The sequence below is a fragment of the Diabrotica undecimpunctata genome, chromosome 5, assembly GCF_040954645.1.
Source record: "Diabrotica undecimpunctata isolate CICGRU chromosome 5, icDiaUnde3, whole genome shotgun sequence".
Classification (NCBI taxonomy): domain Eukaryota; kingdom Metazoa; phylum Arthropoda; class Insecta; order Coleoptera; family Chrysomelidae; genus Diabrotica; species Diabrotica undecimpunctata.
This window is the reverse complement of record NC_092807.1, coordinates 128,011,213-128,083,301: the sequence shown is the minus strand read 5'-3', so window position 1 is coordinate 128,083,301 and position 72,089 is coordinate 128,011,213. Positions and strand designations below refer to the sequence as shown.

General features: G+C 31.9%; 1 protein-coding gene across 2 annotated transcripts; it reads right to left on the bottom strand.

Annotated features, from left to right (window-relative positions):
* Window positions 1-19,162: 19,162 nt before the first annotated feature.
* On the bottom strand, window positions 19,163-45,810 carry LOC140441776 (transmembrane protein 164). 2 transcript variants are annotated; one of them, XR_011951032.1, is made up of 7 exons: window positions 45,655-45,810; window positions 40,161-40,486; window positions 35,396-35,512; window positions 34,195-34,273; window positions 31,535-31,635; window positions 24,001-28,085; window positions 19,163-23,909 (listed from the first exon to the last, which is right to left on the bottom strand). XR_011951032.1 is itself a non-coding variant. In XM_072532691.1 (6 exons), exons 2-6 carry the CDS (start codon window positions 40,476-40,478, stop codon window positions 27,834-27,836), a joined length of 867 nt encoding a protein of 288 aa, XP_072388792.1. In that variant the 5' UTR covers window positions 40,479-40,486; window positions 45,655-45,810; the 3' UTR covers window positions 19,163-27,833. The 2 variants fall into 2 exon arrangements, 1 of the variants encoding a protein (XP_072388792.1); XM_072532691.1 differs by having other exon boundaries at window positions 19,163-28,085.
* Window positions 45,811-72,089: the final 26,279 nt, after the last annotated feature.

Sequence of the window (72,089 nt, the reverse complement as noted above, 5' to 3'; positions counted from 1 at the left end):
TGCAACTGGTTATCAATGAGTCATTAGCATAATTTTGTTAATTCGAAACCCGCGTAAATATAGCGAACCGACTATACGTGGTGGCCGAGGGATATTTTCGAACGAAAGACCGTAATAAATAAGATTTTAACGCTGTAACTCGAGACTTTTGTGTACAATAGTGTATGCATATAATTATTGAGAAATACGTTAAATTAGATAAGACCTCAAGAAGTTGGTCTTTTGAAAACCTTTAAACGGGGTTAAAATGAATGGTTTCCCAAACACGTGGGTTGATTCAGACAAGTGGCGTTCTCACAACCTGACAAACATGAGTCGGCCAGTTTTACCTTCGGAATTTGAAGACAATAATTTCGATATCTAATAAATTAATTAAAATATATAATTAAACAAAATCATACTACAATAAGATAATACACTGTAAGGCCATATTATAATAGTAATACAAGGTATTAAAGCAAAATATGTAAATACAGTTGTCCCTTGATAATCCGACAGGTGTGGGACTAAAGGGGTGTCGGATTAGCAAAAGTGTCCGGATTACCGAAAGTAATTATATATTTGGCATTGTTTTGCTAGCAGTAGCCTACAATATTCTTAAATTTTATGAGTAAAATGTTACCTAGAATAATATGCAAATTAAACACCCATTTCGGCTAAGTAAAACATGCTTATTAAAAGAAATAGTTATGGAAGCTAATAAATTTAATGTACATACAGTGTGTAAATAATAACTTGTAAACATTATACGTACTAATAACTAAATGCCGCAACTAAGGTAGATTCTTTGTGGACGTATGTAAATACATATGTACTGTGCTCACATTTTGAAGAAATCTTTGATTGTCTTTTGCTTTTTCTTGTTTAGACAGTCTGTCATTGCTTGTTCTTGTATTTCCTTTAACATCAAGATTTTTTCAAAGTCATATGCTCTCTCCTCGCACTAACGCATCAAAGTGTTTGCAGCCAATGTAGCATTATCACAGTTGACGGTGAAAAATTTTTCATCCTGTGCTTCCTGTGTCACGTGTTCATCAGATTCTTATCATTTCTTTAATTATAGCTTCATCTGTTAAGTCAGCATTGAGATTATTATCTAAAATCCACTCTTGTACAGCTTCTCTTGACTCTGATGAATTAGTCATATCGTTGCAAATTTGAAGGGCAGTATCTAGTACAACTTGCACAGGTTGGTCATTTAATTCTTTGTTAACTGCTATTGGAAGGAGTGGGTTGTTTGGCCAAATGTTCTTCAACGATTTAATCAATATAGTAGACTTGACTTGATCCCATGCAAACGCAGCATTGATAATCGCATCTTTGATGTTAAAGTTTTTCAAAATTGAAGTGATGTCAGCATTAGGTTGACTCCATAAGGAGTTGTTTCTTATAGTATGCGTTGAGAGTGTTAATAACGTTTTGATCTATGGGCTGAATCAATGCAGTAGTATTTTTCGGTAAGTATAAGTACATCCATCGGTAGTTTTGATTTTTAATTCATCCTTATCAGGATGTCCTGAAGCATTGTCTAACAAGAGGAGGGATTTTACTGACAGTTTCTTTTTTCTTAGCTCATCTCTAACTTGGGGGACCAAGCTGTTCTTGTACCAATCCACAGAAACTTCTCTTGTCACCCAGGCACGGTTTTGCCACATATACGTAATTGGTAGTTTCTCAATTTTAACATTTTTGAAGGCACGAGGTTTTTTGAACTTACACCAACGATAAGCAATTTCAATAAGTCTAATTCGGTGATCTTTTCCTCAAATTCTGAATAAATTCAGATATCTCAGACTCATCTTTACTCAACTTTTCTCCATTGATCTGCAAAAATCATATTCCGTACCGTTTTTTGAAATTGTAACACAAAAAAAAAACAGCTTTATTTTTTAAAATATCACCTGAAATAGGAGCTTGTCTGCTTCGTGATTGCCTAAACCAGATGTGCAAAGCTTCTTCAACACCAGAAAATTCACTCATTTTAAGGGTTTTTCTGTCCTTAGAATCATTCACTACAGATTTCATAAGCTTTTCGATTTTGTCTTTGTTTTTCATAATGCCGTACACTGTAGCTCGTCCAATATCATAGAATCTAGATATCGCAGTCGGAGTTTCACCACCCTCGCATCTCTTGATAATATCCCATTTATCTTTTAGACTCAGCGTTTTGTGCTTTCGTTTTGAACTTGTGTTCGCCATTGAACAGAAGTTTCTAAACGAAAGTTTGGCCCTAAAAACCCCATCGAACCGAACTGCTCACGGAAAACACACGAAATGAAGCATCCGGTAAGAATGAGATTCATGTCGCGACAGGTTTCAGTACAAGCACACTGCGGCGACCTTGGCGGGAGGTGCGTCGGACTACCGAGCGTGTCGGATTGCAAAACGTCGGAGTATCAAGGGTGTACTGTACTAACTACTTTTCCCCATAGCAAATGATAAATTGTTTTAGTACGTTTAGTAGTTTTACTAGTATGTTCGTCGATTTTTGTACAATTGGTAACGTGGTACATACAAAATGGTTACGTCGAAGTTTGAAAATTATGTCAAATTGACCCCCTAGTGGAAGAAAAATTATTTTCTGTTTATAGAAGCATACTAAATGGCACAATAATAGCTTTCAAATGTTAAATTAGATGCCGTCATATTTTTTACGGACGTCAAAAACAAATGTTTCTAATGGAAATGTGAGAAACTGAAACATTAAATTGACCTACTCAAAAGTTTTCATAAAAGCTGAAGAGTAGCCAATTATTAGGGGTAGTTCACTTTTGCACACTGCCGCCATTAAACATTAAACATAACGTCATTTGTCTATTGTGTCACGAAATGACACAACAGACCGGAAATATACTAAGTAACAAAAGATCTTTCAAGTGATTACTTGCCATAATAATATTATCCCACTATTCACAGGTGCCTGAGTGCAGTTACCCAAAAATTTATTATACTCCATTCGCTTAGCTGGGGCATATTTTGACAGATTCATTGTCGGAAACCTAAAACACAATTCCTACTTCTCAGTATTAATAGCTCAAATATACTACTATTGCAGACTTCTTTCTTTGAAAAAAGAAGAATTATTCTCAATAGTGGAAGTGTATACTAAACCCATCAAATTTTGGGTAGTATATATTTAAAAAATATATTTTAGTTGTTATAATTTAACATAACTATTTATTATATATATAGTGCAAATAAATAAATATTGATTGTCGGTAATTTGTAACGTTCTATTTTATATACTATTTAGTTTGTTTACTATTAATATTGGCTATAAGTACGTGTGCTTGGTTGTATAGTAATTTCCAGCCACTTCGAGACTGTCAAAAAGTAACTAACTTCGCAAAAAAATAATTACTAAATTCACTAGACAGTTCGGACTGGAGATAGCGAACCGAATATAGTTTATGTTTTACGGTTAAAACAATAGATTGGGTGAAGGCGCGCACTGTATACTATGCCCACAGTAGTTTGAACTCTTCCAAAACTTTTAAGTAATAAGTAATTTGTTTTCTTTTGTTGTTATGAATAATCGGGTAAATGATACATACTTTGTAAAGATAAATCGTTATAAAAAAAATATAAAACTATTTTTTGTTAAGTTTTTATCAACTGTGTCTTTACTAACCATTGCCATGTACAAAAATTCCTAATTTCCTTAGTAGAATTGGTGCATATTTTGTAATTTATAATTAATTAATATCCATAAAACGGTAAGACACAGTATTAGTTCCAACACCGTCGGTCGCAATGATCTTGAAAAGCCACTTTTGATTTTAGTAGAATTTTATGATAAGCACAAGAGCGAAAAAAGAAAAAGTACGACAGAAAAAATATTTGCAAGTTGCAAACAGTTCTCTAAAAATATCCTCTTTAGCAAAGGCTCTGCAATGCTTCCGATAGGCATTATCTACAATGATTGTACGGAGTTAGTTCTTATATGTTCAGGACGGATTTGGATGCAGCATTAAAAGTTATGTAAATGTTATGGGACACAGAGATTTATTTTTGTATAAAATTGATTTTGCAATTTAATTTTTTTTATTTTTTAAATAATACTTTAGTAAAAAAGTGTCTAAATCATTTATAATATTTGATTTCAAGTGATAAAAATGATTAGGAATCCTTTTTAAGCAGCTCTATGTTGTGCGAACTACTTATTTCGATCCATAAACTTAAACGTAAAAGTTAATATGTCGCCCATCTTCCATTAACGAAATGATCACAACCCTTAAAATTTTTATTAAAAGATGTTCTTAATTTTGTCTATTAGGTAATTTTCGTATTTTTTTAAGATCTGATTGTAGGTTACAAAATATGCAATAAGTAATATTAATAATAGTATTGTAAATTTGTAAAAAAAGTCTGATAGTCTTAGATTTTTGTAAAAATTTGAAAATAGCACTCTTATAAATCCGTAAAATTTGGCACCTTGCAAAGTAATTGGATTTTTGAAAAATATTTGACTTTGTTTTTAATAATATTCTAGTGACAAACTGTCACATTTAAAATTCGAATTTTACCTATAGAATTTTTAGTGGTATAAAAATAATATACTTCTTGGTTTTGTTGCTGCTTTGTTGGTCTGCAAAAAACAATTATCTCCTCTCTTTACTTTTTATATCTTTTTCGAAAAATGATATATTTTTAATTAAAGTACGTAACGTTTTTACGCAAACTTCAGACAAAATAATATCTATATTTTTCTATCATTTGTAACATGAAAATAACCGTAACCTATTTATTTAGGTTGGCAATAATTTTGGCAAGCTGTATTGAGTTATCTCTTATATTAGTTATCCACAGCCATTAGTCTGTGGATGTGTCATTTTTTTTTAGTCTAACCTTTAGGTCGGGTCAATAGTAATGTAAATTTAAAATCGCCATTGAACTCCGCAGTTGTATCAGCTGCTATCTTGATTTTAAAGGAGAACTATTTTTGCCTAATATTCTAATACACTAAAAGTCATTGTTTTAAATGTCAAACGACATTTAAAACATATATGTATTTAAATTTTTTTTGACGTAATCGTATACTAACAACAAATGCTTGTTGTTTGTAAGGCAACGGTTTTATTGCGTAAGTGATTCTCAACTGCTGTGCCACGACACTTTTGTTTGCCGCGAAATTCTTAAATTGTACCGCCAAATTTTAGAAATATATAGTATATAGCAAAAATTATAATTTTCTATAAAACAAGTAAATTTTAAATCAAAGAAAAGTACTTCTATATAATGTATTCTATAAATATATATTTATGCAGGGTGTTCAGTAACTCTTATGACAAACGAAAACCGGAGATTCCTCAGATAATTCAGAACGCTTTTAATTAGAAAAACGAAAACTAAGTCGCTATATGGTTACAAAATTAGAAAAATCGAAATAAAGATTTTTACAGTTACATTTTTTTTGCGACTAAGCTACATTCACAAAAAATGGGAATTTTTAATGTACATAATGCACGTTATTATTCATACCTTGGTAACAATCCCCACGTATAATAATTTAAGCATCAGTATAGGTTTAGCTTAAACGTCTGGATAGGAGCAGTTGACACTTTTCTACTTGGATTCGTGGAATTGCCTGCTCGTTTAAATGGTGCGGATTATTTGCAGAGCCTGCAAAATATTTTACCTGATTTGTTAAATGATGTGGTACCTTTATATATTCGGCAAAACTTATAGTTTTTACATGAGGGCTATCCGGCCAACTTTAGCTGGAATGTACGAGAATTTCTTGATAATAACTACGAAAGCCACTGGATTGGAAGGGGCGGTCCAGTTGCTTGGCCAGCAAGGTCGCCGGATTTGAATCCTTGCGATTATTGTATTTGAGGATATATAAAAGAGACTAACGGTCATCACATTGAACATCTTTTGTTACTATCTACCTTTGATACTTGTTCTTTTGTGTTACTCGTAGTTTCGTTCCATCGCAATACATACTTTCGTTTTTAAAAACCTTTAAATCAAATTTTGGTTTAAATTGATTTTTTGCTTCTTTTCCCAAACTTTTTTTACGAATTTTATGCAGCATTTATTGAAACAAAAGAAAATTTATAAAATTTATTAAGGTACCCAATAATTAAATCGATTTTTCTAGAAAACGGTGTATCCTACAGACTTCAAGTAAGAGAACCTTTTAGTACTAGAATATCTAAACATTTAATAATCTAGTGTCACAAATGCTTAAAAGTTAAAGACAAAAAAGTTATGCGTTAAAATAACCGTTGACCTACCCAAAACGGACACCATGAACGGTACTGAAGTTCGCAATTAATGGAATCGATTTAACTCTGAAGGATAAAAAATCGTACCTGTTTTCGTTTTTCTTAATAGAAGAGTTCTGGAGGTATTCGAAAAAAACTACTTACAAGGCGCCATCTTCAAAGAGCTCTAGTTTAGAAAGCATTTTCGAACTAGATAAACTGGATTAAATCGTCTTAAAATTATCAGAGGAATCTCCGGTTTTCGTTTGTCAGGAGAATTTCTGGACACCCTGTATCGACTTTAAGAATTGGCCGATAATTTAGGTATACCATTTTACAACCTTTACAACTAGACTATTTGAAAGTTATTACTCGATAGTACGAAGAAAAATAAATTACCGACTTTAAGAATTTGCCGATAATGTTAGCACGCCATTGTTTCTTAGAAAACAATATAGGAGTACACATTAAATATCATTACCACGTAAGGAATTTATTACTCACGTTAACAAGTGCTCGCTTGTTTGGTGGCAGGCGTTTAATTTTATTTTTTTTTTTTTCATTTCATTTGAACTTTAGCGAAGCAATTCATTTGTTGTCGATTGAAAGTAATTTGTTTCTACCGCAATACGCATCAATTTATACGTAAATTACCTAAATTTAAAACTGTGAGAATACTTAAGTTTCTACTAAACAGATAGTAATGTACTGTGGCCTGATAATGGGGGCATATATTGTAAACCTTAACACCGGAGACCAAATTTACTTCCTCGCACTCATCAGCTAGCTATTTGTTTTTTACTTTTATTTTCTGGCAAATGTTTTTGAAAATGTGTATTTGTGTTGGTTATTTTAATTTTAGTATGTCTTCTTTTTCGATGTCAGGTCTTTTTCCTGCAGGTTCATTTATAATTGTTTTATAAAGGGTGTTTTTTTAGAGGTATAGAACTGGAGAGATTCGAAGTTATAAGGATCGAATCGTTTTGTAATGCCCCTTTTCCGATTCTTCTCGATCGACGATGGTAAATACAATAAAATGTTAGTTGTGGAGTAAAAATTATGGTTTTATTGACAGCTACTACTGATTACACTATAGATATTGGTTAGGTAACTTTCTATAATAGACTGCCCTCAAATGAGCTCAAATCCCCAGTTTATAATTTCACAAATAATGTATACCTCATCATAGAGGTACCTCATACATACCTCATCATACCAACAAAATTTGAACTATAAGCTTACTAATAAAAGTAAATGTGGTGTAAAAACCACAGTCTCTGATGGACTATTATGTTGAGCATAAAATGGACGTAGTGCTGGATACGTATTTCGAACAGAACCACAATTTTCAAAATCAATTTGTACAATTTGGAAGCCTTGTTCAGGCGTCAAGTTTATTCATGCTGAAATGCCAAACCAAACTTAACATAAATTACTTGACAGCTGTCAAAATGGCCGACAGTTAAAAGATGTTACCAACTTAAATTTTTATACCTCTAAAAAAAACACCCTTTACCTTTCCAAGCTTCTTCGACGTTTTGAGTGCATACTTTCAATCTTTGGAGTTCCTATTTAACTTTCACCAAATTTGTATGTTGCCAGTTTATATACATTAGTAAATATTCAAATTGTTATTTGAATTTCAGTTATGTATTTTATCTAAAAACTAACTTTTTCGAAAAAGTTATAGTATGTTAATTCAAATTTTAAGCTATTCCAAACGACAAAACCAATAGACATTTGAAGACATAAGTGCATGAAGGATATATAATATGTAACATAAACAACTTTTCAAGTAAAATGAATTGAAAGTTTTTTAATTAGAACTTTTTTATTAATAAGCCTAGAGTGATACAATTTTGAAGAAACTTAGACCTTAAAGTACACTTTTTAATAATGATAATTGAACAATAATAATTCACAACTAAAGAAAAATATTTAATTATAAATGTACCTAAATCCTTTATTCCCTAAGCAACTTAGGCAAACATTTTTAATTGCAAAATGCATAAAGAATACAAGAAATAATAAAACAATGTAAAACCAAATGTTATTCCTAATTCGTTCTTTTTTTTTATTTTTTGATTTATTTCATTTTCGATTTCTGCGCCTTCTTTATTTTCCCATAGACGAGTATAAAATGTCTATAAGTTTCATCTATAAAACAAAGTTGTTGTTTTAAATTATTAATTTTTTTCAACGGACAGAGTATTCGTTTTGTTTGGTATAACTTCTAATACAAAACCTTCTCCTGAATTCGCCCTTACATTTTTTATTATATCCACTTTTGGGCGTGTTTGGGTCTAAGAAGTTTTTGTAGTAATATTCACCGTAGATCCACACGTATCCATTTGATATCATCTCTAAAATTTATTTTATCTCCACAGCAATTCTTTTTTCTATTTAATAGGTGTAATTTATTTTCTATGTCTGCTATATTTTTAAAATGGTCGGTCATATTTATAATAACAGAATCTTTTTTACTTAATTCTCTTATAGCATCTCTATATTGATCTGCGGCATATATTGTCTCAACTTTTCGTAATTTCTTTTCAATTATTCCAAAATCTCTATCAGAATCAAAAAAGGAATGCCCGACTTCTGGAAATTTATGGTCTATTATCTTCACCTATTCCGTTTAAAATTAAGTACTGATATATGCATATTAGGTTAAAATTTTTGTTCTGCTCTGCACACCAGTCACACCATATGAGAAGATGGTTTATTTCTTTCTTTCTGCTTGTTAAAGTTGAACAAATGTGTGCAAACTACTGCCAACTTCAAGACTGCCCTTCGTTGCTACATCTTCGGTCCAATTAAAAAAGTAGGCTTTATCACCCTCTGACGTTATTGTGTGGATTCCAAAATTATAGAACCACATCTGCCTCAAATAAAATACCTTAGAAGTAGTAAGGCGTGGTAAAGCATGGTCTGTTGTAGATCCATGGTTAAATAGCACATTTCTTTATTATTATGTGCCCGTTCTCTATCGACTTTTTGTTGCTCAAAAGCAAATTTTAATTTTTCTTTGTGGATCTCATTCCCTAAATTCGCATCGCACGTACTGCATGTGTCACTTTTGGCCTGGCCAAAAGACAAATTAAATTCTGATGAGAAAATGTGCGTATAAAAACTTTTTGAAACCAAAAACCGTTTGGCCATCTTAGTTTCTTGAACATATACAATTACATATACACATATACAAATATACAATCTTGATACAATTCATGCAGTTTTGTTATATATAACAAGGGAGATCAATACATTTTATTGGCATTTTTGTTTAGCGAATAGTGTGACTGTTCTGTAGGAACATAATCGCGAATAGTGTGTCCTTTTACAGTATCAACCACATCTTTTTCTATTTTATTTGGTCTAGAATTATGATGCCCCCTTTTATCTGGTGAAGGAGCTATAGTCCCTGATTTTAATTGATTCTGAATGAATTGCACCTTTTTATTTGATATTTGGTAAAGGGAGATAAAGGCAGTCTTACAGATAGTTTTGATACGTGTCTGACACCTTATTGTGTAACCAAATGTATATGATTTATTTTTACTAATGTTTTTTCTATGGCGATTAACTGGCATAATCGAAACATATTTAAAAAGTAATGAGTTTTTTGCATTTTGATCTAATGCGTAAAACTTACGAAATATTATTTGCCTATTAAACTTGTTAAATTGCTCATCACATTTCTTTCTGCAATTTTCTTTTTTGCATAAATATCCTAATTCGGGACTTTTGCTTGGCATCTCTTTTTTTACTTTTTAATGATATGTATGTCTCATCTCTCTGTCTCGCTAAGGCAGTCTTATTTTTCTTCCATGTTTCAGGACGGCGTTTCCTTATTCTTGATTTTTTTCTGGCAAATTGAATACCTTCCTCTTAACATTATTTATCCTACATATTAAAAGACTTTCCTTCCTGTCCAATAGATTTTCAGTATTTTCATATTGATTTATAAGTAAAACTTTCGCTCGAATCAGTACTATCTGGATTGTAGTCGTCTGAAGTATATTCTGGAGAAATTACTTCATCTTCAGAAATAGAATCTACAATTTAAAAGTTTTTTGAAACATATAGGGTAGGTAGAATATAGAATATTTACCGTTAAATGTATCTTGCAACTCTGGTGAAGATATCTGCTTTTCATGCAGGATATTCTCGATTCTTGGTGGAGTTTTATCTTGTTCAGGTAAAGTTTCGGCAATATCTACGACAATGAAGTTATGCTTAATCTCTTTTTATCTGATCAAGTTGTTCTACACTGTTTAAATAATAAAAACATTGCTCAAAACAAGTTTTTGCAGGTATTTTGTTACCGTTCCGGTAAACTCTTAACCTCAAATTATTATTAAGAAGCATATTTTAGGAAAAAACAAGATTGATTATCAATTCAACATACCTTCATACTGTTTTTGTTCCAGATTAAGTAAAAGTCTACTTCTAGCTGACATTTTCACAACTTATTTCCCTATTTTCACTATAAAAGTACACAGTACGATTTTAGATGTAAAGAACAACATAACCTAACTTTAGGGATCTATGTAACATGACATGACAATAGCAATTAGTCAGGCATAAACGATATATGTACAATATTGAGCACATGGATCTTTTATGCACTTTTGTAATAAAATATTGCTTGGTACATAGATCCTTTATCCCCTAATTAAATCGTTGCTAAACGTTTTTAAGCCAAATAAATCGTATGAAGAAAATTTAGGGGTTAAAACAGACCTAGTGAGCCTAAAAACTGATTTTTTTTTAAAAAATGTTAGAAACATAGATCCTTTATGGACTTGTGTCTTCATTTATCATTAGTTATATATCAGCCTAAGGTATCTATTGCATTTTATCTTGCATCATAGTCATACCAAGAGTTGCCTTTGGTAAATAGAAGTACGTTATTTGTTTATAATTCTGTGATATTTTTTATGAATTGACTAGTTTTGTATTTCAAGAAACATCGTTGATAATAAAAATAACATATAGAATGATGTAATGATACTGCTTTCTAGATAGATTTTTTGCAGCCGTCCAAAAAGTTTTTTTAGAGTATTAGAAAAGTTTTGTGATATTTTTTATTGAAAGGTAAAAACGATCAAGGTTCAACAACTTCAGGATCAAATATGGAGTGATCAAACATCGGATGTGGAGGATGTTGTCAAAAGACAAAATCGAATGGTGAATCACAAAGATCACTCGAAGTAAACGATACAAAACAATCAATACAATTAAATCATACAAATTTCTAAAAACAAATAAATGGGACACAAAATATTTGGTAAAAACTGTTTGTGCTATAAACCAATAAAATTGTATGTTAAAATGTTCATACATTCTACTTTGCTAAACACAAACTTAACATATTTAATTTTCTTGTTTTTATTTGAGAGGATGTTTCTTGTAGTCATTGAATATTTTAATAAATTTTTTTCTAGAGCGGTACAAAGTATTTATAAGGATGAAATATTGTGCATCTCCAGAAATTATACAGTATTTTTTTGAAACTCTTAAAATAATGTGACCTCATATTATGCGGATAGAAAAATAAGCTGTAGATCAATTTATTTTTTTTTTCAAAATTCTGAACACATTTGCTGTTTAAGGAACTCTTACAGTATAGGAAAAATTGTTATATATTTTTAGTGACGATTGTATATAGAACAAGTAAGAAAAATCGTTATTGGAGTAGGCTGTGAAAATTGAACGAAATTGCGTTTGAATTTTGATAATAAGATTAATATTAACAGAGAAATAAATATTAAACTTACCCAGTTTCCGCCTAAAGTCTTCATCAGGATTTACAACTGAGTCTCCACTTCTATCCTATTAAGCAGATATGCTCTTTTCATAATGTCGATGGTAGCTTGGTTTGCGGCCGTGGTGTTTAGATAGGGTAGGTGCTAATATTGTTGACGGCGTGAAGTGGGTTGTGGGAAGAAACAGAAGATGATTAATTCTGCTTGAGGAGGGATCATGTTAAAGATTACCGGGTGTCGTCATCCATTTTATTGAGATAGTCGGGCCGTTTTTCGATTTCAACGGGTGACTTGATAATTATTGGTTTATAAAAGTGGATAACAGCTATCATTATGGTGTTTTCAAATTATGACCTGTTTCAAGGTGCTGTTGTGTCAGGGCAGAAATTTAGTCGGAATTACGGACAAAAATTGAATGTTTATAGATTCTGTTTTAAATTCGTCAATTGATTTAACCTATGTAAGATCGTAGGCACCCTGCATACAAAACTTCATAAATTTCACGATGTTTGTCCACAAGGAAACTAAATTCCTGTAGCTGGCGGTATACCATGTATCACAATTTTTTTTTTAAATTCCTTTATAAAAGGTATAATACTAAAAACCCTATCGGGCTACATCACAAAACGTTTTCGGAATTAATATTACATGATCAGTGCTATCCTAAAAGTATGACCACTTTTATTGTTACTTCTTCATCTCTTCTGTCTTCTATTTTCATCCACCATTGCTACATAATTAAATTCATATTAGACAAACATATTCTCCCTCTATACACCATTCACAATCACACAATAATTATAATCCCTCACTCATATACATCCCATCACATTCACATGTGGCCCTTTAGTAACGTCCAGACTTTTTTAAACCTCCTCTAACAAAAAAAAAAAAAAAAAAAAAAAAATTCACCAACCACCGCCATTCTTCTATTACCTCATCAACATATGCTTTCCTTATATTATTGTTTCAGACATCCAAAGATCTGTCTCTTGTTTAGTGAATTTTTCCTATCACAACACAATAAAACTTTAATTCACCTACATTAATAGCCAATTTTACAAATTTCCCAACGTACTTTTAGGATAAATCATACTTCAAATTATAACATATTGATGGTTGCTACTGTTATTTTAACATATTTAATTTTAAATATTGCTGGCTACTGTCACATCTAGACACATACCTCCGGTTACATTGACTGCGTTGTTCCGACTTCCGTCGTAACATGTCATTTTAATCAGTTCCTATCAACAAGTCTTCATAGACACTTCGTCTCAGGACTAGCACACTTCTCTATCCCTTTGTAACTTAAAGATCCTAGTTTATAAAGTTAAAAAATGCAACTCAAAGTTAATTTAACAACATTTAAGTGGTTATACTTTTAGTATAGCACTGATGATGGAATAATAATTCCGAAAACGTTCTGTGATGTAGCCCGATGGGTTTTACTTCGGGTATGTAAAATATTATACCTTTTATAAAGGAATTTTTAATAAATTTTTTGAATAAATATTGCTTTTATTGAATCAAAGCTTCTATACTGGCGTTGTATTAGATTTTCTCTGTAATAAAATTCTGAGGCGAGCGTCACCGAATAGCGGTTCGCAGTCACAGTAAACGATTCGATTTACGCGATGACGATAGTCCGTTATATAACATGTAAACTTTTTCAATTATAATAAAATCTATAAAAAATCTAAATAAATAACTGATAAAATTACTATATTCAATTTTAAAAGTATTGATAGATTCTTACTTACTTACTTAGTCCTAAGCCTTTCTACCATTAGGTGTAAGGCTGGCGGAGTTAAGTTTTGCACTGTTGTCTCCATGCTTTCCGGTCTTGTGTTAGATTTCGTGCACTTTTCATGTCAATCCTTTCTTCTCAACTTCTTTTCTGATTTCGTCTACCCACCTAACTCTTGGTCTTCCTCGTTTGTTTTTCTCTTGCATCCTCGTTTCCAACACTCGTTTTGTTAATCTTTCATTCGACATTCTACACACGTGCCCGAACAATCTTAGTTGCCCCTCTACTATTTTTTTGTTTATTGGTTCTAGTTTTAAGCTTTGTCTGATTGTTTCGTTACGTATTTTGTCTGCCCTCTTTCTGTTTGCTATTTTCCTCAGGAACCTCATTTCCATAGCATTGACTCGAGATTTTTGTCTCCCAGTCAATGTCCATGACTCGCTATTATACATGATTGTAGGTCTAACTACTGATTTAACGACTGCCGTTTTTACCTTCTCCGGTATTTTTTCCCCAAAAATGTTGTTTTCATAGTGTTAAATAAGCTTCCTGTTCGTCCCATTCTCTCATTTATTTCCATGTCTTGTTTACCGTTTGGTTCAATTATTACTCCTAGATATTTAAATGTTCCACTTGTTCTAGCGTGTGTCTTTCTCTTATTGGAAATTATCATTGTTTTTGCTTTCTCTGTATTTATTTTCGTATTTATGTTCTTATGTATAACAGTTCTTCTTCTAGGATTTCAAGGTTGTTCTGTGGGTCTTCTCTGTTTTCTGCTATCAAAACCATGTCGTCTGCAAATAGAAGCTCTGATAGTTGAGTCTGTTTCATTTACCAGTATCCTAATGTTAGTTTTCTCATTCTTCTCTTGGCTTTCTTTATTGCTTCATCCAGTACCACTGAGCACAGCAGTGGGATCAACACGCATCCTTGTTTGACGCCTTGACTTCAGTAAATTCTTCGGATTCCTCGTTGTTGGTTCTCACCGTATTTGTATTATTATTGTACATATCCTTTATTACATCAATTGTTATCCTGTCAACTCCTCTTTCCTTTAATGTTCTTCATACGTCCTTTCTTTGTATTCAGTCAAACGCCTTTTCCAGATCAATAAAGCATATATGTATTTCTCTATTTTTATTGATTACTTTCTCACTTACTTGTTTTATTGTGAATATGTGGTCTTGCGTGCTTCTGTCCTTTCTGAATCCACATTATGTATCTTCCATAGTTGGTTCTATTTGGGTTTTTATTCTTGTTTCTATTATTCTTGCGAATACCTTCCGAGGAATACTTGATATAGTAATACCTTGGTAATTATTACAGTTTCTCTTGTCGCCCTTTTTGTGTATTGGTAGTATAATGTCTTTCTTCCAATCCTGTGGTATTTCTGCTCTCTTTATGATATCATTCATTAGTTCTTTCAAGCTGTCCACTCCCTCTATTCCCATGAATTTTATCATTTCCGGGGTGATATGATCCTTGCCTGGTGCTTTGCCTAATTTAACTCTTTCAATTGCCTTTTCTAGTTCCTCTGTTGTTATGGGTTCTACTTTTTGTTCTTCATTTATTTCTTGTATCTCCACTATGTTGTCTACGTCTTTGAGTTAGCTCTTTGAAATGTTCTCTCCATCTTTCCATTATTTGGTTTTCTTCTGTTATTACCTTTACATTCTTGTCTTTTATATTCGGCATCATGTGTTCTTTCTTTTGTCTGAGCTGTTTTAATGCGCCATAGAAGAGTTTTTGATTTTCTCTATAATTATTTGTCATTTTTAGTCCAAACTTTTCCCATGACCTTCCTTTTTCTGCTTTTACAGCTATTTTGATAAGATTGATAGATTCTATTAAGTTTAATCGATTATCTAATATAGCATCAATTTTCTCAGGATCACTAAGCAGATAATTAAGATAATTTTTAAATAATCCATCATCTTGGATTACATCGAAGAACAATTGCAAATCTTGTTTTTTTTTTCTTAATTGATATATAGATACAACCATGAATTTCACACTCTCAACAAGTTCACTATAGCCGTGGAAGTTATTTAAATTTTAAAAATACAGAAATCATAGTATGAACCTTCGCGCAAGTCTACAGTAACTAGAGTTTTTTATTGTTCTTATCGAAACAAAAAAAAAATTTAATACTTACCTTTTTTTGAATAAAACACATAAAAAATTAAAAAGCAAAGTCACATGTAAAAAAAAAAAAAAGAGGTTATTCTTTGTATGTGGGTATATTTTATTTTATAAAAACCCTTAAAAGGGCAACATTACAAGCACGAACGTTTTCGGAACAACTGTTCCATCATCAGGTTTAAAATGCAGGTTAACATGCCTGAGCCACCAAAATATTTGGGTAAAAACCCTTTAAATTGAAAAATGTTACCAAAGATTGTACATGATGTTTATAATATTATGTGATGTTTAATATTTTAATTAGATTTTACTTCAGGTAACATACACCCATGCTTAAGTGAGTTCCAGTGTCCGGAGAGTAAACCTCTTCAAACGGACTACGGTTGGCAACTGTAGTCCGTTTCACATGTATTCAATACCATCTATGAACTAAACGATATCGTCAAATTCGTCTATAATGTCGTTACGAATTTGTAGAAATATAAAGGTTTTAATAAGTTTTTATTTTTTCTAATTATGTGATATTTTCTTTTCCTTAGAAGATTTGCCTTCATTGATTTTCTTTGCTTTTAATATTCATAAGAAAGATTTCGATTAATTTTTCCTGTCTTCTTTCTTTTATTACTATAAGTACAACAATGTGTGTAATAAAATTTATTTGTTTAGTATTATAACTGATTAATAGATATCTGGTCACAGTATTTAAAGAGCTTTGTTATGATTATTTTAAATTATTTTTATATTTGAACCGTTACATTTAATAATTTAATATTTATATATTTATATATTTATGTTACATTTATTTTGATTTCAAATATGTATTAGTCAATAAGAATACTTCTAAATTTAGGAAACCATTCTAGTCCCTTTTGTACTTACAAAAAAAGTATTAACGACTGTTAATATTTTAAAGTTCTAGTTTTATAGAACTTACATTAAGTAGAGAATAAATGTTTTAAATTTTTTGTTTTGTATTTTTTTTTTTGAGAAGTGTACAGTATGAATTGAATATAAAATGTATCAAAATATTCAGGAATATAATTGTTCACTACTTTTAATGATTATTTTATTTATAACCCTTAATAATAGTTTCACATTGCCATCCACGAGAAAAAGTCGAATATTTAGAAGTGACCTTCCCATTGGGAAAAACCCTAACAGAAGAGTCTCTGGCCCTCCAGGTTGAGGGTTGGGCTAGAAGCTGACAACTTCTTCCTGTAAAAAAACATATGTTACTGAACCTCAGGAACTATTAGCTGAACGGAACTCACGACGACGACTATGCAAACGAAAAGTGGAATTGAGATTAGGAAAAAGGAATGCCCGAACCCTGTACCGAACTGGAGCACTCACATCTTTACTAGACAAAGTGAACACGTACAAAGTAGATGTTTTAGCACTGCACGAAATGCGGTGGACGGTAACTAGCACTCTTGACAAGAGAACTAATTCCATATATTATAGCTTCAATGAAAGTGAACACATGGATGGGGTGGGATTTATTGTAAACCGAAGAACAAAAGGCCTTATTATTGACTTTAAAGCCTACAATCAAAGAATGTGCTATTTTCGCTTAAAAGGGAAATTATTGAATTACAGTTTGATCAATGCACATGCCCCAACTGATGACAAACCAGAGGAAATAAAAGAACAGTTATTCGAAGACCTAGAGCAAGCCTACAGGAGATGTCCCAGAAATGACATTAATATTATATTAGGTGACATGAATGCAAGAATATGACGAGAGCGAGTTTTCATGCCCACGATAGGAAAGCATAGCCTACACAACATCAGTAGCGATAATGGATTACGACTGATAAACTAAACTGAATGACAATAAATTAGTAAGGACGGCGAGAGACGGTTACCCAATAGGAAGACGATCAGTGTGAAAACTACGAGAACGATGGAATGACTGGAGGCACATTGAAAAAACAGACAGTCAAGTCTACAAAAAAGAAGAAGAAGGTATGTACCTCATAATTTTGCAAATCATCTTACTCCATTCATTTTTATTTCTATAAAGACGAAAATATAATCTCATTAATATTGCCGAATTTTATTATTTATTACATGTTTTAACTTTTGTATTAAACAATGTCAATTAAAGTATTTTTATTATTGAATGTTGCTTTATTACCCAGTAAAATTTAACAAAAATTGAAAGGACATAATGAACAATATTTCTTACCTTAACTTAAATATGGCGATAAAAGTTTTTAACAATATCAGGACCCTTTTTAAAATTATTGGCCGATCCCCGTTCTATATATTTTTCTAAATTTTCTTAATTAAAAAAAAAATTGACAATACAATAATTAATTACTAACTTTTTGATTAAAAATCAAGTATTATGTAATGGTTTTGCTTTATTATAATATAATAATTAATTCTTGATTTTTTTTATTAGACATCTAAGTCTTAATAGTTTTGTATTAAATTTTACAATGTGTTTAATGTGTTACTTGTCATTTCATGATTTCATTTAAGATAAGAAGTACCTATGGCAAATCAATAAATCTAAATTTCACAGCTAACTGTTTAATGTACTCACCTCTAAATAACGAAATATATTTAAATTATTCAGTAGGTATATTTAAGATTCCATATCTACGAGTTTTCAGTGGAAACTTTTCACTATTCACTATAATGTATCAAAAATCACACACGCTCATTGTGCACTACAGTGGCTACTGACACTCGCTAGATTTGCCAATTTGCAATCCCTGCAAATGTATGCGTCACCGTCTTCAATATCTTGTCCAAGTATAACAAGAAAAATCAAATTCTTTGCGATTAGGTAGAATGCCAGTTAACGTACACACTTGCCAGTTTGGGAACAGTAGATAGTGCTTGCTAGGTACTGGTATGCCATTGTGCTAGTAACAGGCATGTGTATCTCAGGCGACTGCTAGCTTTTGTCCCTATTACTGTTGAGGTATCACAGTTATTTTCACAGATTCTCTGCCTTTTGGTAAAATATGCGGCAGAAGCTATGTACAAGTAGGTATGTACAAATAACTATTCAGTAGGACTCTCGTTCATTCAAAAACAGTACAGTCTCAACCGAAACAGGATGTATATATGTAAATGAGTCTCTCTATCTCTAAAACATACATGCGTTAGAATGTATGTCTTTTATTCAGTTGGCTTAACGTCAAACTGTTTTATATTGGAAAGAAGTTAGTCGATTGGGAACATCATGTGAAAAAAAAAAATTAAAACTAACATCATTTTAACATATATTTATTAAAATTCAAGAGCTTAACAATAGGCATAATCACGAAAAAAGTTTTAAATTTATTTATTAAAATAAATACGATCCTTAACTACATTCTTCCTAATTATGCCTAAAAACTTTAACAATAAATAAATAAATACTTATAAAATATTTTTAGTATAAATTAATATTGGTTATAATTTAATCTATAATGTTTTGCGTAGGTGAGAAGCTTTGAAAAAAGCTTTTTTTTATACAGAAATATTATTCGTTTTTCTATGTAAGTATTGCTAAAGAAAAGCAAAATTAATTTTCCCACAAACTTGTAGCTCATTTAGTTTTTATTTTTTTTTTTAAATAATAAAATTTCACATAAAAAATGGAACCAAACGATGATTGTTTTGATATCGTCCAAATACTGAAGTATTTGGACGTTGAACATATATTGAACATTGGTAGTACTTGCAAACCATAACTCACCGTTGAATATTTCTCAATTTTAGATTGGAATTGTTGGATTCCAAGCTGAAAATAACCGATACACTGTCTCGGATCAGTACTGAAAACCGAAGGCGGACCAAAAAAAAATGACAGGATAATCAATATGGGTACATGAAATGTACAGAGAATATTCAAAAAGATAAATGAGATTATTCACGAAGTAAAGCAATAGAATAATATAAAAAAGTGGTTAACTTCTAACTCTATTGCCACTAATTGGTCGCATTGCTCCTGTAGTGATCCTTTTGTCAAGTTAATGATCTCCGATTCGAACTTGGATGCACCGTACCGTACGGACGATGACTAAATAGTCAGAAATACGTGCCTTCCATCTTATATACCATTGTTTCTTCTTTGCAAGTTATGCCAATATGTACTTTAATCAAATATATCACTTTTTATGTCAATATGTTTTAACTTTATAGATGTACATTATATATATATATATATATATATATATATATATATATATATATATATATATATATATATATATATATATATACATGCTTATTATATACATCTATTACGCTCATTGCCTTGATTTTTCCTTCTCTCCAGGATTTTTGAGGTCTTCCTCGTCTTCTGCGGTTTGGTGGCACCCAATTCATAATCTTTTTCGGGAGTTTTGTTCTCTTTCTACAGGAGACTGCCTCTAGCTTTCTTTTGTCATTCTCAGTTATTCTCAAAGTTTCTGACGAATACGTACACTAACTAAAGTTATATCAATTTTAAATGATACTCTAAAAAGCTAGAAAAACTTAGACACTATCCTAAATCAAAATAATAGTTAATTTTGCACTAGAATGTATTTCTTAATCGGTTCACTGTTACGCACAAATGAGAAATGAGCTCACCCACCAGAGCGGTTTCGCTACTGCTCATCATTTGTAAGCTCATTTTTTTATATGTAAGCTCATTTTTTTTGTAAGCTCCTGCAGTTCGCAGTGAGCAGTGAAAGTGATCGGTAGTGTCCGTTTTCAGTTTTTCAGGTTTTAGGTAGTAAGACGTATCCTACAGCGCAGGGTCAGACGATAGCCATAGGCCAACCAAAGTACTGACCGTTTGGGACGTCCACGCTGCCTAAGCAAGGCGAAAAGCGAATTAAAATAGAATAAATTGAGGCATTTTGACAGGTTAGTTATTTATTTTTTCTTCCAGAGATTCTATCGGTCACGGTGTAAGCTTAGTAGGTGGTTTCAGTAAGAAAGGCCACCTACGCAGGCTGTTGCTGGGGCTGCCAGCTTCCGGTTGAGGATTTAGACTGGCTAACACTGTCTTGATACTCAATATTATTCGAGAAAAGTACTTATACACCACACAGGTGCAATAACAAATAAGTACACAACGAGGGACAGTTAGCTTGAATATAGAGTTGAGTATAGTCCGGCAACCCGCCAATCTGCACATTGCACAAGGTGCAGATAAAAAGGTGTCTTCTAGGTCAACCTAGGTGGCTCTATAAAGTGCAACCATGCCCCGTTCGACCCGTTCTACCAGGTCAAAAAAACCCAAACCGGCTGAACCATCCGATCTCCCTTAAACCACCTCACACAGCAATACAAATACACTCGATAACACAGCCTTTCCACCCTTACCCACCCACTACACGCCACCAAACAATAACCTTCCATTAGAACCCAATCATGCACACACGCAGCCTACATATTTCGCCAACACGTCACCCACACACATAACCACCCTCCACATTCCTGAAGACTCAACCACCCCTATCATGAATACATACACAGACTCATTCGTAAATGACCTTGTATCCACCCTCCTAGTCGACCAGATTGACCGGTTGATCGCTGCTTTGCAGCTGTCCCGGTCATCTATCACCACTGTTCCTACCTCCCCTTCCACCACGACCCAAGCATCGACCCTACAGCACACAACAACCACCCAAACCACACAAATACAACCGACAACGACAGTAAATACAAACCTACCACCTACAGCAAACAACTGTTAATGACTTCTTCAGAGTCATTAACACTAGAGAGCTCTTATTAAACCAAATCTCTACTGTAAAAGTCCTACCAACCCAGATCGCACACCTCACTACCATCCACGACGCAACTACCCCTCCGCCCTTATTCATCACCTGTCGAATATCCAGCCCATCAATAAGAGGATCTCCTCTCTGAGCAGAAGTTACACAATCAAAACCATCCGAGGCCAAAACTTCAGAGCCCAAAACATAATGAAAACTACCTGCTCATCCATCGGCAATGTTATCAGTAGAAAACCTAAACCCAAAATCCCTTTCCTACCCACAATATTACTGGCTCTCGTCACCAACGAGCTCTCTGATGAATACATTGACATCTTGGAGGCAACTCCTCTCTACTACCGTCGCATTAACTAGTAAATGCTCACTTCGAGCTTGCCTAGACAGGGAGGAATCGGTTTTCTGTGGTTTCCCTTTCTCATTGCACAATGATACCTGTATATTGCAGAGGATACAGCCACAGCTGCCCTCATGCGAATCGCGATTTAATACATTTATTATTTATCAAATTGTATACATATAAATTCACATATTCAGAAATATTTTTTAGCAAACAAAATTCTGAAAAGGACCGTTTACTCAACAATCCTTTCACCTATGATTGTCCAGGAAGCTCCTCCGCCGAAAAGTCACGAAACACACAGCCAGAAAGCCAACCAAACAAAAACAAACCACGTCCTGAAGAGGTAAAAAACCTATAACAGGACACCAAAACATAAAACAAAGAAAGCCAACCAACAAGAACGAACACCGAGACAATGCTCATCAAAAATCCACCGTCAGAACTAATTTTGACCAGCATTAATTTTAGTATGTACGTCACCTTTAAATAACATATTGTAACCTTGATTTATTGCCGATAATAAAAAACCGGTTTTTGTAAAGAAAGACGTTCTTTTTTTATACTTTTAACATAAGTAATTACCAGTTCGTGGGAAAAATAAGTTGTTTGTTTATGATAATCAACGCGTTAACACTATTGCATTTCTTAATGTACACAATGTTGCTTGAAAAAATAATAATACTAATACTTTCCCTATACTATTATATTCAGAGCTACTTGAACCATTTGCCGCAAGGAGAAATGTGAAATGTGACTCTTGGGTTTCTAATTTCATCTAGTATTACCAACAAAGGGCCGGCGTAGCGCAAGCGGTAGGATGTTTGCCTCGCAAGCAGGTGGTCCGGGGTTCGAATCCCACCGCCGGCAAGAACATCTAGACATTTTAAAAATGTCTATAGGCCCCAGGTCGACTCAGCCTGAATAAAAAATGAGTACCTTGGGTAAAACCAGGGGTAATAATAGACGGTTGAAGCGTAGCACTGGCCATGTTACCTTCCTTGTATACCGTAGGCCCTAGATATAGCAGACTACCCTGCTATACTCCCAAAGCCGCGACAGCGGTATAAAACGGGAGACTATTATTATTATTACCAACAATTTAACACTACAGTTTGTTAAAAAAAAAAGAAACTCAATTTTTCCACAACTACATATGACTTCGTCGTCAATAAATATAACTTGCCCTATTAGTGTGCTGTAGTTGATAATAATATTCATATTTCGCAACATCGGTAGGCATGTATAGTCGCTGGAGTCTAATTAAGGGTGGAATTCGTAGAATCCTTGGCTTATAATTTTCTTTATAATTTTGATAAACATACAACGATTGACGTGACGGTTAATTTCTTTACACAAACAAATGGTTCAATATATCTGTTACAGTGTTTCTGAAGATTCTATTCTAGTTATTACTTTAGAATAATATTTATGAAAATATTAATTCTAAAAGTCGAATTACGCACGTATAAAATTATTATTAACCATATCTAATGGACATTTTTTAGTCTGCTAATATTGATATTATTGTTTTTCCTATTACTTTCGTTGCTGGCCGCCAACGACCGAATTACATCTGATATCTGATTATCATCCACTTGGTATAATTTTACGACTAATTCAGTTAATTGCATCTCATTCAATTTTGACGTCAAAATTTTCGTACAGAGGTGCCACATTGTATCGTTAGTAGAGAATGTGGGGAATTATGAAATGGTCTAATGCAGGGGTTCCCAAACTTTTTTGTACCACGCCCCCTTTTGTTGAGATGAGTTTCTCGCGCCCCCACCCCTTAACAATAAATTGTATGAGCCTAGGAACAAAACAAAAACAAATAAGTATTACATAGAAAACAAAACATTTATTTATACTGCCATAAGACACAATAATACCAGTTTTTATAAAATACAAAAATTATTAATAAAAGAAATATAGATTAGGTTGGTTAGTGAGATGGATGTGCTTGCATTTCCTTTAGTAGTATGCCTATTCGTGCTGAGTTTTAGTAAGTGCACAATGCAAGTTACTAGCAGCATCAAGTTTATTCCGATACCTTGTTTTAATTGCCACAAGTGTTGAAAATGCTTTTTCGCACAAATAGGTGCTTGAAAAAGGCAAATATACACGAAGAGCTTCCCGTGATGCACTAGGATATACTTTGAAATATTTTAACCAAAATGAAGGTTTGTCCATTATATCTAAGTTGTATTTAACAGAGGAATCATGTTTTATTTGCAAAGCATCTTCTTGAAGTGATTCAGGCAGAGAGTATAAGTTGACATGGAATGGGTCAATTGACATCCTATACTATCGTCACAAGTGTTTGGGAAGTATTTCTGGAACTCTTCAATTAGGCCCTCCAAATGGTTTGATATTTGGATTTTCAAACTTGATCCTTCATAAATGTTCTTGAAGCGTGTTTCTTCTGAATTTGGCTATATTTTGGAAAAACTCGAATAATTGCAGGTGTTTGCTGATATTTTACGCCTCCATAGTTGCAATTTCTCAATATATATCTTGATCACATCACGATGAGTAACTATATTTGAGTCTCCACCCTGTAGTTTTAGGTTAAGGCTGTTCAACGAGTCAAAGATTTGGGGTCCTGGAGGAACAAAGTAGACGACGCCATGAGTAAGAGAGGCCTAAACGAATGAGAATGGGACAACAGAGAGAGATGGAAACGGTTGGGCGAGGGAAGGCAGTGAATACTGTAGAATCCCTGAATATATATATATATATATATATATATATATATATATATATATATATATATATATATATATATATATATATATATATATACTTGGGTACAATGTTTTTTAATGGCCACGCTTAGTTTATTTTGCTTTTGATGTTTCAAAAATGTGATTACTTCATCTCAAAGGTCAAATAATCTTGTCAACATGTTTTCTTTTGAGAGCCATCGTACTTCTGTATGAAATAGCAGTGTTTCGTGGTCACTCCCTAAATTTTCACAAAGAACAGTCGAGTATTCAACGCACTGTTTATTTTATGTAATTCACTACTATAATACACAACTTTAAGACAGCATTCAGTTCGTTTGAAAGAGTTTTTGCTGCCAAGGTTTGTCGATGTATAACACAATGTATCACAGTCACGTCAGCATTTTTCTCTTTTACTAATTATACAAATCCTGAACGAAAACCAAGCATTGAAGGCGCGCCATCCGTAAATACACCGATCAGTTTTTGCCAAGAGATTTTTTTTTTCACCAAGTTTTTGTTTGTGAAAACTGTGTTTGTCTGACACTGCTTTCATAACATCAATAGCTTTTGTTGTGGTCTCCAACTCTGTAGAAAAGAGTAGCTCGTCTTTCATTCTTTCGTTTTCAATATACCGAACATAAACCATTAACTGAGAACATTGTGCTATGTCTGTACTCTCGTCGAGCTGAATAGCAAAAAATGGCGATTGTTTTACTGCATCAACTACCTTGTTTTGTATGTCTTCGGCCATATCATCAACGAGACTTTTCACAGTATTGTCAGAAAGGTATTTGAGATTTTTGAGAACTTTTGCTTATTCTGCGTTCCAAGAATAATATCAGCTGCCTTTAACAAACACAGTTTAACAAGCGTCTCTCCAATAATATGGCTTTTCTTTTCTTTAGCAATCAGAAGTGATAGCTCATATGAAGCTTCAAGCACTTTTTCAGATGACTGAGCCTTAGAACCAGTACTATCCAACTTCATGCGTTTTAAATTTTCAGATTTTGTAGCAAAATTTTCTTTGGTTTGCCCTTAAAAGAGTTATGTTTGGATAACAAATGTCTTTCAAGACGATTAGGTCTCATTGTATCATTGCTTCGAGACTGGACAAACATGACTGTAGACGAATTATTCCACGTTGCAAAAGACAGAGAAACTTTTAAAAATGTGGTCGCCAACCTCCGGTAATGGGAACGGCATAGGAAGAAGAAGAAGTATCATTGCTTAATACTTCATAGCAAATTACACACTGAGGATGTTCGACATTATCTTTACGCATACAAATAAACCCATATTTGATATAATCATCATTAAACTTGCATTTCTTTGCTGAGTCATCTTGACTATAATAACTTCTCTCTTAAATTAACGAAATCAATGAAAGTCAACTACGACAATTAAAATTTCTTTTATAATGCAAAAACATGTGCAGGCTAGGCCGAGGTATCTCAAATACTGAGTCACAATTGATTAGCTCTGGTTAGCTGGCCTGCGTCTGGTGGGGGGAGGGAAGTAGGAAGGCAGTGCTTGCAAACGCTCAGTTGTCAAATGCGCGCTATTGCCACATTGAATGGCTCACATTCCATTCTTTCAAGCATTCGATTTCAAATTTATGTGTAAAGTCAGATGTTACACTCGTTTGTTTTAATTTTCTATACATCATAATTAATTTAGAATTTTAGAAAGACCACCTAAATTTAATTTAATTTTCGACTTATCTCGCGTCCCCCCTGACATGTCCTCACGCCCCCCAGTTTGGGAACCGCTGGTCTAATGTAACGTCATTCAGGTCTGGACTGGTCCGCTGGCTTTAGGCCGGTGCTATTTTGTTAGCATCTACCCATAAAAAAATTTTATGCTCAAAAATTTTTTGAACCTTTACACAAAGATGCAATTATCGTTTCCCTTAAAACATTTTTTAACCTGTTTCCGATTTCGCCGTTTGATTTATTCATTGGTGCAAAGATCAATTAAGTAATTATGGAGTTTTTGACAATTCCAACTCGTATCAGGTATAAGATTATCAAAGGATAGTGCACTTAGCTCGAAAATATCACCCAGGGTTTTGTGTTAATAGCTTAGATGCGAGATGCGGTGCCCAAAAAGGCGTTGTATTCGTTGATTCTCTTATAAAATAAGAGTGTTTCATCTCACAACTGGCCCAAAATATGTAGGTGCAGTTTTCTGCGCTCTCTAACTTCATTATACATATAAGAGTGGGAGTGGATACTTTAGGTTTTGAGGAGGGATAGCAAGCACCAACTATTCTAAAAAAAACTGTAGACCCAACAAATGGTATCCAAATCCTAACAAACTTTTTCTCGTACGTTGCTTGTTACGCTTAAGTCTATGATACAAAAACCCTGATAGAGTCATCATTGGATATCGTGACCGTGACTTCTATTTGCATTTGAAAGTGTTACAGCAAATTGTGTAATTTATCTTTTTTATATACATTTTGTATGCTCTTTTTTTATAAAAAACAATTCGCAAAATAGATTTAAGTAAGAACAATTCACTGTTCCTAGCTGAGGAGGATTGCCATATTTGCTTCACACTCTATTTTTTTGATGCCCTTCGTGAAAGAGTTTAGACCCACCCAATTGGGGTCAAAAACATAGATAAGTAAACTAAACGTACATACCTAAATGCTTCATATACAAGGAGTCAAAAAACAAGGATATAGTACATTATGCCACGAGGGAGTAAAATAAAGAATGGCCAAAATGGCAGGTAAATTAACGGACGAGGTGAAGTCGATCTAGGATTGTTGTTGTTTACTCCCGCGTAGACGAATGAAGTGTAAAATCTTATATACCGGTTCGACCTAATAAAAAGATACTCGAATATCAGTGCTTTAAGATTTCATTTTAAATCTTTAAAAATATGAATTTTAAAAATTAGGAACGAATTTCATACTTATACAACTTTCAATTTATCCGACCTCCACTACAACTAATGTGCAGCGTAGTTATCTTCAGATATAGTTTTCATTAAACTAACTATATATTCTTTGTTAGACCAAATAGTCATTAAACAATCGCTGCAAAAGTAAACAAGTTACAAATCGTCGCGTCGTGCAATGAAAGTTTAGGAAAAAGACTATATTTCAATCATTACAACCGAGTTATAAAAACAGCGACGATGCAGAGCCCTAATTCGCATGTAGATGATTTACATCTGTTGTATCTCCATTGGGTGTTGCGAAGACTTCACAACCTAGTGTGGACTTCACTCTGGTGAATTTAAATTTTGTAAGAAAAAAGTCTGAAACTAGGCAAAATAATTTACAAAGAGCTGGGCACAGAACAGCTTGATGGCAAACGGCTGCTAACCTATAAAATTGACCATCAAATGGATCTAAAATGGCTGGACATAACATATGATTCAGATTGACTTCCGTAGGCTAAAAATAAAAATAAATTATTAATAAATGTATAATAAAATAAGAAAGATAATTAAATATTTTACATTATATATATATATATATATATATATATATATATATATATATATATATATATATATATATATATATATATATATATATATAGTAGACTCCCTCTATAACGAGAACTGAAATGGCAGACTAATTACCTCGTTATAAGCGGTTCTCGTTATATCCAACAACAATAATATTGTGCATACATATGAATATGTAGTTTTCTAAAACATTAACTTTCTATAGTGAAGCCATTCGGAGCAATATAAGATGCTAATAAATATTGTTTGAATGGCGTTTTTAAAACAAAGTTGTTTACTTTTATTGTCAATGAAATGCATTAAAACAAAAAAGAGTTGTTTACTTTTACTGTCAATGATATATGTTGAAACAAAAAAATCTGTATTCTGTAAATATGTATAAAGCGTATAAAGTTATTTTGTCATTTTTGACTGCTTTAAATTGTCCAGTATTCTATCTATCATATTTTCTAAAGATGTGAAACAGTTTTATGCTTCTTCATTTGAGTTTTGTCCTTGGATAAAATTTCTGACAACCTTTAAAACACTTTTCACATCTTGTCTATTAGGACCCATATTATTAGGTGTGAATGGTCAACCCAATACAATGACATTTGTGAATCATAAATTTTACATTTCCGACTAAGAATCATAAATTGTAAGAAGTTTATTGCGGGCGGCCCGCAGTTAAAAAGGGTATTTATTTATAGCTACGGCCGGGCCAAAACGTAAAAAACACGTTTTGCAATCTTATTTTCTCCCGCTATAAGCAAATTTACCTCGCTATAAAGGGTTATAGTTCAATAGAAATTTCACGGGACATCTAATGTACCTCGTTATAAGCGAAACCTCGTAATAACCGTGTTCGTTATAAAGGGAGTATACTGTATATATATATATATATATATATATATATATATATATATATATATATATATATATATGTATGTATGTATAGACGGTTATATTTCTTTTTAATTCGAGCTTGAACATACTCCTACACGTGTTTCGAGGTTTACCTTTCGTCAGGGAGACTTGTGTGAACTCGAACTTAACAGAAACGCTGTTATCTATTTGGTAATTATAGTAACATAATATACTAATATATGCTAATAGCGACATCTAACAAGGAAATTTTTAATTGAAGTAATACATTAGATTTTAAAATACCTTTTAATGATTAAATCATGCTTAATTATGTTTAGGGTTAAAACGTTTAAAAATTTTTAGCTTCTTTTAAGCCTTTTGGTATTTATTTTATACTATGATCTTAAACAACACAAAACAACATTGGGTAAATCACTAGAGGTGATCTACCTTACTGATAGTTCAAAAACATTAAATGAGAGGCTAATGGCTCCAATACTAGAATAAATGGATAACAATATTTTAAATAGAATTTATATCTATATATTTTAAGCTCAGGAGTGTCTGAGAAAACGTCTTAATTCCACTAAAATATTTATTGCCATTGATAATCAAGCTGCAATCCAAGTCTAAATCTAAGCTGCAAGTCTAAAATTTGTAAGTAGGTATTAATTTAAAACTACAAACAGCTGCTTAAGTAACTGGCTAAGCGCCAAAGTAACTTTTTATAAAGAAATTTACAAGGAAAATTAATTTCTTGTAGTAAAAAGAAAGAAAACATAGAAAGCTTTAAGTAGATTACACTTTAACCCCAACTCATTGATGTTTGCTACTGTTACAAGAAGTACTCGTAATAAACCTTGACTAAGGTAACCAAACTAATTGAATATATTCAATTATGCACATTATCGGCTATAGTGGCATTAAGATACACACTTTCGGTTAAATTGACTGTTTTGTTCATGCATCCGTCCTTAAATGTCATTTTGACCAGTTCCTACATAAGCCTAAGGTCCATATAGAGACTACGTCTCACGGTCACCAACCTCAGTTTGGGAGGCTTACGTTGCCATGATGTGAATTCTGTTTAACACTTTAACATCCTAATAAAATTATCAGCAACAATGTAATATAAAACCAATTTAATAACATTTAATTGATTTTAACCCAAATATTTAGTGGCTTCACACATGTATACCTCGTAAGTGTTAAACTAAATTTGTTTTAACCTTTGTCTTAATTACAAGAAATCATGCATTAAATATAAACTCTAAAAAACTAATCTAGTGGTTTTTGGTCCAAATAGGGTGTGTTTGGAGATGATTAACATCATTGAAATAGTTGTTGATAATGAAATCATTAAACCTGTAACTAGTGCAAAAAATCTAGGTTTAACTTTAGATAATCACCTCATATTTACAAAACATATTAACACCTGTGTGAGTAAAGCATTTCTCAGTCTAAGAACAATTTATCATAATCGACGCTGTCTGTCATACAAAGTAAAAAGAAAGTTTCGTATTATCAAAATTTAACTATGGAGATGTTGTGTATGGGACTTGTATTAGTTCAGATGACAGGAGAAGAATTCAAGTGGTTCAAAATTAGTTTTTTTTCGCGTGATCTGTGGTATAAGAAGACATTAGCCTATTTCTCACAAATTAAAACATGTAAAATGGTTGAGCATGGAAAAAAAGATTTTACATGCTGCAATAAGGGGCGTCTAAAACCAAAAAGTCTATACTGTATATATATATATATATATATATATATATATATATATATATATATATATATATATATATATATATATATATATATATATATATATACCCGGTATTTAGGCGTTCGACGCCCTTCCGGTAGGGATCTATGGAGGAGTATCACCTAGCCGCAAGCCCTTATCTCTTGCCGTACTGCTCCACCATAGGCCGATCAGATACCAGCATATTCTAGACTAAGCCGCAGATTCATTTTAGAATTTTAAACTGCTGCGTTAGCCTTTTTGTTTTCTGCACACCGAGCCGGGGATCGAACTGACATCTCTCGCATTGAAGCGAAGGAGAAGCCAGCCTCCCAGCCCGCTTGGCTAATCCGATCGACCTATACTGTATATACATTATTTTTTTACAAAAGTTTTTTTATTAATCGGATTATCTTTAGAAGTGATTGTTTAGCATACTAAAGTAACATACACTTTTCTATAGAAATGTAGCCACACATACAATAGAATTATGACCTTGGTGACGTGTACGCAACTTTATTTGGCTTTTACTGTACTTGATTTTTTTTATTACATTTAAGCCTCTTTACATTTAAGCTTGCTTTTAAAAACATGACTAGCAAGTGAAACATCGTTGTAGCTTAGAACAATCCAATCAGAATTTTTGTAACTTTTTTGAGTTTAAATCCAGCTTTAACAAATCTCTCTCTGATTTTAAAATAGATCATATAGCTTTTGCGTTTCATCTATATTATTTACTTATCTAGTACAAATTAAATGAAATTGTATAATCGAATACTTACAATGGCCACAACTTGTAGAATTATAAAATGATATAACAAGTTGATTCCATAACTCATAGCATTCCACGATATATCACTATATTTTTCAACATTATATACACCTGAAAAAAATGTTTATAAGTTCTTCAAAGAGGAATATTTGGTTACAATTGTTCAAAATAAGTTTCTAGGCCAAAAAAATTCAAAAGAAACTAGGATTGTCCAAACACGCAACCAAATTGATCATATTCTAAATAAGAGCAAAACGAGTTATCAAGGAGCAGATGCTAATTCTTATTTTATATTAGTAATTTTAAAACTATAAGAGATGCGTGCAAAGATTAGAGAACATAGAATATCGTACAATAAATATAACGTCACGAGAATTAATGTCAATTGTATTGCTGAAAAACTCTAGGTAGACGGGGCAACAAAATTACTTCAAGTAGAAAATCAAGATTATGCAGAGAGGGAATGGACAGTAATTGATGATGAAACAGGGGAATTTATTGTCAACTGTACTTTTTAATTTTGTATCGGAGGCAGTAAGAAAAGGAAAGCGCATGCGTATCAACATAAGTATCTACGATAATAAAAGCCAGCCAGAATTCTAATATCAAGAGCGAAAAGAGAATGAATGAGGATATTCTAATTAATTGAGGAGAGAGCTCAGTACTATGAATTAGTTATTTACAAGCCGTAAAAAAAGTTAATTGAAATGGGACAGGATGCAAACGCAGACAAACAACTGAATGAAGACATTTATTGAAAGCAAAAACATCTTCAGGGCGGTAAAGCTGGTGTTACACCGAACGGTAATTCAATCCACAATTCTTTAGGGTAGTGAAACGTGATAATATATATATATATATATATATATATATATATATATATATATATATATATATATAAAACAAAATTTTTTTTAAAGTATATTTCACGAATTTACGACTGTTTTGAATTCTCGCTAGACATTCGACAGCCAATGGTCCACTCTACTGTACAGCATAAGAAGTCCGAAAGTATATTGCTCTAGTAATGAAAATATCAAATAAGTTATTGACAATAAATTATTTTGATATAATTCATGTACACTGCACATTTTACGCGGAAATGTTTGCTTTTTAGCAGTTTGAGCAGTTTTACCTTTTTTGCTCAACGTTAAAAAAAGTTCTATGGTAACAAGGTTATGAAAAGATTCAGACTTTTAAAAAATATTTTTATTTAATATTTACCTGCAAAATATTTTTAAAACCAGATTAGTTATTACCCAGAATTTAACGTGGTTCTAATAAGTGGGCTCTGAGGAATTACCATAATCTTAGATATTTATTGAATCACTCATAGCCTGTACTTGGTTTCTTTGACCGTTCGGAGAAACTAATAACTTACTTTAGCGATACTTCCAAACCCGTTGCAAATTAATGGTATTATACCCTTACAAATTTTTGATAATAGAACTTGTGATTGGATTGGAGAACAATGCCTGTTAAGAGGTTGGCGTTGGTTCTGGCTCTGCTTCCACTTCCGGGTCACTGTTTTCTTCTTCTTCTCCAACACGAGCTGCTTGTAGGATGTCATTGTCAGAAAGTCCAGATGTTGTAGATACATTTTTATCAACTTCTTCGAAATCTGTTAGATCCTCCGGTCCGTAGGTGATAGAAAGTTTAAACTGTCTGAGCCAAATAGCCAACGGCAGGTCATCTTCATCCACAGTCAAACCTTGACCTTCCAGCCATCCTGCGTGTTTGAAGGAAGTGCCTTCAGATTTTTATTTATTCCTGACCGTTGGTGGTATAGCGGCGCTCGTCGACCATTCGACAATTTGTAAAATAAAAGTCTACCAGACTTTTATTAATTTTGAACAAATGTTAATTGGTCAGCGAAGTGTTTCAGACTTTTCTCTATTTTCAGCAAATAATACCTTAACAGCAAAGTAACGAAATCCTTCACTTGTTATTTGCGAGATAATTTCAAAGTCGTGAGATCTTATATTTTTCTCAAGCAAATTTCGGAGTATCGAGAATTTCTTCTCTTAGAACTTTCTACGATAACTATATTGAACGTAACGGTTGCAGTGACGCAGCAATTTTGGAAATATGACAAGAAGCATTGAGTACTGCTACTCCTGCAATTTTGGAAAAAGTGTGCGGAAATGTGAAAAGTTAATAGAAGAATGTTGGATGCGTGAAAATTGTATCGTAGCAATTAATCCAGTCATCATTTATAATCCAAATGAAGACTTCAATGACAATGATTATGAGTATGGATCCAATTCTTGATTACACTGTAAGGTAATCTGTTTTTATTTTCTCATTAAGAAAAATTTTGAGTATTATTATTATTAATTTATTAGTAAATATTTACTACTACCATTTAGAAACAGTAGAATTTGTAATTGTCTTCTATTTTTGCACTTATAATTATTGTATATTTCTTTAACTGATCAGTTAAAACCGTATTTTTGCTTATCTTCTACAATGATTCAAATATTGACATAACTAGCTATTAACTTTCTCAACACAGCGGACCGTTTCCAACACAAAGTCGACAAAGTCGAACCTTTCATCCCTAATCCAAAATAGTGGCAAATTCGTAAAATCTACTATAGTATATCTCTTTGCATGTTTGCTATAGGACAATAAAACAATATACAAAATAATTTATTTAAAAATTCATACCTCCTACTCGTAAAAGATAATAAGGCACAACAACCATCATCCCATGTTGTATCCAATAAATAGCGGTTTCTAGAGGCAACTAAAAATAACAAATTGATGGTTTAATATTGTAATTTGTATACATTATTGTAATTTATATACACTTGCGAGCAAAAAAATCGACTCAAAAGTAAAATAAGTTTAAACTGGGCTGTTTGGCAAGTGTCTACCCACACAAACAATATATATATATATATATATATATATATATATATATATATATATATATATTGATATGTTCCGAAAATGTATATAAAGAATAATTATTAGAGAAAAAAAAGAAGACACAAAAATGTGTAAAACCATGTTATAGTTATAGCATATTTAAATATACGGTTTAATTTTATTGTGTTGTGAAGTTAAATTGTTTTGTGAAGAAAAGAGACTTTTTTCAATTTTAGATTTACGGTAAATTTCGGACTTTTCAAATTAGGATAGATATTTAATATGAGCTTAAGTAAACAAAATGTTATATTGAAATATCAAATCTACTTGCATTTTTCAAGGATTAATTTCGGTTACCACGAAACAAGTCATTAAGGGAATTAGTACAAAGCAGAAAGTCATATACTTATTCCAAGACTGTGGAAACGAGCTGCATCTTGTGTTGACGGAAGTAATAAGTTAAATTATTTTTGGTCATTGTCTTCACGAATCGTTTGTTTCTTATACGGTTCAGAGAATCATCTTTATTTCTACCATATAAGGAGACGAAAAAACGTTCTCCAACGGCACTAAGCAAAGATGATTCGACTTTCTCACTGAGAAATAATGCTGTTCCGCTAGCTATCTCAGGATGTTTCAATAAAAGTTTGATAAATATAAGTTTGCCGATCTTGTAAAAAGCTAATGTGTCGCATCCTAAAAAGCATAAAGTAAAACACCTATACCATTTGGATATTGTTAAAATTTCACTATAAAATTTTTGATTATTGTCAGAGGTATTTTAACTAACGTGTTCTGCATTTTATAAGAACCTCAATCTAGAAAATATCTTTAGAATGTCATTTTATTAATTGGGTTACATTTTCTATTGTTAACATGAGTAGAAATGACTGTACAGCCATGATAGAATAAGTTAAACAACTGATTTATTGCCCACTTGTAATAAAATTTCAGGTATTTATAGTCCTATAATCTATTTTTTTTTCTGGATACTTACTAGTCTGGTGTCTGTCTCTGGGAAGACAAACGCCAATAATGGTCCATTTAATAAATTTAAATGAAATCTGAATACTGCAGTAACTGCTCTACTAGGTGCTGCTGCTAACAGGTATATCTACAAATAATAGTATACTGATTAACTTGTGCTAAAAAATTTAAAAGATAATACAACAAAAAACTGTATTTATTTTAACAGTATCACAATTCATTTTTTTAAGCTTTGTTTTTATATTCCCATAGGGTGGTAATATCCAGATCTGATGAACCAGGGTTTATCTAGACCAGATGAAACACAATTTTTGAAGGCCCCTTCCCTGAGGTAAAGACAAAGAAGCTGGCAGCTAAAGTCAAAAAAACCTCAAAACCTAAACAAATTTTTAAGAAAACTCTCTAGACAGAGCAAACGGTTACTATATATTTCCACTTGAAATGTACAGAAAATAAATCAAAAGATCTTAACTCGGAGAAAAAACTAAAAAATAGTATAACAGTTTAGGAAGCAATCAATGATAATAATTATAATATTTAAAAAATGAGCTTTTGGACATAAGATTACCATGATAGTCATGTATGAAATAGTGAAATAGAAGATATACTCTGGGTAACTAACAACATTTTAAAAGATATTATGCCCAGAGAAATGCTTTGTAGAGCAAATATTCAACGAAACTTTGGAAACACTAACGGCAGGTGCAAAAATAAAAGGTCAACCCATCAACAATATACAATTTTCAGATGACACTGCCCTAGTAGCAAAAGCCTTAGCAGATCTACAAAAAATAGTTGGAAAAAAATTAGATATCAGTGTAAAAAATAACTTATTTCTTAACATAAAAAGACAGTGTAAAGTAATTACAAAAACTGAGCACCATACAGAAACCTTAAAAATATAAATAGAGAATAAATCATTTTCTTGGCTATTATCCCTTCACGAGCACGGGATCCCCAATTATGTATCCCTTTAAGATTCTATCTTAGGTTATACCAATATCAATCCCCTTTACCGACATGAATTGCCTAAGTGTCTCCCTCAGGTCTTCTTTGGTTTACCAAAACGGAGGTAATATACCTAGAAGCTGGAATAATGAATGGATTCTACTGATCCATAAAACAGGCAATAAGACAGACTGCAAAAACTACTTTCTTCTTGTTAGGGTGCCTGTCCGTTCCGAACGTTGGCGATCATTCTGGCTAGGATGACTTTGTTGGTTGCTATACGAAATAGCTGTGTTAAGGTCTTTTTATACCATGCTCTCAGGTTAGGTAGGCAAGCCAGGATATTTTTCTTCGTCCTGGGGTCTTTTTCCTTCAATTTTACCTTGCAAAATGCATTAAAGTAGCTCATATCTTTCTTGATTTCTCATTATATGTTCCAAGTACTGCAGCTTAAGGCTCTTCACGATGATGACCAAATCCGCAGTTGTGTTCATCTTCCGCAGTACTTCTTCATTTGTGACTTTGTCTACCCATGGTATCTTCAGGATCCTTCTGTATGACCATAGCTCAAAGCCTGAAGTTTTGATAGAGTTTCCGCCTTCAATGTTCACGTTTCTACTCCGTACAGAAGCACTGAGTACACATAACATTTAAGGACCTTATTTTTGTTCCTAGGGTGAGATCATGGTTTTTGAACACAGAACTCATAGTCAAAAATGCACTTTTTGCCTTTCCGATGTGACATTTAATCTCTTGGGTATTGTCCCACGACTCATTGATTATAGTTCCCAAGTAGTTGTATTGTGAGATACGTTCAATTCTCATTTGGTTCACATACAGATTTGCTCCAGTTATGTTTTCCTTGCTGATGATCATTAGCTTGGTTTTGCTGGTGTTTATATCCAGTCCATATTTTCTACTTGTTTCCGTTATTTTGTTCATTAAGTTTTGCAGCCCTTCTATGGTATTGGAAAACACTATTGTATCATCTGCATACCGCAGATTATTGAGCTTGACTCCATTTATTAAGATGCCTTCATAAATATCTTCTAGATCCTCTTTAAAAATGTGCTCCAAGTACAGATTGAATATCAGTGGTAAAATTATGCACCTCTGTCTCACTCCCCTTAAGACTTTGACCTAATCTGTATATTCTTTATCTATGCGGAGTACCGCTGATTGATTCCAATACAAGTTAGCTATTATTTTTAAGTCTTTTCCATCAATCCCTGTTCTCTTCAGCACTTCCATCATTTGTTCATGCCTGACTCTATCAAAAGCCTTCTTGTAGTCAATCAGGCATGCAAAAACATTACAGCTGATATCTCTACATTTCTGAAACAATATCTGCACGCTAAATAAAGCTTCCCTCGTAACAACGTCGTTCACAAATCCAGATTGATTGGGCGCAATTTGTTCCTCGCATTTCCGGTAAATTCTCTTGTGGATGACTTTTAAAAACAGCTTCAGCAGATGGCTCATTAGGCTTATGGTCCTATAATCTTCACAAACTTTTTAGAGAGCCACTTTACTGGTATTGCCTATTTTTGTTACTGGTATTGTTATTTACTGCCTTGTATATTTCATTAAATATTTCAGTTATTATTTTTATTTGTTCTGCATCTAATATCTTCAACAGTTCTGCAGGAATTTCACCAAGTCCTGGTGCCTTTCCATCTTTCATTTGTCTGACGGCTGCCGTTATTTCTTCTGGTAGGATTTCTGGATCTGAATTTTCTTCAATGGTGGGCTCTTGTATTGTTCTAAGCTCATGAAAAAGGTTCTCCAAGTATTCTTCCCATACTTTCTTTTTATCTTCTTTGGTTATGGCAAAAATTACCGCTGTATCTTAATTACCAGCACTCTCAGTAGCTTTTACGGAAAAGTTATGAAAGCGCTAGTTGAAAATGAATATGAACCACTTGAGCTGAAAAGAGAGCAGAATTTCGAGCTGGACAATTTTGCATCCACCACATTTACACTTATACCCAACTAAATGAACAAAGAATGGCTGGGGATAGACCAACTCATCTATTATTTGTGGACTTGACCAAAACTTATAATACAATACCCCTGTATGGGCTAAGTAGTGAAAAGCTCATCTATTAATATTACACTTATAAAAGCAATACAAAGATCCTATAACGATCTTCGATCAAAAATAAAGATTAAAAACCAGTTCTCCGAAAATTTTAGGGTAAATAAGAAACTACTGTTGATTGCTTCTTTAAAATCAAGCATAGACTAGCAATGGCCCAAACGGTAAAAGCTAAATTAATTAAAATATGGAAAGACCAAACGATAACAAGGGATACTAAGCTGAGGTTGGTCAATGCCCTTAATTTTGCCTTACATACGCAGCTGAAACATGAACACTATAAAAAATCGATAGGAATAATATCGAAGACTTCGAAATATGGATCTAAAGAAAAAAATTTACGCATGCCCTGATCAGAACATAGAACCAACCTGTCAATTCTAGAAGAGCTTCATATAAAAGACTATTAAAAAAGTAAACCGAGCACACCTAATTTACTTCGGCCACATAGATAGAAGAAGTAGGACTATAGAACTATTGGTAAAAGAAGGATAGATATAGAGCCGAATACCAAAAGGAAGATCTTTAACACGATGGGCAGACCAAATGAAGACTGATGAGAAAATACCTACATGAAGCCATCCATATGGCACAGGATCGCAACCAATGTAGACAGCAAGCTAATAATACTTAGAGTGTCACCACGCCCTGACAAGGGCCCAACGAGTGAGGGGGAGAACGAAACTAAGACAAGCCTGCAATCTATCTCCAACACTCTTCAAAATATACCTGAGTGAGGCACTGAAAAAATGGAGGAGATGATATTCTGGAATAGGTATACCATTAAACGACGAAACAACCATCTTCTTCTTTAAGTTCCATCTTCTATCGAAGGTTGGAAATCATCATGGCTATGCGGATTCTGTTGACTGCCGCTCTAAAAAGTTCTGCACTACTGCATTCAACTGAAACAACCATATATACGCTTTATTTCGCGGACCATCAAGTAGTCATCGCATAGGACCAGGAAGATCTGCAACTCATGACAACGCGATTAAATGTTAACTTAACAAAAAAAACATACATGTGCAAGGGAGGATCTGAAAACGATGAACTAACTTAGAAGATGGAAATGTAATTTCGTCATGTTCCAAATATATCTATTTGGGGGCAAAGATGGAAAGAGATGGACGCACTGAAATAGAAATTGAAGAACGAATTGTACAAGGGAAAAAATAATAGGCGCACTAAACTTACTACTCTGCCCAAAAACTATATCGAAACAGTAAACGATAAAGCTATACAACAGCATCTTTAAAAGCGTTGTACTTTATGGCTGCCAAACAACAACCACTATCATAGAAGAAACACAGCAACAACATCTACAGACATCTACGGACATATACAGAGAATGACATACCATCGCCAACCGACCAAAAATAACATGGCTAATGGAGTACAAAAAGCAACGTCAGAGAGAGATCTACAAAGAGAAGACTGGGTCGATAGACATGAACGGGACGGCGCAGGACTCTATACACCAAAAATTTAACATTAACATTTAACATTTAAATGTCATGAGAAAGTAGCTTCAGAACAATATCGAGAATATTGTACAACTTAAAATAAATAGTATTTTGACTATTGACTGGTAATGTAAAAACATCAATACAGACAGTCGATTATGGCTATAACTTAAAATCAATTGTATAAAATAGCAGCAATAAAAGCGAACAATTGTAATAACTTAAAAATAGAAAAACAGTTTTTTTTTAAAATAATTACAAACCTGTATTGCTGTAGTTACATGACAAGGATTCAATACATATATCACAGTTCTTGATGAAAATTTATACCCGATTTCCATCCCCCATATTATGCACATTGAAACCAACAATATTCTTTTGCCAAATCGATCTCTTCTAACAAATGTTGTAAGGGGTAGTGATAATTTCGGGTAGCTCCATTTGATTATCCAATATACGATCACTAGGACTAGACTGGTATCCACGTAGCGCCAATAAGGATTGAGAAACCCTGCACATTCCTGACCTGCGTTACGTGGTACTGTCTTGTTTACACCACTCAGAATCCACTCCCAGTCCATCTTGTTTTCTAAAAGATTGTAAGACTTTGATTAAAAATTTGAAAATTTAACGAGACCGATCGGTATAGATCGAAAAGTCATAGAAATAATCTCAAAAGACTACTAGAATTAACTGTTAAGGATAAAGGCTACCTAAAAGTTGTTAAAAGATAACATTATAAAACGTACCCAAAGATTTTAAAGTTAACAATAAACCTATTAATAACCATTACTAACTTTGGATAGAAGTATCTTTTCTCTTCTTCTGGAGCCTACGTCTAACTCTTTTCGTTTGCCTTGGTCTCCACTCTGTTACTCTACTTGCTTGTCTATATCCAGTTTGTCTTGCAATTTGCGCATCCCAGCACCATTTTGTCATTTCGGTTCTATTTCTTGATCGCTATGTGGCTCCACGTGACGCTCTAAGTATTCTCGCATAGTATTTAGTAATGGGACAGTCTCCAGTTTATATTTAGACATAGGCAAAATACATTTAAGTTTACAGGTATTACGTTATTGTTAAATTTAAATTTGTTCGGTTTTGTAGTGTTATATTATCTCCTAAATATACATAGCCGCTGACGTCTTCTATTTTTTGATATGTGTAGAGACGAAATGTCTTCCCTGCTCATAATTGTTGTTTTGGTGTAATTCACCTTCGATCCTACACTTGCTGTCTCTTAATTTAACTGTTAAAGCATTTCACTTATTTCAATCTCGGCACCAACAACGTTTTTATTTCTAAAAATGATAAGAGCTGTTTACCGTGCTTTGAAGGACACGCAAAGCCGTAGGTCCCCCTGCACTAGTGTGCATCGACACGCTACTTCAAAGAGGATTAAAGTAGCTAGCGAAATAATAAACAACCCGATAGATTGTGTTCACGTTTATCAGCAAGGCAGGGAGAAATAATTGTTTTCGTCCAGTACTTAAAATATTTAGTACTTTGGCTCGGTTTAAGTAATACGCACATACACACCCACACACACACACACACACATAAGTCTTTATGCTTCCTCTGATTCTCATTTTTTGTGAGCACAGTGATATTGTTCTTGTCATATTTGTGAAAACGAATTCTGAATTAAAGCAGTTGAGTGGTTTGCCCAATATAAATTTTTAATAACCGAGCAAAACAAAAAAAAGAGGGAGATCAATAATCAATAAAATAATAAATAAAAAGAAAAACTAACGCAATCAATGAGAAAAAAGATACACAGGACCATAATAAAATATATTTCAATCTGATTTAAATAATAATAAATATAACACCCTAAAAGACTCTTAAGTTATAAACATATCTCCACTTTACCTTTTACAAAAACATTAACGATACGCTCATATAAAAATAATAATATATTAACCCTTAAGTGGTATACATATAAATAACTACGTAGGTGGTATACTCCGTCTGGGAGACGGGTTAACGCAATTTGGAGAATTACGTAGGATAACAAAAGATAAAAAATATAAATAAAGGATATTATTTTTAAGCATATATGAAAATTTTGTTTGATTTTTATTCTTCTTGTACGATTGTTTATTCTTGAATACATTTATTGCAAATTTTTTTAGAGCATTGTAAACAAATAGGTTGGCCACATTTGCAACAACAAAATTTTGTTCATCTTTTCAGTTGCCAGCTACAAAATTTACAGGTTGCTCGTTTATCAAGTACGTCGTTTCCCATATTGCCCATTGGTGTAGAAATTAGGCCTAACAATATTGTTATAATCCCTCTAATATCATCTTGTAAATAAACGTTTGCAATTCTGGTTCGCATAAACGGTTCAGTCAAAGATTTTGCCAACATTTTCATGAAATTTAGTCTGGTTATATCACGGGAGTTCTTATAACACCTGTATAATATATATATATATATATATATATATATATATATATATATATATATATATATATATATATATATATATATATATATATATATCATAATAATAATTACTTCTCGCATCAGTCATGCATAAAATCTTTATGCTATATTTTGATGGTTTTGCTGGCATGTATATTCTAAATTTACATCGCCCTCTGAAAGCTACCAGCATCTCATCAATACACTCAGAGGATCCAAGAGTGAAGAGTTCTTAAGAATTGTCAACAAACCTTTGAAACATTTCTGATACAGCAGCTGCTGCATTTTCTGTTTTTCGTTCATGGCGATCCTCGGGGTTATCAAATCTCAAACAAGATAAGAGAAAAAGATAACGTTTCTATGACATTGTGGCCCTAAATATATCCCGCCTTGTACCATCTGTAGCAAAGAGATTCTCGGTACTTTCATGATTTGATTTAAAAATTTGAGTGTATATCAAAAGTCCCAGAAAAGCGCGAATATCTAAAGTAGTGGTTTCTTGAAGGTAGCTTGCTGAAGTTTTATTAGTATAATTTCTTTTTACGTAGTCTATTTTGACGTTGGTCCATTGGACGATTTATTCAATCATGTCCTCGGTAAATAGCAGTTCCCATACATGTACTACTTCCGAATTGTCATCAAGTATTTTTGCTTTCTGACGTAAACCAGGTAATTGCAAAATAATGTTATGTTTTCTTGTGCGGACGTTTTTAGGTGGTTTGTTCTTGCGCCATTTAAATCCATTTTTTCCAACAAATGTTCCAGATGCAGGTATATCGTCTGCATTACCTATATCATTATCGGATTCGTCAATATCTGTTGATTGTTCAGAGTCACTAAAATGTTTACTCTCACTCAGGTAGTCTTAATCTTTATTGCTATTATTATCACATTCCTCCAGCCATTGCTCTGCAACCGATTCAAAATTCGGATCATCAAAACGTATGCGTTTTCTTGACGGTCCAAATTCCATTATTTAGCAGATACTGTAAAAACAAACAGTTTATATATACAAATGTTTTTCATTATAAAATAAAATAATTGCCTTGCATAAAAATTATGTAAAATCACTTTTTTGGAACAGTAACATAAATGGTATACTTCGTCTGCGCGACGGCTTCGACAGATTTGTAAGTTTACAGAAAGAACTGACGTGTCAGTATTATTATTTTATATTAAAATCCATCTGTCAGACGGAGTATACCAGTTAGGGGTTAAGGCAAAGCACAAATAGCAAGGCGAGATAGGGGGTACCTGAAAGAAAACAACATTCTGGCTGCACATAATTTGAGAATAGTGTGAAATTTCCAAATCAGCTGCCATATTTAAACAATGAGAAACTAGTACTTTCTTATTGTTAATTCAACCACGAAAAAGATAAATGGTTGATCCTATAATACTATCAGTTTTGCCAAAACTCCCAGGCAAGTGTTGGCAAATACGAGTCAGAATAATGCATTATAAATACTTATTTATTTAATAGACAGATATAAGTATGTAATTATTAGATATAGTTCTGATAGGAAAAATAGTTAAATTTTACTATTGTTTAACATTAGATGTTTATTACGGCTTTAGATAAGATTTAACTAAAAGTAACAGAAACAAAGCAACTTTATTTCATTTGCATGTAAATAATAACAACAATTACTTACCTAAAAGTTTTTCTTTGTATATAACATGCATTCCCATTAAAAAAGATGTTATATTATTTAAATTTTTGCACTACTACCTAATTTTCAGTGGCCGGACTATCACTTACATAGTTTTCAGATTTGGCACTTTATGTCTGCCGATTTTCACACTATCACATAATTTACATACTGCATATTAACATTATTATTATCTTCTCTATGATCGCTATAATTATCATCGCTATTACTGTCATCGCTATCACTGTCATCGCTATCACTGTCGTCGCTATTACTGTCAACAGTCACCTATATTACCACAGGATCAATATCATTTCTCAACCCGTCAATTACCCAAAATTTTTACTCTTCTTTAATAGCAAGTTTACAATAGTTTTTCCAATTGTCCCCTGTTACTACACCAAATGCATTTCTTATTAATTTTTAAAGGGGATAAAGCAGATATAAAAAACTACCGTCCTATAACACTCCTTAATGTAATGTATAAACTCCTAACAAAAATTTTAATCAATAGATTGACGACAAAATTCGACGGGTACCAGTCGAAAGAACAAGCTGGTTTTAGAAAGGGATTCAGCACAAGTGACCATTTATTAAGTATGAAAATACTTATAGAACGAGCAAATGAATACGACATTCCTCTGTATATAGCGTTCATAGATTTCGAAAAGGCTTTCGACAGTGTCGAACATTGGGCAGTGAAAAGTTCTTTGATTAACATCAGAATTGATCACAGATATAAGGAACTAATAGCCAATATATAAGGAGGCCAAAATAACAATTAAAGTATATGAAGGAACAAAATGAAAACAAATAAATAGAGGTGTGAGACAGGGTGACACAATATCACCGACACTTTTCAATCAGGCTCTGGAAGATATTTTTAAAAAATAAGAATGGGAAGAAAAGGATATAAAAATTTGTGGACAACGTTTGAACCATTTAAGGTACGCTGATGACATCGCATTGATAACCGATAAAAAAGGAGAATTATTTGAAATGATGAAAGAACTGGACGTAGAAGCTGGAAAGATAGGCCTTAATATGAATTACAGTAAAACCAAAATCATAACAAATACAGATGAAGACATCACAATGAGGATCGGACAAGATGAAATAGAACAAGTTCAGGATTATATATATCTGGGTCAAACTATAAAACTTAACAAAGAAAACCAAACAAAGAGATAAAAAGACGAGTTAGACTGGCATACTGGCGTACCTCTAATTCTTTTAGACAAACTCCTTAGCAAACAAATTCCTGGCCATGAAAAATTTTGTTTCGCAAACATTTAGGGAAAGTTTTAATTTTCTAGAATTTATAAATATAAAATGTAAATCAATACATTTAAAAATCAGAATAAAAATAAACACAACGAAAGGATAGTTAAATTTACAAAGTAAATCGTGAAAAACAGGAAAGTGGAAGATATATCAGCTTTAAAAGAACAGCAGCTTACAAAGTTTACAAAGAAAAAAAGGTATTACTAACTAAGAGAAGAGAACAAGCTTGGTTGCATGTTAAAGGCAATATGGTCATCTTATCTATATAGAAAATAAACAAACAAAAAAATCGTGACTACTAAAAAAATCACAAAATTAGAACTAAATAAAAATATTAATTAATAAAAAAAATTCTCCTGTCAATAAGTTTTAAAGGTTAAGTAAAACTTACCTTAAATGAAAAAATAGTGTTAATAAATAACGAGATACTATTTTTACCACAGAAAAATAATTAGAATAATTAGCTTAATGTATCCAATGCTCAACGATTGAAATACAAAAGTTACACTTTCAAAACCAAGAGTCACGATTTAAACGAATAAATACTAAACACCATTCAATGACCCAGAACAAACTATTTATTCGCACTTTTAAAATATTTTTAATGAGACTCGTTTTGTTCTCTACTAATTATGTAAAATACAAAATTAATTATTCCATTTAGTCGATCAACGCGACAGGACAATTTGCAGCTTTGTATTTTGTTTTGAAAATCCACTCATTTCCATTGGTACAAAAATTAGTAAAATAATTCGGTTGTCTTATTCCTACTCTAAATTTTGCTTAGGTGATTTATAGACTTCGGCAAATATGCAAATAAAAATGTAGAAAATATGCGCATAAATATGCACGTGTTTACCCGAAAATATGCAAATATTTTACAAAATATGCATACAAATAAATAAAAAAATCGTAAAATAGTAACAATTTTATTTAAAAAAAAAGTGTACATAACTAAATATTTCCTACTATTCATTAAGATTTACATTTATTTTAAGTAACTACATCATTTTTAAGTATGAATAAACTTATTTAGAATTATGGTAACAATAAATGACCAAGTGGTGTTCAAAATTTTCTAACAAAAACTTGTGGCTTCTGTCTGAGTACATATATTTATATATGGAAAAACTTCGTTCAACATCAACTGATGTAACGGGAGCATTTTTCAAACTAACCAAAACATTTGGTTCTAAATTAATTGTTTCCGAAATATTTCCAGCTAGAACACTGACTACTTCAGAAAGAATATGGTAACCTTTATTTTTTTCCATAGTAGCTTCAATTTTTTTTAAAATATCTTTTCCAATATTGCCTCTAACGTTCCGACAACATGACGCAAATTCTTTTATTAATGCTGTACTTTCGAACAATGACAGTTTTGGTGATTCTAACTGAGTAATTGTTTTTTGAACAAAACTAAAATTTGATTTTATAAATGAAAGTTCTTGTTGAAGCAAGTTACTCTGAAAAGTTTGTTTAGAATCCAAAAGAGATTGGGAACTTTCATCTGTTAACGTATCAATTATGTTCTTTATTTTAACAAAATGATCTGCATAAAAATTAGCTGCTTCTAACCATGTTCCCCATCGCGTTAAAATAGGTTGTGGTGGAAGAGGAATGTTAGGTAGCATTTCTTTATAAAGTTGAATTCTTATAGGAGATTTAAGAAATACTTTTTTGACACTGGATATCATGGTATTTACAAGAGGAAACTTTTTTCGTATTTTCTCTGCAACTCTGTTTAATCCATGCGCTACACAAGTAACATGTATTAAATCTGGGAAAAATATTTTTAAATTTTGTCCTGCTTTCACCATATAAGAAGCAGCATCCGATAAAATAAGCAGTAATTTATTAGAAGGAATAGTTGTCGGAAGAAAAAAAGTTGCTAATGTTTCTTGTATAAAACGCGAAATTGTTAAAGCATTTGTTTTCTCAAGTTGCTGGCATGAAATAAGATGAGATTTTGGTAAGGTATCTTCTTTAAGAACACCAATCAATAAATGAGCAATATACTTTCCTGAGGAATCAGTGGTTTCGTCTACAAATATGTAAAAATAATTATCTGCAATTTCTTCCTTAATATTAATTAACACCGACGAGTATAGCCCGTTCACATTATTTCTTCTTAGAGACCGATCACTTGGAACATTAAGTTTGCAATATTTTTTTAGAAACGAACTAAAATTTACATTTGCTAATTTTGAAAGCGGTATGTTTGCAGACACTAATGCGCGACACAAGTCTTCATTAAAAGTTTCTTGCTCATCTAATTTTTTTGAAGTAGATTGGAAACATTTAGCCATTGAAGTTTGATGTTTTCCTCCTATTTTTCCTTTTTTTGCAATGTGTGAAGCAGTTCTCACATGTTGGTCTATCTGAAATTTCTTCTCACATGCCACCTATAAATAAAAATAAAAACCTTTATTTTAACCCAACCTTTAAAATATAAAAATATACAAGGTGTTTTTGGTTAATCAAATAACTGGTTTGGAAAAAAAAAACACTCGCTAAGTGTTTTAAATGCAGTATTAATCCACAAATTAGTTTTTGTTACTAACCATTAGTACATCATATAACTTATTTTAAAATTCAACAAAAGTTTTTTTTTTGTTAATTCAATTACAATAAAAATAATTGTGTTTTAGAATAGCTGACTTCATAAAAAAAAGTAAAGGTGAAAAATTTTTCTAAATACACACCATTGTATTGTACCATGGACAATTTTTTCTCACTAAAGGAAGATATTTTTCATTTAAAAACAACCTACGAGTACTAAATTTCAAGTAAATACGTTTATTGGTTTTAAAGTTATTGTTGTTATTAACTAAAAGAATTTAATTTTTTTTAATTTTAACACCCTGTATCTCGAAAAGTAAATAAGTTTGACCCCTCATTAACTATATCGTTTTGTTCAATTTTTCGAGAAGTATCTACAGTCAAACGTTGTAAGTGTCATTTGGAAACACCCTGTATGTATGAAATATTAGATATTTAATAGAAAATATTAGATACTTACAATTTTGCCACAGCCTGAACAGTAGATTTTTCCCATATCCATAAACAGCTCTTTATAAGGTTTAATCCAAGTTGAAGCACTGGTTGTTTTAGGCATTATAAAATCACAATCTTCCTTTTCGTTACGCACAACGAGTGTTTACGCTTTGAATATCAAAACAAAAATGATTTACAAATCTGAGCATCAAATTAGAAATGTTTAGGTACCTAATTCAATAAACTGGGAGATTTTGGAAAATCCCTAAATTAGGAACAACACTATTAGCCGTTTACCTGCTGTTAAGATACAATAAATTGTAGATAGATTTGGGGATTAGATCATAAAATGCAAATGAGCGAACCCTTAGCGATTATCCAATAACTGAATGCCTCAGTGACCGAGACTTTCTAAGAATGTTGAGGGCTACTTAAATTGATCTTCTTTGAAATTGTAAATGTTTTGTACCTGTAGAGATTACGTACTTAGATCATTTCTTGATTAAAATGACTACAAAATTTTATACAAGAATTGAAATAAATTGGTATGTTTAAAAATTTTCAAATACAGTATAAAAATCTGAACTTTTATGCACTTTATGCAAACTTTTATACAAATATGCCAAAATATGAAATATTTCCATTAAATATGCACAATATGCAAAATATGCAATATGCATATTTGCCGAAGTCTAGTGATTTACTTACAAGTGCTACATTTGAGGTATGGTTAGATAGCGCAGTTTCTAGAGCAACATTAAACCTGTTTTGGACTTTAAAATTTAACAGTAAATCACACCAGAGTGAGACATTTTTATGTAATAGTAACTTAATCGCGAACTGTCAAACTGAATAACTGTCAAAGGAACTTAATCAAAAACGAAATAGAATAGTTTTTGTAAAACCTTATCGATGAAAAACCTGCTAAAATTGACGGTTTTTAAAACATTCATAACTTGGGCCCTTTTAAAGCTAGAAGGCTAATTCTCTAAATAATGTTTATCTATCATATTTTGGTTAACCATGCTCAAGGTAAACTCTGTCTGATAAATAGTTTTTCACAAAAGTCAAGGTTGATAAGTTAAGTTACTCTGCTCCTATAAAAAATAATAGTTTTAGTGATTTTTTAAAGATAAACAGTAAATAATAATTGATTTAGTTCAAAAATCGTTGCTATTAAACCTGCTCGTAAAGTAAAGTTTGACATATTGGTTTTGGTTATATTTGTGAAGTGAAAGAATAACAATGAAAAAAACAAACATCTCGCCAGATCAGGGTACATAAAAAAATTGAAGATGATGAAATGAATATATGATTATGGATATGAAAAACAACGCTTAACTAAATATGGAAACTAAAGAGAAAAACAAAAGAAGTAAGTGAATTAAACCAATAGAAAATATATCCATATTATGTAATCATTGGAGATTTCAATGCGAATGTAGGGCGAGGACATGTTGATGATGTCCTGGGTGACTTTGGCTTAGAAGATCAAAACGAGAGAGGTGATATGATAATCCAGTTCTTTCAGGAAGAAAAATTAGTCATTGCGAATACCTGGTACAAACTGCCACCTCGGAGACTCTACACCTGCCAGTCTCCACAACATACGCATGACAACATCATAAGAAATCAGATTGATTTTTTATTGATTAATCAGAGATACTGAAATGGGTTGCAAGGAGTAAAAACGTACCCTGGAACAAATAACGAATCTGATCCCAATCCCGTAGTAGAAAAATTAAAAATTAAGCTTAAGAAAATTAAAAGAAAATCCATAAAGAAAATTGATATAAACAGCTTAAAACAACTTAACAAACTAAAAGTAACAGAAAAATTAAATGAGGCAATAGCGGATATTACGGCAAGATCTAAACAACCGGCCAGTATAGAAAACAAATAGAATTGTATTAAAAAAGCTTCATCGTAACCACCACCAAGTCTCTGATCGCTTCACAAAAGTACAAAAAGAAGAATTGGATGACTGACGAAATATTATCAATAATGAACGACCGCAGATCATTTAAAAACAAAGACCGAACCAAACATCCGCAGATTAACCGATAGATACGAAAAGAGTGTCGCAAAGCTAAAGAGCAGTGGCTGCTAGACAGATGGAGTGCAGAAATGGAGGAATTGAAAAAAAAACATGACCACTTTTACATATATAAACTCGTTAAAGAAGTGCCAAGGATCTACTTCAACATTGGAGAAACTACACACAGCAACTGTACTCAGACAACACTAGAAAAAACTCTGAAAGTAAATATAAAAGTGAACCCTCCCCCAAAATATTGAAGTCAGAACTTGTAAGGGCAATCAAACAGAGCTCGGGAAAAGCACCAGGCCCAGACGACATATACATAGAGGTTCTAACAATGTTGAGTGAAGACAATATAGACGCCTTGGTAGATCTTTTTAATGAACCCAACAGAATAACAAGAAAAATCCATGAAGCAAAAAGCGTCGTAAAAAGAAAAAGGGACAAAACGAGAAAAAAATGTATACAGCAAGTAGTAGAGGCGGGAAACTTAAAAAAAAAATCACTCGAGGAATTAAAAATAATGGCAGCAAATAGAAAAGAATAAAAGAGGCGGTGTGAATGAAAATTAAAATAGCTAGCCCAAAACCGCTACCCTGATAGGGTAAAAGGAAGGAGAGAAATAAAGAAAGAAGGATTTCCATGTTGGAAATTATCCACATAGCCCAGGACATGCCACCTGTCGCTGCTGGGGTCATAACAAGTAAAAGTGATTAAAAAAAGATGGAGAATTGCATCAATAGAAGATAGGAATGAGCACTGTGGGAAGCAATGAACAAGAAGGAGAGCAGAATTTGCAGGGTAGCAGAAACACATTGTTGGGGAACGTGGACGAGTTCTTCTGGTTACAACACAATCCGGGAAGAAAAAATTTTACGTTTGCAGACATTGTCGATTTATCAGCAAAGGTCAGTCGTTTCCTTTTGTGACATGAATGTGTGGGTTTTTCGTATTATTACCATATTGCATATTAAATTTGATAACACTTCATTATTATAAAATTATCCAAATTCAATCAGATTTGCTTGTTATAAATTGTTAAAGTTGGTTTTAGTTACAAAGGAGACAATAAGAAATAAGATTCTCTATTCGTGTTTTTAGTATGATATAAATATACTAGGATTAAGAAAATTGCAATATTTAATATTTTAATTCCTTTTGATATAATAAATGGTATTGATAATTTCTATTGAATTTATGTGTGTATTTTAATTTTCCCGTGTCTATACCGATTAGGAAACAACTAGGAAATACTAGAAGGCACGAATGAAGGTGATGTATATAAAAATTGAGCCCTGAGATTTGTTTTTTGTTTATGTTTTGATTTACTTAATTAATAAAAATTTTTTCATTAATTAACTAAAGTAGTTTGAGTCCCATCAACAATATATATACATATATATATATATATATATATATATATATATATATATATATATATATATATACATATATACATATATAGTAAACTCTTAAATATTGGGGAAATCTGCAAGAAAGACTCTAATGAGTATCAATTGTTTCGCCGAACGTTTTCGTCAAAGAGAATTAATTTGGCTTCTTCAGGGCTGAAAGAAAATAAATTATAGTTAGCTACCATATATTATCTATTAAAACATTATTGATCTTACCGTAACTTAGAATTGTAGAGTTAGAATATTAAAAAACTTTGCTAGTAACATAGTGGTGTTTTTTGTTACTATGTGCAAAAAATGTTTTTTTAAGGTTTGAAATGTATGGTAGCTTTGAACTTAACAGGCAAAGGTTTACCCAAGGTTAATCGAAAAACCCAATGTAACTACATTTAAAAGGAGGTAATTCTTTGAATTGTCGGCAATAACTAAATTTTTGATTTTTAGAAAGTTTAAAAGTGAGGTTCCGTTTCTAAAAATAAAAAATTTAGTTATTGCCGACAATTCAAAGAATTGCCTGTTAATTAAAACAGTAATGTTTTAATAGATAATATATGGTAGCTAATTATAATTTATTCTCTTTCAGCCCTGAAGAAGCCAAATTAATTCTCTTTGGCGAAAACGTTCGGCGAAACAATTGATACTCATTAGAGTCTTTCTTGCAGATTTCCCCAATATTTAAGAGTTTACTATTTAACTTATCTGCAAAGAATAAATTTCTTTCCTATACATATATATATATATATATATATATATATATATATGTCTATATATAGGTTTTACTATTCACTCTAATAGTATGTAAGTAAATAAATAGGGTTAAAAACGTATTAAAAGATATACTTATATTTACCTCTACCTTATCCCTATTTGTCTCATTTGATTTAGGTTCTGAAATGAAAAAAATACGTTAAGATCTGGATTAAAATAAATAAAAAAAAACACAAACCAAAAATATTATTTATACCTATATATAATAAACAATTATATTAATTTTAGCTTTACTTGATAAAAAATACAATATTCCATAACATTAAAATATAAACCTGTATATTTTATAATAAACTTCAAAAATCAGAGAATAATATATACTGAAATTAAACAAAACGTACATACATATATTATATCAAACCATGAAATTACATTTCATAAATATTATCTGATTACCTTACACTATCATTACTTTATAAAATAATACGGTTATAATTCTTTTATTCTAACAGTTCAATGCAATTTGTAAAATTTAAAGCCACAATTTTTATCCTCTTATTTGCTGGAAAATTAAAATAACGTTATTAAAAATTTATTGTAAAGTAATCTATAATCACATAAGTAGGTCATCAAAATAACATAATTTTTTATTTAATTTTCCAGTTCAATCACTAGAACGTTTATTTATTTTATCCGTTTTCTAAATTTAAAAAAAATAACGCATTAATGATATGAAATAGTAGCTGAATTGATAAAAATTTAAGTATAGAGGATTCTTAATCGAATTTGGAAGTTTATAAGCTATCCGTGCCGGTGTAGTTTCCAAGAAGGAGGGGTTCTGAATTGAGGAAGTACTTTCAGTACTTCTTGGAAAACACACTCGGAGGGGGGTAGTTCTCAACCTCAACACGGCGCGTCCCAATGGCTGATAGGGAACGCCCTACAGATATGTGGAACAAGTGTGAATAAGGCTTTGCCAAATAAACACCCGCGGATCAACTGAGAGCATAGCATAGGGCAGCAGCTACGTCATTACAGGAACGAAGCGGTAAAGAAAAATCTCCTTACCGGTCTGATATTGAATAATTAAAAGTCGACATAATTATGATTTAACCGGTTGTGATACTGCGAAGTGACCAAACGATAACCGGTAAAAGTGATCCTTTATTTGTTGGTCAACAGCTACGGGTGGAAGAACTTATAGGTGATAGGGCACTTCATTGCCCTGGAGCTGAGAAATTGACTCCAAAGGCGGAAGAGCTAAATTAGCCAACGGCATTGAGATGAGGAAAGCCACGAGATGACTACCACATTAAAGATCCGTAAGGATATATCCAGGACACCACAATGGCTGAAAATCCATAACAAACGGCCCTCAGTCCCGGGCACCCCTTAAGTGGGGAGAGAGTGCTAATCATTCCCCGGTCAGCCCAGTATGTTCCAAACCCTTTGGAAAAGGTAAAAGGATCGGTATGTGGAACATTTGAAGCATGTGTCAAGCAGGCAAAGCAGCAAATACTATTCAAGAAATGATTCGCCTGAACCTAGATATTTTAGGATGCAGTGAAGTTCGATGGCCATATTCTGGAATAAGAATTATAGATGAATACCATATCTCTCATTCTGGAGACGGCATAAGAAGAAACAGAAATGGTGTAGCGATAATAGTAAAAAGGGAAATAGCTATAGCAGTAATAGGATTTACGCCTATCTCAGACAGAGTTGTGCTATTGAAAATTCACTCAAATCCCTCTAATATAAACATTATTCAGGTCTACGCGCCGACATCAGAATCAGACATTCAGACTCTAAAAGACTTTCTAAAACTGACCATAAACATAAACTTACTATTATCATGGGTGATTTTAATGCCAAAATAGGACAAGGTAGAGTCGAGAATATTGTGGGGTCATATGGTTTTGGCATATGAAACGAAAGGGGAGAAAGACTAATCCAATTCTGCCAAGAGACGGATATGGTTGTAATGAATACATTTATTAAATTACATTCAAGAAGACTTTATACATAGAAACCACCCGGTGATACCCCAGGGAAAATTATAAGAAACCAAATTGATTTTATCAACACAATCTAAAGGTTTAGAAATTCTATGCACTCAACAAAAACATATCCAGGCCCAGATGTTATCTTAGATCATAGTCTATTAGTTGCAAATATTAACTTATGACTCAAAATAATTCATAAAAAAATAAGGCCCAAGATAGATATAAGACTAATAAAAGAAAATGATACCCAGATAAAAGTAAAAACAGAAATTAATAAGAATTTTGCGAAAATAGTTGACGACACTACTAGAGGCATAGAAGAACAGTGGAACGAAAAAAGACATTTATTACCCCAATTGCATATGAATCTCTAAAATCAAAAAGAGAAAAGAAGCAAGAATGGATGACAGATAAAATATTACAGATGATGGAAGAGCGAAGAAAATTAAAAGGTAGAAATGACAACTAATACAAAAAATTGCATAGGACTTTACTAAAGGAGATAAAAGGAGCAAAAGAAACATGGCTGACGGAGAAATGTACGGAAATTGAAACACTACAACGCAAACATGACCATTTTCATATGCACAAAAAAATTAAAGAGATACAGAACACCAGAAAACAACGCAATACAGACAGAGTTGTAGACATTGAAGGCCAAATTTTGACTACCATTGAAGATAAATTACGAAGATGGAAAGAATATATACAAGAATTATTCGACGATGCAGCACGAAGTCCGACTGAAATAAACAATCCCTACGGCCCAGAAATAACAAACGAAGAAGTAACTATGGTCATTAAGCAGATTAAAGATGGGAAATCACCAGGACCTGATGAGGTGCATGGTAAAATTTTAAAGCTATTAGAGGCACACCAAATCACAGCTCTTACGAAACTATTCAACAACATCTATGAGACTGGTTACATACCAAAACACTGGCTACTATCAATATTCATTCCACTTCCTAAAAAACCAAACGCTAGAAAATGATAATATGTAATTGTACCTTAAAAATAATTGTATCCACGGTGCCTCGTGCTAATGGCCGAAGCTGTCATAAGCACGTTAAATTAAAGAAAAAAAAATTAAACTTAGAGAAACTAAAAATGACATAGATCAGTTATGGCGTTTGGAATAAAAAAGTAAACTTCATAGAAAGCAAGCAACAAATATCTTGATCAGAACTCTTGATATCTCAAGAATCGTTTCCTTACTCTAACCAACCTCAAAATATTCAATATCTCCATATATTTTAATTCTAAATAATCTCTATTTGTTAAAGATATAGTACATTGTATATTATAAAAATGTACTACGAACATTTTTATAAATCTTTTGAATTATGGCGGATGCGAAAAAAGATACCGCCAATAATTCAATAGAGTTACGAACTTTCATTTTTTTACAACTGAATGTAATCTTCTTTCACTGTTTTTAATTAAAGAAAATGTCGCATTAACCAGAGAATTTTTTACTTTTTTTATTTTTACAGATTTTTACTTTTGCCACTGACGCATTTGAAGTCTTCCTCATAGTCTTTACGGTGCATTAGATCATCAGTTTCCTATTTTCTAATCCTATCTACTATATTTGAGATATTTGTTATACCTAGCCAATTTTTACTTTCATTTAGCAGCCTGTTCGATTGCCTATTAAGTTTGTTATATTCCGAATTAGTTTTGTGATCTTGGAATGAGATACCTAGCGTATGTGTTTCATGACTGAATGAGTGTTTGTCATCTTGATATATGTCATACAGACCGGAGCGGATCTGTTTTGAGGTGGATGTTAAAGGTGGCATAATGATTTTTGTAAAAAAAGTTGTGTATTAACTTCAGTATTAATAATTGACTTATCCTTCCTCCCAAATATGTCGAGGACAATAATAAAAAAAATATTTAACAATTACTAGAAACCTATTTTTTTTATATTTTTATCTACTTTTCTAGCTGATAACTTTAAAATGATTCATTTTGGAGAAAATTCGTATAAAATAAAATAGAGACAATTGTATTTTCTCTAAGATACTGTTATTAGTTATTTATTGTACAAGACGATAAAATTCTACTTCATCTTCGAGAGCGTATTTTAGCTAATTATGCTCGAGAAGATAATGTGATTTTATCGTCGTGTGCAATACATTTTTTTTCTATAGCAAGACTTCAAGTTAAGGTGAAAAATATAATTTCAATGAAAATGGTAATTTTTAGCACAAAAATCGCACTTGTGTTGCTCCGTTGTAGGGATGTGAATTACTCTGTCAACAAATGTCAAACAAATGTTACATTTTAGTTTTTGCGGAGAATATTGTTGCGTTTTGTGTACAAAGTGAATAAATACGAAATAGACGGAAAAGAATTGACACAAGAAAAGAAAACCTGCCATCAGATGTAGAAAATCCAGCGTTGGAAGCAGAAAGTTTATTGTTGCCACAAAAATCTAGGATGATGTATGAGAAAGAGCACTAGTCTTTTAAAAAGTGGAAAAGCAATAACAATATCAATGGCGTGAGTGAAAAAATACTTCTGGCGTATTTTTCTGAAAAGTCGAAGAAAGCGATGTCATCGTCATTATGGTCGTATTATTCGATGCTGAAGCGTACGTTGTTGGTGAATGAAAATTGTGAAATTTCTAAATTCAGCAAGTTAACCACCTTACTAAAAAACCTGAGTGAAGGATACAAAGCTAAAAAGTCCAAGATCCTGGAGTGAGATGACATTATTAAATTTCTGACAGAAGCTCCTGATGACGTTTATTTATTGGTGAAGGTTATTGCTATTTTTGGTGTGCATGGAGCGACTAGGTCCAATGAATTGTACAAGTTAGAAGTGTTTAACGTGGACGACAGAAAATCGGTGATAATCGTTTCATTATCTGATACTAAAACCAAACAGGAAAGGTCGTTTTGTATTACTGACGAGAAAAGTGGACTGAGTTTCTTGGAAATTGTGAGAAAGTATATTGCCTTGCGCCCCAAAAACGTACCTCACCGTCACAGTAAGTTTTTTGTAAATTACCGACAGCAAAAGTGCACTACTCAACCGGTGGGGATTAACACTATATATAATATCCCCAAGAAGATTACAGATTTTTTGAACCTTGCAAATTCAGAAATGTACACGGGGCATTGTTTCCGTCGTTCTTCAGCTAGTATGTTCGCAAATTCTGGAGCTGATCTAGTAAAAGTTAAACGTTTAGGTGGATGGAAATCGTCATCTGTTGCAAAATCTTACATTGAAGAGTCAATAAGCAATAAGATTGCTGTATCCAAGTGTATACTTGGCCGACCAGAAAATCAATCCAGTACCTCGAATCAAGTGTTTAAGCAAATGAGTACAAGTTGTAATGCTCCAAAAAGTTGTTTTTAATCCTTAATGTGTTTGAATTTGTAAATTTTATTGAATAAAAAAAAGTTAAAACATTTCATCTACTCTTGCTGTTAAAGTGTCACTTTATCTACCCTTAGGGTTAAAGTGATACTTTATCTACTCAAAACAGTTGTTATAGCAACACTTTAACATTAGCTATGAAAAAAAAAATGTTTTAATTTATTACTCTTGCTACAGAATAGCAATAAATACAAAAAAGAGTAGAACAGCTATTAAATTTGATTAAAATAAATTAAATAGGTTTCGCATAATAATTTTGTAATCTTAATTATTTTTTTAAATCTTGCACAATAAAAACTGAAATGTATAGAAGTTTGCCATTTTTTTTTACCTTTAAAAGCACTTTACCTATCTAATGTACTTTATGGAATTGAAATTGGATTATTTGGGCGGCCTTAGGAATGTTTTAAAATTATAAACAATTTTGTGATTTATTATCTAATTATTAACTTAAATTAAATTTAGAAAACGACATTAAAAATCACTTGGCAAGACGCTTCTTCTAAAACAAGAAGTTTAATTTCATTTGACCGGCATTTGCTACGAAGTTAGAAACAATAGGATGATAATCTTTAAAACATTACCTTTTTCTTTCACAGATCTTTCTTAATGACAATTTTTATGCCTTCAAGATATTTATAGCATACAGTGTGGAAACCACTTATGGAATAAAATTGATTGTGTCCTTATTTTAGAAAATAATAAAAAACGTTGAGATACCTTAAATTTATATGTGCGCTTTTTAAACATAAATTTGAATGTACAGGATGATCCACGCAATTCTGGCATAGTTCATAATCTGTATTTTAAATGAAACACCCTGTATAAATTTATTATTTTTAAAAGCTCCTTAATAACCTGATCTTAACGAACTATATCATGTAGGGTATATTATGAATAATACAAGGTGAAATTTTAAAATTAAGTATAATTTTCTTCAAGACAATTAATTCATAGAATACCCGAGGTAATTGATTGGATTATATTAAAATAAATGCTCAAAATGTTCTCCACCTTGTGGGTAATAACACAGTCTCCTATAAAAGTCGTCCCGAACTTTGTTTAAATTGTGAGGTGAAATATTCCGTATTTCTGTAGTTATCCTTTGTTTGAGGTCTTCAATACTAGTTGGTTGTGTTGCATATACTTTGTTCTTGAGATAACCCCACAAAAAAAATCCAAAGGCGTAGGATCTGGCGACCAAGCTAACCACTCAATAGTACCCCTTTATCCAATCCATTTATTGAAGAAGATTTCATTCAATTAATTTCTCACCAATAAAGCATAATGACGCGTTGCACCGTCCTGCTGGAATCAGACAGTTTCATGCGGTAGGGTCAGATCTATTGGATTGGGATATAAGTTAGCCAACTGAGAAAGAACATCGTCTCTTAGCATGCTTAAATATTTTTCCGCTGTCAAATTACCATCTACAAATATAAGACCAATAGTATGATCTCCTATAATACCTGCCCAAACATTTAACTTTTGAGGATACTGAGTGTGTGTTTCACGCATCCAATGAGGATTCTCCGCTGACTAATATCTACAGTTTTGTCGGTTTACCTCTCCGTTCAATGTAAATGTTGATTCATCAGAAAAAATGATTGTGCCAAGAGCTAATTTATTTGTGTTAATTTTATCCATCATTCTTTCGCAGAAATCCATTTTACGATCTGGATCGTCTTCTGTTAGCTCCTGCATAAAAGTCAATTTCTATGGATGAAGTTTTTCTTTATGGAGATACCTTAGGACAGTTATGTGGGTCACATTATTTTGACGTGCAATTTGTCGTGAACTTGACGTTGGATTCTCTGCGACACAAACAACAACTGCAACAACTGCAACAAAATATCCAATTTCACCTAATCTTCAATGAAGTTCGGTTTTCTTTTTAATGGTTTGATATTTATGCACAGTTCTCTGATTTAATAAGTTGGCTACTTCAACTTGACTTCTACAATTCTCCCCGTAAATGATCGTTATTAAAATCTCAATTCGGTGGGTCTCAGTTAAATATTTCATTTGTATTTCTGCAAGAAATTAGCTTTTAATTAGGAATTTATTATTTTAATGTATAATGTCAACACACCACCAACTGATTGATAACAATCCGCATTATTTACCGATTTAGTTTAATTAGCAGACTATCTAGACAGTTTTTACCTATTCATGACAAAAAATATTAACACGGTTACTTAACAGAAATTTTTCCCAATATACCGACACTTAGAGTAGAAATGTATTGTCTGTATTTAGCTAATTTAAAATAATACCATAACCCGTGATAAATTATTAATTTCAAAATTTCACCTTGTATTATTCATTATAGACCCTACATGATATAGTTCGTTGAAATCAGGTTCTAAAATAATCTTTTAAAAACATAAAAATATACAGGGCGTTTCATTAAAAATAAGGGTTATGGACTATGGCAGACTTACGTGGATCACCCCGTACATTTAAATTTATGCTTAAACAGCGCAAATTCAAATTTATAAGTTAACGTGTCCCAGAAATTTTTATTATTTTCTATAATAAGGACACAAATAATTTTATTCCATAGGTTTACACAGTGTATATTACAATAGTAAAAACCATCGGTATTGCTCGTGAAAAATTGTAAAATAGGTTGAAAAAAATTGAATTTCAAAGTTCAAAATGTATTTTCTCAAATTCCAATGAAGCAATTTTGTTCATTTTTTAAATATAATGTAACTCGAATAGAAATATCTAAAAAAATGCATTACCAAATCCCAAAGATGCGTTAGTTTTGTTATAAATAAATTGATACTCCAGTCGTAAAATACGACAACGCCACTGAACCTCTAAAAATCATACTAATAAGCTGAATTTTGCTGAGAATGTTTGAGACCCCAAAAATATGCAAAAAAAGTTTACTAATTTTTCCCCTTTCGTTTTCTCTAAAACCATTCCCCTCGTAGGAAAAGAAAACGGAAAAAGTCGATTTACCAAGAATCTGTACGTCGTAGAAAAAATATTTCAATTAAAAAATAAAGCTGGGATAATTTTGAACAAAAATGTTATTATCACTGTTTGTGTAAAATGAAAAATTTTATAAAGTACATTAGATCGGTAAAGTACTTTTTATAAGTAAAAAAATTGGCGAACTTCTATATGATCTATATTTAGTTCCTCTTTGCTTATGTCTTGTTCAATTTTAATAGACTTTTCCAATTTAAGTTTACATAATACTCTGCATTCTTCCTTTTCGTGGGTTGGTAAACATTGAGATATTTTCTCCACTAAGCTTATTATGTCTCATTTTGGAATGGATAGATGAGTAACAGCAACGTTTATACCCTTTGACAGTATTAAACTCTCCGTTGCATTTAAACATGATACTATGATTAAGAAGATAAGATATTTCGCATAAGTCGTGACGTAATTGGAGAGTTGCACGTTCGTAATGTCAGTTTTTTGTATGTGTCAATAAATAATATTTAATAAATAGTTTGGATATATCCTTTTGTGTACGATTATTGTAATTATTAAACCTTTATTTAATATTATTATTTTGCTAATTGAATAATTTCATCACAGAATGCATCAAAATCCCATTTAACTTTAATAAGAATTCAAATTCTACTCTCCAATGACGGCATGCGCGAACACGGCCGATTTTGTGCTACGGGAAGATCCTATCTTGTTAGTCATAGTATCATGTATTTAAATATATATTTGATAGATTGACAACTATCGCTAATATGTCATTATTTCTATTTAGGTTATCTAAAGTGTATATTCACTAGATTCTAACTCGATGGTATTCACTGTAAGCCGATGAGTAGATGGGATTTTACAGTTTTCACCAGCGCTGTTAGTGGCAGTTTTCTGCGTTTAACTTCTGCATAATAATGGCGAATGTGGATTTTTCAGAAAAAAAAAGATATATCAGCTGTTGTATTGATACATGTAAAAATACTGGGTATAACAGTAATTGTAGTAAATTTTATTCATTTCCTGCTGTCAAGCATAAAACAGTTCAAACAGAAAAGTGGATTATTGCTATCAATAAGGAAAAGTAAGTAAATAATCTATAATACAAACAACATGATATTTCTATGGTGTAAAATAAAAAAATAATTGATTTTGTAGCGAGGATGGATCATTATTCAAACTCCAAAAAGTCATCATTTAATTTGCAGTGATCACTTTCTTGGAGGAAGAAAATCTGATGCAGAAATGAGCTCAAGTTATGTATTTGAGGCCTGGATGCAGCTATTATATTCCGAAACATTGCGTACATGCCCTGCATGAACTAAATCTTTTCCCTTTTTTAGTGTAACTGGTTGATATGGGATATCATGTGATATAGACTTAAATCCAGTGTAATGTTTAATATCCATTTTGATAAAATTCAAACCAATTGATATCTAAGCACTAAGGCTTACGCACAAAAAAAAATATCGCTGAGCAAAAACAGTAAACAGATAACTGAATGAAAAATGAAAACAAGAGGTGTAAAAGTAACCTTTAAACTTTAAATTTCTTCACATAAACTTCTTCTTTTTCTCAATGGCCTCTTGCGTAAGTAGTCATCCAGTCGCAGGAACTTATATCTTAAATATTATAATTATAATGTATAAAATAAAAAAGCGTAATTACTTTTATTATTCATTCTGTGTATTCGTTGAGTAATCAGTTTACAATAATATTTCAGTTCATAATTTGTGTATTTTTAGATAAATATCTATTTTTCTTGTTTTGTCATATTTCACTTACATCGGTTTTACAAGAAAAGTACAAGTTTCAAACCACGAGAGAGCGCTACCGGCGAAACTCACAGCCAATACTGTTTTGTTCTAAAAGAATATTAAATTTATTTAAATGTATATTTATTTGTTTCTTATATGAATTTTCATATACTATATGTAAACTAAAAATAATTTGATCAAAATCAGAATTTGATATTACATTGAAAAGCAAATCTTCAATACTTACAATATCTTGTTTAACAAAAAATAAATTGGATCTATGAAATTGTAACCTTTCGCGCATCATGGATAAACTGGCTCTATGTAGAAAGTTTTCCAACCTTCTGCTTGAATATGCTAGACGTAACTTCAAGCCCTTTGGTATTAGGTTGTTGTCTCTACATCTTCGTGAAAATTTGATGAAATTTTGACAATGTGTCAGTTTCTTGTAAAGAATTTCCAATCTCCGAAAATTTTGAATAACACTGGGCCCACAACGGTTTCTTAATATTGTTCTGAAGCTATTTTCTTGTGGCATGTTAAAGTAATTACTATTTAAATGAGAATAAGCCACAATTAAAGGTTAAAGTAAGTTTATTGAAGGTTCAATTTCTACTTCGAAAATCGTTCTCAAAATACAAACATTAGTGTAAAATTAAAAAAAAAAAAATTTAAAATAAGGAAACAATTAGATTGCAAAATTATTATGCGAAATCCATTAAATCGATTTACATGTAATTTGATGCAATATAACACAATGTTTTACTATGTTATAAAGATTTTTTAGACGAATTATGAAGGATATAAGTGCAACCTAAGTGTTAAAAAAACATTGAATAAGAAAAATGTTAAAAACGTTATTGGGGGAGGGGTGGGTGTATATTACCGACCACTTAGAGACAAAACCCTGACCAGAAAAAGGACAAAAATATGTAAAAGAGCAATTCGAGCAGTGACCGCATATCTAGTAGGTAGAAATAATGGGTCTTAAGAAAAAAGATAAAAAAGAAAAAACTAAAAATAATTGAAACAAGACTAAAAGAAGAAGAATGTAGAAGACTTATGCACCATGAACTAGTAAATATAAGGGGATATTATAGTAAAATTTAATAAAGCACGAATACTGAGATGGTTTATATAGATACAAAGTAAAAAAAAGACGCATTAATTAGGTGGTTAACCAACTAAAACCAGTAATAAACAGATGAAAAGGAAGACCAAAAATAAGATAAAAAGACCACCTAATAGAGGATATATCGAAGATAGAAATTAAAAACTGGAGAAAAATAATTCAGGACTGGAGAAAGTGAAAAAAGATATTAGAAAAAGCAAAAAACATAATATTCTATGAAACAAAGCCCAAAGTATATTACGGACTAATCCACCGCGTTACGTGGATTAAAAAAGGTCACTGAATATTGAGCGATCGTTACTTTACCAAGAGTCATCGGTCCATAATATATATATATATATATATATATATATATATATATATATATATATATATATAAATATATATGGATAGGATGGCAAGTCGCTTAGCAGGTCACATAGGGTAACTACGCCACCTAGAAAAGAAATCTGAACCACCAACATCTGACATTTCAATTATATTTTGTTCTTGAAACGATACAGTTGATTTATTGTTAATTAATTCTACAAATTCATGATTCAAATATTTTTACTCAGAAATTTTACTACTTTATCAGTAATTAATTATTTCGAAAAATTGCTAAAAATATAGGTTACTGTAATTGTAAGGTAAGATTTACATACATTTACAAATACACTTATTATAAAAATTAAATGACGTTTAACAAATAAAATAAAATAAAAGAAAAATAAATTAAAATTAAATAAAATTAAACAAAAATTAAATAAGATTAAGTAAAATGAAATAAAATTAATTAAAATTAAATAAAATTATTTAAAATTGAATAAAATTAGCGCCACTTAGGATAAAAATCTGAACTACAAACTGACATTTCAACCTATGAGTCAATTATATTTTTTTCTTGAAATGATAGGGCTGATGTATTGTTAATTTATTCTAAAAATTGATGATTCAAATATTTATTTGAAAATTTTAATAATTCATCAGTAATAAATTTTTTCGCAAAATTGCTAAAAATATATTTTAGATGGTGTTATTATTGTATTGTTAATACAATATGTTTGGTGTTATCTAAAGAACCACTCGTAATCATGGGCGATTCTAACGCTAAGATAGGAGAAGCAAGAAATAATAACATCCAAAATGTAGGAAAATATGGATAAGTTTAAATTAGATTAAAAGATAAAAGATAAAAGATTATGGATTAAATATTAGAAACAGCCGAGGCGAACGTTTAAACAATGTTCAAATACCACGCCTGTCTTTTATCGACGTGGACCAACCCAAATGGAAAATACAAGAACCAAATCGACTACATATTGATTAGAAACAGATGGAAGACATGTTTTACAAACGTAAAATCTAGACGAAGAGCTGAATGTGGATCTGATCATAAATTGTTATGGGCTTGCTTCAAGATGCAGCTAAAAAGAACAATGCCGCACCAAAATCAACACAGGCTGGAGATTTCAAATCCGAAAACATTTAGAGATGCATTAAAGGAAACTAGGATACTGAACACACAAGACAACCCAGACGAAATGTGGAAAGCTTTCAGAAATGCCATAGAAACCTCTGTAGAAAGACTCAGAACCGAAAAAAAGATCGTCAAAAGAAAACACTGGATGACAGACAGAACGCTGCAACTTCTCGAAGAGCGAAGGAGAATCAAATCCCTCATATATCAAAACGACAGCAACAAAAACGAATTAGCAAGGTTAAATAGGGAATTTAAAAGAGCATGTAGGAGTGATAAAAATAAACATATAAATGAAGAATGCGAAGAACTAGAGAGACATGCAAAACGATATGAATCCAATGAGCTATATAACAAAGTCCGATATCTATCCAGGGAATTTAAACCAATTACACAAACAATAATGGATCAAAACCAACATATTATAAATGACGAGAAAGGGATTGCAGAGGTATGGGGAAAATATTATCAACGTCTATATGCAGATGATCCGCAGAATGAAAATCACGACGAGTTCACTGCAGAGAGAGAACCAAACATTCTAAAGTCAGAGGTAGAAAAAGCAATCAAAAAGTTAAAAGATAGAAAATGTTCTGGTGCAGACTAGATCATCGCAGAAGTTTTAAAAGAGACTGGAAATGTTGGAGTAAATATTATACATATGATCTGCAAAAAGATTTGGAAAACTGGAGAGTGGCCCAACGACTGGACAACATCCCCTTTCATCCATATATTCAAAAAAGGGACTCCGCTAGATTGCAGCAACTACAGAACGGTAACCCTAATATCCCATGCAAGCAAGGTTCTACTTCATGAAATAAATGAAAGACCAAAAGCTTTTCTATTGCCTCACATATTAGAAGAAGAAGCGGGATTTGTCCCAGGAAAAGGCACAAGAGAATACATCCTTAATGTCAGACAGGTAATTAAAAAAACTCGTGAATTTAATACTTTAATACTTCTATGCTTATGTGCTTTGTGGATTACACAAAGGCCTTCGATAAAGTCAAATGGCAGCAGCTATGGTTCATACTAGCAGAAATGGGAACACCCCACCACTTAATTCAACTAATCAGAAGTCTATATGAAAATAATAAGTGCACAGTAAAAATAAACAACACCCATTCCGATCATTTCAGAACAGAGGCAGGTGTCAGGCAGGGATGCATAATCTAGCCAACTCTGTTTAATATTTACAGCGAACACATTATGCGAAAGGTACTAGACGGATGGAAGGGCGGAATATCAGTAGGAGGTCAAAAAATCAGTAACTTGAGATATGTTGTCACTTTAATAATCGCGGCAAATCAAGAAGAAATGGAAGACATATTGAGATGTCTGGAGGAGAAAAGCAAAACATATGGACTAAAGCTAAATAGAAGTAAGACAAAGATCATGATAGCATACAGAGCTCGGAATAATCTTCAACACAAAAAAGAAATTGGGGGCTTTGAAGTAGTAGATAGTTACCTGGAATTACTAATAACAAATGACGGAGGTTGTGACAGAGAAATACGTAGAAGGTTTACAATTTGGAAAAATTCTAGCATTACAATACACACAAAACTAAGGCTGGTAAGGGCACTCATTTTTCCCATAGCCACATATGCATCCGAAACGTGGACATTAAAGAAAGCGAATGAAAATAAACTAGACGAGTTTGAAATGTGGGTATACCGCCGCATGTTAAGAATATCCTGGATTGATCATCGCACTAATGTATCGATATTAGAACAACTTAAAGTAAAGGATAGATTGCTAAACAAATACAACAGAGATATTTGCAGTAGTTTGGACGCATTGCCAGAAGAACAGGTACGATGGAAAAACTGATAGTCGAGGGTACAGTTAAAGGAAAGAGACCTAGGGGAAGATCTCCAAGCCGTTGGGTAGATCAAACAAAAATATTAATTAACTAAGGGCTACATAAAGTCGAACAACAAGCTAAGGACAGGGAAGGATGGAGGGAAATCGTCAAAAAACTGTAAAGGCCTGATGGTGTCACCACAGTCCAAAAGGGATTAGGACTGAGGAGGAGGATCATTGTATTACAAGATTTTTATTCAGCAAAATATCTTTTAAGCGTTTACATCATTGGAACAAAGAGTGGGTAGCGAATATGTTGAGAAAGAAAAACATGGTAGTTTAATATTTGATAGATGTACAATACTTGTACATCAAATACTCAACATATTATATTCTACACATTATATATATATATATATATATATATATATATATATATATATATATATATATATATATATAATTATATCATTTCAACTCATTTCAACTCGTGATAGAAGATGTGAGTATTTTAGTTTAAGTTAGGTTTCCTATTTATTATTTTTTATTTGATAAACTATCTGCAAAAACAGAGAAATTATTTCCTCCACAAAACTGATGGTTTTTATATAAAGAAATAAAGAAGAATATAAATAATATTTATTTTTATAGGTTATGTTAATGTGTTATGAGAATGTTATAGCTATGCATTTCAAAGTTATACTGTGCATTCGCTATGTATGTTCGCTAAGTTTGTTTTTTGTGGTTTTAATATGTAAGTATACACTTCTAAGTATATAATTCCAACTTACACAATTAAACACTTAGATATATATCTATTACATATACTATACTTTTTTTTTAAGAAAAACAAAAGTTCAATAACAAATAAATTCCAAATCAACTTGTTAACAACCTCTAGCCAAAGTATTTTAAATATTTCATACAACAAATAGAAAATATAACTCTTTGATTCGTTACAAAGCTTATTCGCTAATTATTTAATACAAACAATATATAAAGTGTTCCCCTAATATAATGTTCCCACTAAAATAAAACTTACTTTACAGATATTTATTTTTGAAAACACTTGCACAACAATACGCCACTAGCATGCAAATCAGTTACGATAAAGTAAACTGATTTATCAATAAAATAATTGAAAACTGCAGTATCGCCCATGTGACTGAAATCTTATAACTTTTCCAACTTAACACTGACCTACTAACCTAACATTGTTTCCAATAACTCACCTATTATATCACATATCTTTAAGTTATAACGAACGAAAAACATTTGTCGCTAGAACATGCCCCTCTGGTAAATGACTGTGGTTATTCTGTATTTCATAATGATTCGTACGTCACAGGTGTCCAGTGGAAGTTTTATTGCAATTGCATTGATTTTAAAAAGCGGTTTACACTGTTGTTTACCGGGACTGCTGAATGAATCGTCCTGCATAGAATTTTCCTTATGCATTTCCTGCGGGCGCCATCTCCTGAGGATACGTTAAAATAGCTGATTTGACTTGGGAGCGGACTACTTTATGTATTGATTTAACAGGAATATTTTTGAGAATAATTTTATAAATAACATAAAACTAAAAATTTATAGAAAGTGTTTATCGTTTTACAGTACTAGCTAAAAGTCTCCTCCCTCCCTCGAATCTTTTGAACGGTTATACCTATAATAGTAAAATTGGAAGGAGGAAATACAAGTGACGTAATAGTCATAGATGCCATTACAGAGCGTCTGTTAATGATAATTCATAAACGGGACTCTATGGCAAGTAATATCTCGTTTGAAAGGTAATAAACATACCTATTCGATCATACTAAGTATTTTGGGTTTAAGCTGACTTCAATGAATAAATTAAGTAAATAATAAAATTATAGTATCACCTTTATTATTAAAAATTCGAAGTCCGCCTCTGGTTATTTGTCAAAAAGTTGACGTTTTTCAATTATCTAGTTATTTTTACTTTGCTAGTTTTTGCAAAAATGTTTATAACTTGAATATTTAATTTAATTATTGTTTAACGAGACGTTTACATGATTATATAAGCAGAATAGTAATGTAGTCAACAAAGTAGCAGCTGTCTTAATAACTGGTGAATATAAAAACAATTTACATGCAGCGGAACGTCTTGTTAATGAAAGGTACCCCGATCGCCCTATATCGAGGAATTATTTGAGGTAGCTTCTTCGAAACTTTTACAGAAACAGGTAGTGTTCAAGATGCCAAATAACCCTACTTCTTCTACAGCATAAGTTGCGTATATCTGTGGAATCAGTCAAAGGACAGTATACCTGGACAAAGAAGTGAGAGATCAAGTACAAAAAGCAAACAGACTGGCAGGATGCCTTAATAACACTATATGGCGAAACAGACACATTAACACTGAGATGAAATCAAGAATAAAGCCAGTGTAAGAAAAAAAACGGGTGTGGCAGTCCAGTGGGACTGCCGGTAGAAGTTATACTTCTATACACGCGTTCGCCATTAAAAATTTATATAGGAGTCAATCCGCACAATCATTACATATGTAATGCTATAGGTAAGAGAGAGCAGAAAGAGAAAAAGAATTAGTTATATAGGTATATGGTGCATAGTTTGCTGTATATAAACATTTGACCTGTAATGGGAGTATAGTTAATGAAGGATTGTATCAATATTTTAATGAAAATATATATTTTTATTTTTATATATGTATAAAAGGAGTTGAATGCAAAAAAAATTTTACACATACTCTGCAGTAAAATTCATTGTTTATTTTGTTATTAATATAAAAATTACAATACAATAAATACACTGCAACATAATTCAATATAATAATACAATATAAATTAAAATGTAATATTCATAAGTATTTAAAACTGCCAATATACATTAACTTACTTTACGAAGATAAAAATAAAAAACCAACAACTCGGATTATGTTGTAAATTTTCATTTTATTTTAAAATTTAGCATTTTTGCGTATATTACATATATTTAATAACATTAATGTGAGGTTTTTAAATATTTCAAAAATAAAAAAGGAAATTCATATTGGGATTCGAACTCACGTACACCAGCGTATGAACCAAACACGTAAAAGATTTGCCAATTAGACATGATACTAACGGATTTCAAAATTGACAGTTCTCGGTAAAACAGTGATTATTTTGAAATACAAAAGCCTAAAATAATTATAAACGTTTAATTTTAAATAATACAAAACATATCACATAAATAATAATTAATACATATTACATTATATTTAATATTATATATATATATATATATGGGGAAAATTGGAGAAAACGGTTGAGTGAAGGAAGACAGTGAAAACTGTGGAAATCCTTAGTAGTAGTAGTAGTATATATATATATATATATATAATATATATATATATATATATATATATATATATATATATAATATATATATATATATATATATATATATATATATATATATATATATATATATATATATATATATATATATATATATATATATATATTAAATACAAAAGGAACATTTTTATTCTCGAGAGAGGAAGAGAGAGAAAATATATCTTCTGTCTCTCTCTTACTCATTATCTTACATATGTAATGGTTTCACAGATTCACTCTCATGCAAATTTCCAACGCCGACCGTGCGTATAGAAGTATAACTTCAATAATGACATATGCCTCAGAAACGAGACCCGACACAGCTACAACGCAAAGGCTACTGAAAACGGCAGAGATAAAAGTACTGAGCAGAATTACAGGAAATACGCTGAGAGACCAAAAGAGAAGTGAAGATATTAAAAGAAAATGTATTGTATAGTTTATAAACGAATGGACACCAAATAGAAAAAAATAATGAAATAACCACATAAGCAGAATGGAGGAGACCCGTGACGTCAAAATAGCAAGAGATAAGTCACCAATCGGCAGAAGAAGTACCGGACGACCGCACAAAAGATGGAGTGACAGCCTTCCATAGAGGTATTAATCCTGAACAAGCAGAATTGCTTATAAAGAGGAATAAGAAGAAGAAATTTATTCACATGTCGCAATACTGCTTGCTTAAAAACTAATATAAGTAGATTTTACTTACTAAAATATGATGTTATAGATACTATTATCTTCTAATGTCAATAGATTTGAAACATTTATTGGAAATTTCATTTTGTACGATATTAAATTTTAATAGATTATTATCAATTTTTACTTTATTTAACTTGCGTTCTAAAAGAATATATCGTAAATCGATTTCATCGACTTATCCAAATAATTGAACTATTACGTGTATTCTCAAAGCATGGTTTGTACCTTATTTTTGATTGTATTGTACTGTTTTTATTATTCTAATTTATTGTTTTTATTTATTATTAAAGGTTCTACACTTATTTCTATATACAACAATTATAAGTTTATTTAAAGTCTTTATTTGGACAATATAACTAATTTATCTTACACTTAATAATTATATAATTTATCTACGTGCGTTACATTTTAAAAACTCGACGCGATGTTCAAAAACTAACTGTTCTGTTTACAACAAAATTCCTCTTTAAATATAAAATGCCGCTAGTTCCGGAATCGCCTCGATTTCCCATCAAAGAGCCCAGAAGGTCGCTCAGACTGGTTTTATTCGGCCTGCTTCTGGAAATTTCAAGTCGTGGGTGATTCATCATAACTCAGGTAATTAGGTCTTTCAACTAGCCAAAATAACTAGAATAGAAAAGATATTAGTAATAAATATGTTTACAGTTTTAAGTCATATGACACATCATTATTTATCGTAACAGTATATACTTAAAAAACTGTCCTTTGTCTCCACATGTATATTTTATCTGCCACTTTCCTTTAAGTTATTTTCGAAGAATTGGAATAAAATCAGATTCTGGTATTTTTAATCTAAGTATTATTCCATTTTTCGCACTATCTTTTGCTAAAGGATCCACTTCTTCATTTTCACCTATACCTGAATGGGCTTTTATCCATGATATATAAATTGGTTTTCCTCTACTTGATTCATTTTAATACAATTCCAAAATATTAAGAAGGATGTAATTTAAATTAGGATTCAAACACAGATTATTAAGTTTTTCGAGCGAACTTTTAGAGTCTGTAGCGTGAGAAAATGTGGACCCAGATATAAGTAGAATGCTCAATAATAAAAACATTGGAAAAC

Bases quoted from the DNA above. Each gene is read 5' to 3' on its own strand.
- LOC140441776 (XM_072532691.1), bottom strand. From the start codon at position 40,478: ATGGACTGGGAGTGGATTCTGAGTGGTGTAAACAAGACAGTACCACGT. The intron at 35,513-40,160 runs GTTTGTAATTAT...TATTATTTGTAG, and splicing joins ATGTAACTACAGCAATACAG to ATATACCTGTTAGCAGCAGC. The intron at 31,636-34,194 runs GTATGAATTTTT...CATTTTTTTCAG, and splicing joins TTATCTTTTACGAGTAGGAG to GTGTATATAATGTTGAAAAA.